At 39.5% G+C, this 72089-nt stretch overlaps 2 protein-coding genes across 10 annotated transcripts; one reads left to right on the forward strand and one right to left on the reverse strand.

The window, feature by feature from the left end:
- Positions 1-210: 210 nt before the first annotated feature.
- LOC113701598 (protein ENDOPLASMIC RETICULUM-ARRESTED PEN3) lies at positions 211-4625 on the forward strand. Of its 9 annotated transcripts, none has more exons than XM_027222333.2 (6): positions 211-1882; positions 2622-2679; positions 2785-2859; positions 2961-3032; positions 3721-4019; positions 4145-4625. In XM_027222333.2, the coding sequence occupies exon 1, from the start codon at positions 305-307 to the stop codon at positions 1751-1753; it is 1449 nt and encodes a 482-aa protein (XP_027078134.1). In that variant the 5' UTR covers positions 211-304; the 3' UTR covers positions 1754-1882; positions 2622-2679; positions 2785-2859; positions 2961-3032; positions 3721-4019; positions 4145-4625. The 9 variants fall into 9 exon arrangements, with proteins under 9 accessions (XP_027078134.1, XP_027078144.1, XP_027078136.1 ...); XM_027222343.2 differs by having other exon boundaries at positions 3721-3847; XM_027222335.2 differs by having other exon boundaries at positions 2622-2675.
- Positions 4626-26466: 21841 nt separating this feature from the next.
- On the reverse strand, positions 26467-27096 carry LOC140011337 (uncharacterized). Its single transcript, XM_072060130.1, has one exon. The coding sequence runs from the start codon at positions 27094-27096 to the stop codon at positions 26467-26469; it is 630 nt and encodes a 209-aa protein (XP_071916231.1).
- Positions 27097-72089: the final 44993 nt, after the last annotated feature.

Below are 72089 nucleotides of genomic sequence, written 5' to 3' on the forward strand. Positions count from 1 at the left end.
AGTAGTTGAGAGGTAATAGTGGAATCATATTTTGTTTCTATTATAATATCACTTTTTTATTGTTGATTGGATCTAAATATTATAAGATAATAAGTCTTAAGGAGGTCACTATAATTTTTAAAATTTTTTAAAAAAAAAGCCAGTGAAATATTCAGAAACCTCAGGGGAGGATTTTGAAATTATCCCTTTTAGTGTACAACAATCCGTCCACATGAAAACCTCCGTATAGCGTTTATTTATTCAATCAAATTATCCCCGAGTATCAGACAGCCTTGACGCCTCTGTGTGACAAAAAGAAGAAATAATGGAGGGCGAGAATCCGCACGATGCCACCGAAACCCAACCCAGCAGCGACCGCATCAAGCTTAATGTCGGAGGCAAGCTATTCGAGACCACCACCTCCACTCTCCGCTCCGGTGGCCCTGACTCTCTTCTATCGCTGTTGTCCAACCGGTCGCTCCACCACCACGACCCGTCTCAACCGGTCTTCATAGATCGCGACCCTGAGATATTCTCTGCCCTCCTTTCTCTCCTGCGCTCCAACCGCCTCCCTTCTACAGCTAAACGCTTCTCCAACCAAGAACTCATCGACGAGGCTTCTTATTACGGGATTGAATCCCAATTAAAATCCGCTCTCGCTCCGTCTCCTCTAACCGGCATCGACGCCTCCCTTTTCACCACTATCCGCCCCTCTTCTGACGCCACGGTTTCTGATTTCAACGCCATCGACTCCGACGGCTCCGTCTGGGTCGCCCACGGTGGTCAGATTTCGGTCTACGATTGGAATTTAACCCACTCCGGGACCGTCAGGACCCATCTTGATTATATAAGTACAATTCGGAGGATCGGACCTGGAGTAGCCGCAGTGGGGTCGGAAACACTGGCGGGGCTTCATGTCTACAACACAGCGAGCGGATACCGGTCCTGCTGTGTCGACTGGGCGGACCCTACAGACCCTAGGATCTATAAGGCCCGAGTCAACGCGATCGCTGACTCGGACAACTCGGTCTTTGCTTCCTTCGATTGTCGGCACAAGGAGAATTGCGTTCTGATGATTGACAAGAACAAGTGGACGACGTTAGAGGTCGCGAGGCAGTCGGGGAGCTCTTCCAAGTCCATGGTTGCCGGAAAGCTGAAGTATGTGCCAAAGGCCGGAGTACTTGTCGGAGTTTCGGTGACGTCCGGAGCGTTTGGTTATTCGGGTTATATACGATTGTGGGACCCGAGGTCCAAGGAGGTGGTTTGGGAGACAAACGAGCCTGGTTCAGGTAGGAGCAGCAGGTTTGGGGACTCGTTTGCTGACGTGGATGTGGATGTGGACGAGTTGACACTGGTCAAACTGGGTTCTAAATCGGGGGATTTGGCCGTGGCAGACCTCCGCAAATTAAGCGAAGATCCATGGATTTATTTGGAAGAGAAGAACCCCAGGATGAGGATGATGACTGGTGGGGCCAGCAACGTGGGCAATTGTGTGATTAACTGTTACAGGAAACAGCTGTTCGTGGGTAGGGAAGGTGAGCTAGAGGTGTGGTCCACGGTGGAGGGAGATGGTGATCAGAATGTGGGTGGAGAGAGGATTCTATGTGAAGGGTCGTATAGGAGGAACTATGTGGATAAAGTGGAGGATTCTGAAAGAGGGGTTATAAAGAAAATTGAGGGTGGTGGGGATAGGCTATTTGTGATTCGAGAAGGCGTGGAGGGAATTGAGGCTTGGCAAAGTTCACGCTTTTCTGGTGTAGTTTCTTCCTCTTGATTAATGTAATGCTTTGGCCTCTTTCACCCTGGCCCTTATCCTTTCTTTGCGTTTTTATTCAACCTGCAAAGGCAAAAAATTATTGGAGGGTTCTTCTCAATCTTCTTCCAAGAAATCCAGGCAATCCAAGTATAGATTCTCTCTTTCAATTTTCGATTCCCTCTTTCTTTGTTTTTAAATTTTCTTTATTCAATTGCTTTACGGAGGAATTTATTCTTCTATTTTCTTTCTTTCAAATTTGTGGATGATTGTGGTTGATTATTTCTTAAAATGCATTTTTTTTTGGAATTTGTGGCCATTTTGATGATAACTGTTCGAGCAATTAGCCTCAGAATAGTAATGGAAACAAGAAATGGTTTTTCAGGAACTATCATGTGCCTGTATGACCATAATAAGAAAAATCTGTTTGTAAAAAGACAAAAAAGACAATAGTGCTTAAGTGCTACTTAGGATTCCCTTTATTGGTTCCTGATCATTACTTCATAAGTTTTGGCAATGCAGGGTGGTTAGTATTGGTAATATGCTTCTGAATTTTGAGATTTTATGAAAGCTCTTTGCGAGATCCCCCTTTCTATTTTTATTTTTATTTTTTTGATTGAGTATTCATATAGTTTAAAGCTGTGATTCATTGAATTGCATTAAAATTTCCATAAGAAATGATGATTTATGGTGAAAATTTGAGGATTTTTCTCTGGTTGCTTCATTGTTGCATCTGATCAATGTGCAATTTTATTTTCTGAATTCTGATTTTTAGCATGTAAAACTGATATCATTTTTTATGAATGATTAATTAATTGAAATAGCTTTTTTTTATATATCATCCCTGTTAATATAAGTATTCAATTGTTCCCACTTTGTTACACTTCAGATTCTAGGTTTACACAACAAGAACTTCCTGCATGCAAAGCAATATTAACTCCCGGTTGGTATGTTTTCTTGATATTCTGCAACTGGAATTTGATCTATGAAACTTGATCTTTTTCCTTTTCTGCTCTTTTCTGATTATCTTTTGCCTTATGTTGTTGTTTCAGGTGGTTACAACTTTTATACTAATAGGGTTTATGTTCATACTAAATGGTCTTGCCTCTTTGTCTGTATCAGAGGGGGTAAAGCTTTAGATGATCCATCTGCTAGTGTCTTTCAGAAAAGTAACCTTCTCAATTGGTCTGATATGCTATTGCTGATATATGGGTGATTGAAATTGTAGACCGCCATGGAGAAAACTGCATTCATTCAGAATGACAAGACCAACAAGGCTGTGTCAGGAGCTTGACAGAAGGTGCAACTTCTTAGTACTGATGTTTGCAGATACAACACAAAAAGAATTTGTTTCATTTATTCGACCCTCTTTCTCCAGCTCGAAAATATTAGTCTGCAAAATGTTTGTTTAGATCCCAAAGAAAATGCAGCAACCAGCTTATATCTATTACCAGATTGATAAATTCTATCAAAACCATTGTCTGTGTGTTTTGAAATGTCTCTTGGGTGTTTTTTCCACTGTTTTTGTGAAAACACTAGCATGCGAGGCTTTCTAAACCGGTCCAAATGAGTAATTTGTCTGAATTATGTGAAACTTTCCTGGAGATCAGAGTGGATTTTTATTTGATTCAGGTGGAGATGACTTGTTCTTCCAATTTTATTGATTCTCCAGATTCTGTAGTTTCATAGGTTTACTTGCAATCATGCTTTGCTTTTACTCCTGATATAGTTTAATTTGTGGGTGTGGAACTGCTTCTTTATTTGTGGCATTTTTAGTAGTTTTCCCGCTCATTGCCGTAACGGGAAACTCTGAATTAATAGAAAGCTAATTGCAAATTTGAGAGTTCTTGTGTGCTATACTGTTACTTGATTAACTGGTATCATCTTCACTTATTCAGAGCTCCCCTGAAATCTCACTCTCCTTTCCATCTTCTGATTGTTTATTACAAGCCAGTGTGATGTAAAGTGTCTGATTGCTTTTAATGCAGATATGTCAAAAGCACAAGTGACAAACAGTTGTGAAGCCCCAAAAAATGAGGATTTAACGTCGCCCTGTGAACCTGAAGCGCTCATTGATAATAAGCGCATTGTGCCTTGGTGCCCTTGTTACTGGGAGTATGTTCAATGATGCTCATGAATTCTCAGTTAAGGGCATGAATCTATCTGTAAACGAGAAAGATGTTGCATAGGACAGTAATAGGAACTATAATTTGGATCAAAAGTTTATCCTATAAGCTTTTAGCAAGGAAGCTTGATTGGAGGTGGAAAACCTGATGAGAAAATACCAGTTAACGCAGTCATCCCTTCCTTTTGTCTTTTTTCTGTCCCTCTTTCAAAATCTCTCCCTTTTACTTTTTCCTGTTTACCAATTCAAGTATTCATTTATTCTACTCTATTATTGGCTTGTAACAGTGAGAAGATCTTCTAGTCTGGTGCGCACTGCAGCATTTCCGAGCTTTTGAAAGTTGTATGGGTGAAATGAACAGTATCTTGAGGCTAATGAGAAGATTACAGTAGTGATACAGTATAACGATAATGATTATGCTTCTGGAGGCAAAGAGAAGCTGGTTCTTTCGACTGTGACTCGGATTGGTGGAAAAAACAGTTTCTTAGGCTTGGCATGCATCACTATTGGTTGGATTTGTGCTTATTCATTGCAACAAATCTCATAGTAATGTACCTTATCAAGTGGAGGTGCTGTCATTAGTAGTTATTTTACGATTACTCATTAGTAGTCATCAATCCTCTTTTTACTGTTTAGGATTAGATGGATATGGTTCTTCTAGTTATGGTAGTGTGAAATTTTTAAATTTACTTTACACCCTCAATGAGTATATAATGCAAACAACCGAGACCAGACTCATTGGATGAATTCTTTTTGGGTCACTGGAAATTGAGCTTTTGTTTTAAGATGAGAAACCAAAATATGAAACTATTTGGCTATAATCTTTTCTCTTATACATGATTTATCGGCATATAGAATTATGAAAATAGCATTATTTATGAAAACATACGACTGTTTGCGAATTTAATTTGTTAGAATTTCTGTTTACAACATTAGTTAAATTGATACCTTTGCCTTTTACCTGGTAATTCCTGAAAACTTCTTTTGTCCATTGTCACTCATGCAGGCCTTTAGGCGATCCATCTTATATGTCTTGGAACAGATGTCCGTCGGGAACTGAGTGTTATGCTATGTTTGTTCCGATCGGCCAATTCTTAATGTATTAATATTCCATTGTCATATTCTGAATCTTAGCATTTATTCATGGTTTTTTGGATTTTCTTTTCTTTTTTCTGTGTATATTGCCAAAGTTAAGTTGCATGCCATTGCTTTTGTAGGAACGCGCTTTTTTCCCTTAATCCTAGGCAGTATATATTGTGGATAGTAAAAGCAACTAATGAGCAATTTGTTAGTATACATTACATCGTGTATGTCATCTTATAATATCATTTACATGAAAGTGTGGCATGACCTATTTTACGGTAGTTGTTAATCTTCAATGCCCTTGATACAAACTTGATAACCTATTATTAATTCTCATATTTACAGTTTTCATTTGCGCTTTGTGAGGTTAATTACCACTTCCAAGAGACAGAACTCTATATTGTCAAGTTACAAATATGATCTAACTTAAGTGTACATGCATGCCATTCATCACATCCACGCGACACATGTAGTCTTATCCATATGAATACCTTTGCAAATGGGAGCCCAGTATTGAAAAACCTCTCTGTGGGCTGATGGACTTCTATTTGAGAAAGGATCTCAAATGAATGGACATTGAACGTTGAGTTTTCAAACTTCCAAACAATAATAAATCAAATTACTGTTTTTGCAATATGAATGAAGTGGAAGAAAGATAATAGATTTGGTGATCTAAAGTTTGTCAATTAATTCGCATGAAAAATTTTGAGAACCATGATCTACTGTTGGTATGGTAGTGTGACTGTGAGGTGTGTGACGAGTAAATTTTTTATAGGCTGTGGAGATAAAAGTAACCAAGTTTTATGATTTTGATGTGTATAATGTTTTACAGTTTGAAAAAATATTAATTGTAATTGCTATAGTAACAAGATACACACAGTTTCATTATTGTAGATATTAGTCGGATGATGTATATATGCATTTTGGAAGGAGAGGAGGCATGAGAAGAAAGGTAAAGCTTCTAATTATGGGGATGGAAAGGATAAAAATGGACAGATATGAGCAAATGTCTTTTATAGCTATAGTTAAAAAAAAAAAGGAAAGAAGTGTCCAGATTTGGATAAGAGTTGCCAAAATGCAACTTTTATCAATAATATATAAAATAGGATAGCGTTAAGTTTTCCAAATCATTTCTTTTATCTCCTAATCTCTACAAGAAGATTTAAAAGCTCTCTAATTTCTTTCTTCTCATGTCCTTTTTTTCGTCATAATTAATTCTTCTTTTCTTCTTAAACTCCAAAACTAGCTTTATTTGTGAACTGGTTCATTTTAAGACGTTATTACCCGAACTGGGAGTCTAGGTTAAGAAAACCAATAAAAAACATGAACTAATCAGGAGTATTGGAGCAGAAATAGTATTGATGAGAAAAACATCTACAATCCCACGGGAAAACAAAGGCCCCACCACATTTTTTGGTTTTAACTACACTATCAATATTTTTTTTTAAATAAGGAACACGCGCACACACAAGAAAGCACAAGTAAATTTTTTGATTAATTGATAACTTCTACATCTATTCTGCTTCTTCTCATACTTTAGCTTATTCTAAAGAGGCCCAACTAGGTCATGGGACTACAACTGTGCCATAGGGAACTGACAGATACTAAACCGCTATCGGACCAGACAAGTGTACTACGCACCCATATAGATTTGAAGAAGCCAAATGTTAGTGGCAAAGTGATGGAAGACTAGTTTTGAATTCTTAACCTTTCACATCCGAAAAATTTAACTCTTTTGTGGTCGCCAATAGCCCAAGAGTGAAAATGTTTCTTTTCACTTTTTCCATGTAAGTATAAATGGATCTAGTAACAAGTCACCAAAAAGGATACTTTCATTTCTTAAATAGGTTATTACACAAATAATGCTTGGGGACATATAACTAAAAGAGTTATATGGTACTATATCCAATAGGAAGAATACAGTTTTAGTCCTCAATGTTTGACCAGCGAGGTATACTAGTCCCTAATGTTTCGTCCAAAACAATTATGATCCCCAAAATTTCTAATTTTATGCAGATTTATGACAATGGAAAACTACAATATCCAACAGTCAAAATAAAATTGGAGTTAGTTGAAAGTATTGACTTTGTATTTTTTGTTCTTAATGTTTGAAATTTTGATTAATATGGTCCCTTGTGTTTTAAATAGTTATATTTCAAATGAATTAAAATATCAATTAGATTAAATGAATAGCAAATGTGTTCTCAAATCACTATAAAAATCTATAAAAGCAGACCACATTGCCAAAACATTGTCCTTTAGCTAGAAAGCATCCTTTTAGTGCATTAATTACAAACAACTAATAATATATGAATAATATATAAAAGAAAAATTACTCGAAAGAAGAGAATCATAATTTCAATATATAGTAACTTTATTCTAAATGCTACAACATAAAATGTTGCATGACTTGTGAATATGAGCTTCAATTGATTATGATTAGGAATTGTGACTACATTAATAAATTGATTACTAATATGAAGTACACGAATGAAATTTTAGAAAAATTGAATGTTGATTTTCTTGTCTTTCCTTAATGTTACATTAAATCAATTATTTCAATAATAAATTTTAATGCATTTATATTTATATTCAATTGAAAATGATAATTTTTTAAAGAATTTAAACAATTATAAAATGTCTATTTTAGTTGAACTTAATTGATAACGAATTGAAATGCCCAAAAAAAAAAGAAAATATTATTCAATCAACATAATGACATATAGTTGTCCACGTTTTAATGAGATATTTAATTGAGTATTTTATTATCAATATAAGTGAAAATAATAAAATTCTTTATCAATTAGTTATTGATATGATTAGTTGTATCATGTCAAATTTGAGACCAATTATGCAAGAGAGAATAAACATATTAGAAATTAGTAGTATGAATAAGTGCAAAAAAGAAATAAAAAAGGAAGAAGAAAAGTTTATTTAGCTTTTCTTCTTTTTTAGTATTACAATGTTTAGTACATATAACACAATTCTTTTGGGGGGAGGGATGGGTTAGGTGGTAAGGAGGGAGGAAGTATAAGTAGGAGGTTTTGAACCAGGACGTAGAGTTGTTAAATGGAATGAGCAGCTCGAAAACTCGATTGAACTCAACTCGATAAGGCTCAAGCTCGACTCGTTAATTGTGATAAACGAGTCGAGCTCGAGCTCGAGATATGCTCGTTTAATTAACAAGTTGAGTAAGCTCGACTCGTTTGTTATCCGAGTAGCTCGATAAGGAAGGGTATATATGTCATTTCACAATTCAAAAGTATAAAAATTGAAAATTATAGACTTTTATTGGGGTCAATTTGCATGAGCTCGAGCTCTCGGCTCGTTTGTGAAAAAAGAGTCAAGCTCGAGCTCGAACTCGAGCCACATGTCCCATTTGGCGAGCCGAATCTGAACACATTTCAAAGCTCGTCCGCCTAGTCGAGCGAGCTCGAGTTAAGCTCGATTCGAGCTCGGTAGCCAAATGCTCGGCTCGATTAACAACACTATTGATGTGTGCACGAATGGAGATGGTGAAATCCAAGTGCGAGTACCATTGGGCCCCGTTACACGTGCACTGGCCAAGCGCTTCAAAGAGTCTCCCAAGCCCTTGTTCGAAATGTTCAAGACCAACAAGGGGTCCATAGGAACATTGAAGGCCTAGAAGTTGATCATCGGGATGTCTACACATTGATCTAAGCCCATGAGGAGCTAAGCGATGGTTGTTAGTTTGGTTTTAGTCCATTAGCTAGTCTTTTCCAATTCTTTAATTGAAGGCTCGGCCCACCTAACCCTAAGGATGGCCGAACCCTCCCTTTTGTCCTGGCCCTAGGTTTTCATTAGTTCTTTTAGCCTATAAAAAGGCACAAGTTGTACGGTTGAAGGGGTACGTACTTTGATAATAAAAATTCCGTTTTGTTTTCTCTTACAATTGGAGAGTACAATTCCATTAACTTGCTTGGCAAGGGTTCTTGAGCAATCTCACGATTGTCCTTGATTGTTTAACCGGCCTATCCACTAGAGTATCCACCTTGATTGGAGTCGTCGTTCTACCGCCTTGATTCAAGTCGTGTCATCCTTCTTGAGTCTAGGAGTCGCAATCCAAACGGTTGGAAATCTCGCTAGATCCTTGGGCAAACATGCTATGTGTCTCGAAACGCGTTGATCGAGGAGCGTATCAACTACCAGGACGTCTATATACAAATATATACATATATATATATATATGTATGTATGTATATATGTATGTATATATGTATGTATGTATGTATGTATATGTGTGTGTGGGTGTATATATGTATGTATGTATATAATTCTAATTTTCTCAAATTTAAAAATTTTGGAGAGCACATTTACTTTGGTCAAAAATATTAGAGACCAATTTAGCACACAGATCAAAAATTGGGGGACTAAAATTGTATTTCTCCTACATATATCTAATATGATAAAATGAAACTACCACCAGAATATTGAGTGCTAGGAAAGTAAGAGCTTATATGTACAACATATTGGACCAAAAATGCATGAAGATGAGATCTAATTGAAAATGCCAAAACATTTTGTCCCAGTCACAAAATTGTATGTCTACTAAAAAATAGATAATAGACATCAACTTCCCTCAGACTAAAATTCTCTCTTCAACATAATAATTACTGCAAAAGCACATATATAAAGCGTCATACTTCAAAATTACAAATGTAGCATGGCAACATCTAGTTCCTGAACCTAATACTACGGCTGATTATTGCATTAATACTTAAGGCTTCCCCATCATAGGTACCAGTTGGATTCCTGATCTCTTGCACTTGTCTCTTCCTACGCACCACTGCTTTTTGGTGCTTCAACTCTGTGTGTGAGATAGGGAGAGAGACAGAGAGAGATCAGCTATGCAATTAGTAGTTTAATATGTTTAAAGAGAAAAAATAGCCAGATACCTTGTGTTTCTTTCTTGGATTTTTGTTTAGCTTCTTCTGAGCATGAGTTAACCCTCTATTCTTCTCCATCTGATAATTGCAAGCACAAATACTACAACTGTTAAACACAATACCGTAACCCACTAAACGCAAGTAACATGAGATGCTCCGACCTAATAAGAAATTTGGCGCTTCTCATCTACAGGAATTTCTGGTAAAGATGTGAGTTTTGTGGATCTAAAGAAAGGAACAAAAATGCAAATAATCATCAATAAAAGTGCCTCCTAATACATGCTCCTAATACACTGACTGCACAATGAAGAATAAGGTAATAAAAATATTCTTTTGTGCGGAGACGCATTTATGGCAGAAATGTAATGGATAGAATCTATTCACCGTCTTGAAAACAACACATCCATGAATTGCTTCAAACTTTAAACATCTTACCAATGCGAAAAAAAAGAAAATGCAAGCATTGGTCCAAAGATATACACATTGAAGGCGTTACTTGCTTTGTTTAATTTTTATTCTTTGGGTAAACAATAAATTCAAAATCCTCCAGCATTAATCATTCACACCTATTTGGTTCTTGTCCTTCTCGTCCTAAACCTTCAGACTAGACTATTGTGAATTCATCGTTATCAATATCGGCCGATTCCGATACGACTCGACTTAGTCATAATTGGAATGGAGGGGACCAGTATGGTATTGATTTTCGAATCATGGATAATTCCATTTCTGCAATGACTCGTTTTGACTCGGCTGATATAGGCCGATTCGACGCCATAATGCATGGTATAAGTAAAATCTCCGAGTTGACTCGGATTCAACTTAGCCAAACAAAAAAAAAACAACAATTTCAATCACTATCGAGGCCAAACAAACAAAACAAAACATTATTTAGGGTTCGGTTACTACCATAGAGGTGAGGAATTTAGATCAAATCCGTCACCTTTGCCACATTTTAATCATGGTTCACTAATGCGTCATCAAATTTAAGAGACGAATAATATGATTCATACATTTCTCCCTATTCACATGAAGGAAATCAAGTGCAAATGTCATATTGTTACTATAATAGGTCGAGAGATGAGCATGATTTTGAACCTCCTTTTCATTCTATATGGTACTAATAGGTATGTAAACAAAGTAAAAATTTGTTTTTACTATATTTGATAGAATTCAAGAGTTGTACATAATTCATTAATTTTAATATTTCAGCCATATTTATTATTATTTTTTATTTTAGAAAATTGAGATCAATCACCTGGGCACTGTAATGTAGAATGAAAATGTTTACTGAGATTATGGTGAAAACGCTTGATTCTTTATGTCTTTGTATTTCATAATATTATTTGATAGGTATTTGTTTCTTTTATTGTATTGAACTAAACACCACTACTTCCTTTGTGTACTAGGATTTGTATTGTACTATGTAATATATGATGATTTTATTCTTATATATAATGTTTGATATCATATAAAATAGGATTAGAAAGCATACCTGATGCTAAAATCATTTATTGTTAATGCAATAGGTTTATGATAATGGCAGCATTATTTTATTTAAATAATTAGTAACTATGCATGATAATGTAGGTATTTAGTAAATTTAATTTGAAAATTGTGCCTTTTATGGTATTCTCTATTTTTAATCATTTTTTCAGATGTTTTGAAAATTTTTATGTGCTATAATGTGCGTATCACCCGATATTTAACTGATATATCATGATAGATGTGGAACAACCATGACCGCGACGCGATTGCAATCCATGATGGCAAACCATGATTGTGATTGAAGTTTTCAAAGCAAGAACACTAGAAATATATACAGGCTTGGATAGTTTGACATAAGCAATAGCTATAAAAAGAAAAACTGGAAGGCTCTAAGGAAGACAAAAATAAATGGCTGTTGGAGACTGTCTTGAGAATATTATGGAAGTGTACACTAATTTGGTCAACACAGAGATAAGAAAGATATCTTAGGTGCTTTGTAGCAGTATGTGATTTCTATTTGAAGAACTGGGTCATTCCAATGTAATGTCAAAATTGAACTAACTGCAATGACTGCAAAACTGATAACAATGCGTATTCAACACATCAGCTATCGAAAGACGAGCAACAACCCAAAGTTTTGGAACAAAGCTCTGGACGATACATGAGGAAATACTTAAAAGCTAATTGCTCAAATTCTCCATAACTGTATTCAAGTATTCCTTATAGGTCAAATGACTAGGTCAAGGAGGATGCTCAGATAAGTCAAACCATCCTATTAAAGACGTTTCCCCAAATTTTGTGACTAGAGCTTAAATAGTGTTTCTTCAATTGATAAATTTATAAGATGTTTCCCTAAATTTTGTAAGTTTAGGTTAGCTATTGTTTTTGTTCAATCATAAACTTAAGATGCTAGATTTTCAATGTAGCTCATTAGGACATAAATAACAGGTGCGGCAAGAATTATGAACAATTTTAATATCTCAACCTTCACTGCAGAAATTTTGGTTTAGGGAATGAAATTAAGCTAGAAACAAACCTAGTATACATCTCTGCCTTTGCTGCAAGCTTTGTGCATGTTCTAGTTCTGCTTGCTTGTAAGATTCCAAATTTGATTCGATCTTACCATCCAAATCAACTTCTGGAACTCTTTTTGGAACTCTGTCATTCACAAGAGTTCCAGATTCATCGTCCACATCATCAACTGTTCATATTCCAACCCCAGCCAAAACTCCAAGCTCATGCTTTCTTCGTTTTTCTCCTATGTCATCTCTGTCATCTCTTTTGGAAAATCATCATCACCAGAAACAACCTATTAAAGGATGACAATATATGAAATATTTAACAACCTAATAAATGCCATACGGTTTATCGGACATCTAAAATGGCTAAATAGTAGATCCATTGGTATAGGCCCCTGAAATCACATAAGAGTTTGAATAGAAAATGGAAAATGAAGAAATCAATTAGAGAGTTGAAGTAAACAAGCAACCCTGGTAATTGATGAATTGAAGGTGAGATTGAGTTTATCCAATGGTCACTCTTCGTAAAATCTGTAAAAATTAGGGGAGGAAGGATTCTGATACAAAGAACGATAACCCCCTTCTACAATTAGTTTCCCCTTCTTATTATTCTTGACTGACAAACTTTTACTCATGAAGGCCAGTGGTCTGCCCTGCTGCATAAGGACAGCTCCTTCGCCCATTCCACTAGCATCTGCTTCAATAGTAAACTCCTTTGCAAAATTCGGCAAAGCTAACATTGGTGCTGAAGTTAAAGCAATTTTCAGTTTTACAAAAGCTTACTCTGCTGAATCGGACCAAGTGAAAGCATCTGTTCTTAACAAATCATGCAAGGGTCTGTAAATGATTCCTTATTGAGCAATGAGGCACTTGTAGTAAACTGTGAGCCCTAACGAGGTTTTTACTTCATTCCAAAATTTAAAAATCTAAATACCCAATTCTACAAGTATACAACTTGTTTATTGAGTATAGGGAATATTAGATATCAATCCCACAGGAAAAATTGTCAATTACTAGTGATATTTGAACTCTTCAATTATTTATATTATCACAAATAAAACAAGTGAATCTACGCTCCTATCATGCAACAAAAGTAACAAAAATGACAATGAAGATATTCATAGGGTCATGAAATTTCTAACTACTCTTACAAGTGAAAATTACCGGTGAATTGATTTTATTACCTTGGCTAGTTATGGGATAATTTCCAAACATACGTGATATATGATTTTATCGATGTACTAACCATATCTATAACTATTCTACACTTACTAACATGATATGAAACTAGCTACAAATTTATTAAATTCTATGAAATTACATGGAACAAGCCACCAAAGACACAAAGATATAAACATACATTTGTGAGTTAACTTCCTAGGTTTAACATTTCCATGAACTAGTGTTAGATTACAACTTTTCATTGATGAAACAATACCTGTAGATAATCACAACTAATTATCAACTAATTATGATTAAAATAGCAAAAGTTCTAAATAACTTGCTCAAGAAATAAGCTCAAATGACCATGAAAAGATCACATAACAATCATAACAAGTTCATCCACACCTCTAGGTATCAAATACTAGTAAGACAAATGAGACACAAACAAGAACCAAACTTGTATATTCATTAACATGAGAATCATTACAAGAAATAAAGTTGTAGAACAGATGTCACCATTTTACTTGAGTTCCAAGGTTTCTATCTTCATTCTTAACTTCATCTTTGCTTAGTTACAATACAAGATGGTAAACTACACTAACCTACACTAAGCTAATGAATAAGGACAACTAGTGAAAACTACAATTTTGTGGTAGTTGCTAGCCCTCCGTGGTTATGAAAATATCTCTTCAATTTCTTTATTTATAGATGAATTCAAGCTCCAAATGAGTTGCTAAATTTGATGTGAAATGCTTCTTGAAATCACCAAAAGTAGATTCCACAAGCCTCAATGATTTCTTGGGTAGTTCCCATTGAAATTTGATCAGAAAAATGGTCCGAAAAAGTGGTGTGAATAACCTACAAGTTGCGCAGCTGAAATGAGGTTATGCAAGTAGTTACGCAGAGTAAGTCACATAACACACCCACGTAACCACTCCCTTGTAGATTTGGCACATTGCTGAAGATTTTGGAAATTACTTTGTCTTTGCAGTAAATTGAGTTGCAAGTTTCTCAATGATGGAAGATAAACTAGCTCTTGAACAAAATATGAAAATTGTAGCTTTTAGAGTTAGCTTTCCAATGCTTCAAGAATCATATCATTTGAAACTTTGTAGACTAAGAAATAAGGAAAATATCCTTGACTAATCAGAACCCTCTTTCAGTCTTTCATAGCATAATTGCATGATGGTTTTTTGACTTTTTGACCATGAAAACTTGTGAACTGGATTTTAGTGTCCCATAAAAAAAGTAAACATATGTCTTATATTTAGAATGGTTCAAGAATTATCTCAATCTAATATTTGTAGCTCAAGGTATAACCAAAATACCAAAAGATGTAAAAACTGTCAAACTTTTCTTCTTTTGCACTTGATTGTATTTCATCTTTTGGACATATTGCACTTTATGTTCACTTTAAATTATTTTAAATAATAAAAAATCATCTAAATATCTTCTCACTTCATTCCAACTGATGTTTGAATCATAAAAATCCTACAAAAACATGAAGTTTTTTTCGTTTAATAAAAATGCAATTTTTCTTACTTAAACCACAAAATGTAAAATTTACTAGAAAACTAGTTATATAGCTATTAAAAATAACTAAAACACATCAAAACTAAGCTATAAAATGAACTAAAAAGATAAAAATTATATATTTATCAAATTCCCATCATTACTTGTCCTCGCAATAAGAAATATAAACAAAAAAAATGATCCAAAAGTTTGAAATAACATATTTGGACAATTCAAATTCATTTTCTCAAAACCAAGTAAATAACCATTATGTAGTTATTCATTTAATATGAAGTACTCATAATATCAAGTAAAGGAGAGCCATATATACTATAATTTGAACATATCATCTTAACTTCTCATTCTTATTCAATTTCACAAGTTAAGAAACTCACAAGGTCAACAAAAATGCTTCCTAAACCTATGATCATTTTTACTCAAATTCAAAGAGGGATTTATTCATATAACATATCTAAATATTTATTCAAGTAGTGAAAGTGCTTTTTAATGCGAGAATTGACATTTTTAAATGAAAAACCCTAGTTACTCAACACTTCACATTCTCAAATTATTTTGCATACTCTTAATTCAAGTATCATTTTATGCAAAATTCGACATTTTTAAATGGAGACACCTGATTACTAAGTACTAGAACCATTGGAATAGAACAATAACTTAATCTTCTCTCTTTTTTTCTCTTCTATTTTTTCTTTATTTCTTCTTTTTTCCTCTTATTTTTTAATCAAAAGTAAAGATAACAAATAAACATTCCCTCAAAAGAATAATCATAGGAAGAGTATTACATTTATTGACCATATTTATTGTGAGGACCCGTACTTTTCTTAATTGCACGTTTTCTGCATTTTCTTTATTAGAAAAATTTTCTAGATCAATTTTATGAGTAAATATAGTTTTTAAATGATTTTTCTAGTATCGGTTAGTTTTTGAGAAATTAAGAGCGTATATCGAACGTGGGACCCGCTAGTGCGAAAAATTCGAAAAATTTCGGCCAGTTAGGTTAAGTTTTGGATACTGGGTTTAATTTACCGGGTGCTATGAGATATTTAGAGGTACCAAGTGGATAGGTGTGAGAAAGACAAAAAAAGTTAGGCATGACATTAATGAGAGGGACAAGTGTCATGAAACCATTGGATGGGAACTTTGACTAACTTTTCTTAACTTTACTAAACATCCATTTTGACCAAATGTTTCTTCATTTTTCCCCTTGTTGGCTGAAATTTTGAGGAGAGAAAAGAGAGGAAATCCTTCATCTTGTACTTCAATCCCTTGCTCCAATCTTGATTTCCAACCATTAAAAGTGAGGATTACTCCATCAAAGTTACTTATTAAGGAGGATTAAAGCTTCTAGTGGAAGGATTTGTGAAAGAAAAACCCTAAGTTATCATCTTTCTTGAGGTGTCAAGGTACCTTGCTTACAAACTTCCTCTTTACTTCAATTAATTGCTTATTAGTGATTTTTAGTTGTTTTAGATGTTGTTTTGTGGAAGATTGGCACATGAATGCATGAATTTCCAGATTAGGGTCCATTTTTTTTTCCTTTCTGCCCGTTTCTGTTCGACCAGGTTAGAGGCCGAATTGGCCTTAGCACAAAACATGAAAGTTGTAGGTAATGATGTTTTCTAGTTTCCTGTACAATTTCAGCTCAATCCGAGCTCGGTATCCTGAGATAGGACGGAAATACCCAGACTGGTCTAGGTAGGAGTTCAGCAAACAGGGTTGTCTTTTCACCCAATCTGACCGTGCCTTTTCACCATGATCCCTACTGAATTAGATTTTGGCCAAAACATGAAAGTTGTAGCCAATAGTATAAACTAGCAGAATGCAAAATTTCAGCTTGATCCGACCACTGTATCATGTGAAATGATCGAAATACCCTTGACTGTCCATGAAACCTGTTTCGCGCCCAGAATTCTATTTTTGTGTAGTTTTCCATTTTTTATCATGAAAATGCATGATTTGGCCATGGAGGTCTTCATAATAAATGTAGGGTTGTGTTTTAGCTTTGAAACACCATAAGATACACTTCAATCGGACTTCGGTAGCCTGAATTATTGTTGTTTAACAATTGTGCGGTTAGCCAACCTGTTTGTGAGTTTCTGGTTTCATATATGTCAATTTTGACCAAGTTGCACTACAAACTGGACTGAGTGGCCTTCTTCAAAATTTTAGCCCTATCTGTTAGCTTCGAAACGGTGTGTCTTGTACCTCCATCCGATAATCGTAGCGCCAATGGTACCAAAACCGCAAAAATGATGTCAAAAAACTGTTTTTATCCGGAAATGTTTCTAGCTTGATTTTTGTATTTATATGACTTTAAGCCTAGTGAACGGCTTTGAAAATGAGATTATTCTATATGAGATGTTGGGACTGTTTTGAGGAAAATAATGAAGCCATTAATGGCTGGAAAATAGGTAAACACAAGGGACATACAGTCCGTTTATCTTCTTGTAATGTGAGCAAGTTAAAGTGATTTTGCGAATGTATTTCGTGACGAATTGGACGTATTTACTGAAAATGTTACCGGATCTTTCAAAAGGTGGCCGAAGGCTAAATTTCTATTTGAACCTGTATATTTCCGCTTGGCAAATAAAATGATCATTTTACCATTCTAAAACCTAATACATCTTTGGGTTGAAATTCCAAACGTTTACTTACTGTTTACCAAAATATAGAGGTTGACCTAGGGTTCTCTCGGCCACAAGTGAATAACTTTTAAGTGAAGTTTTAAGAGTGAAAGTGAGATAGTTTTGCCACCTTTTCATGATTTTCATCAAGGCATATAGTCTATTGATTTTGAGCTACATAAACGATTCTGGAAACAATACTTCTTAGCTTACCTTATTGGATTTCGATTTGTCGTTGGTTAAAGTGTTTTCTGCCAGAAATTTCATAACCTTTTGAGTTTGGCTTCACGGTTGGTTTATGAACCCTAGTAATTTCCGTCCACGGATCCATATGCTCTATTGACACTTTAAAAGTCATTTTAAACGTTTACTCGCGAGTAGTCGGGTAATCCTTGATTTCATCCAAATCATGCTAGATGGATTGTAATGTGTTCTTTGTTTACTTTTAGGTTTCATTGGTGATTGAGAAGTGGACGTTATTTTGCGTGTATAGGTGAGTGTTCCTTGTTTGTTATGTTCCATGATTATATGGCTGGTATGAATGATTGATAACATGTTAAATGCTTTCAATGATTGTTAAAACGAGTTTTCTAGGCAAGTGTGTACTTTATCGCACTCGGCCTAAATGATTGTAAAGTTTTCAATGATTGAATGATTGAAATGTTATTTGTGCATGAATGTAAGCCTTTTGGCTGAACTGGCCACTGCCCCTTGTTACCGGTCGTCTCGAGCCAGAAGCGGACTCGGTCGGGCGATTAGGGACCTGGGTGAACGTTTTGGTATACTCGAGTATTACCTTGTAGGTTGGTGGAGGTTGGTGGAGCCTGGTGAATGAATGAATGAACGAATGAATGAATAAGGGTTTTATTTATATACAAATGCATTTTCAAATGATTGAAGGTATAAGGGAACGAAAGGAGAATGAATGAACGAATGGCTCCTTGTGAGCACGTATCCTTTTAATGAATGTGTTTATCGCTTTCTTTTGTATTTGTATCTTGAATTATTGGTTTCATGTAATGAATGCAATGCACTTCTTGTTTGCCTACGTGTTCGGAACCTCACTGAGCTTATAGCTCATCCCGTTAGTTTTGTTTTCCTTAACAGGGGAAGGCGAGCAAGGACGAGAGCCGGTATAGACTAGCTGGGTCTAGCCCTTGGTTTTCTTTTGTAATGGTTCTCGCCCTAGTGCTTGGCACGGGCTGGTTGTATGGTGATTTGAGAACCTCTGTATATTTGACGGTTGTACTTCTTCTTGAGATATTATTGTATATACGTTTCGTTTTAAGTTGGATCGTGGTTAGATATTCTTATGGTTGCTTGAAGTGATCGACTGAGTCCCGGCGAGAGCTGGGCAGGCAGTCCGCCGAACCCTTTGGTTCGCCTTAGGGGAAAGTGGGGCTGTCACATTTATCACTTAACTATGTAAAATCACGTAAAGAGAGGAAATTTCATCAAACATGCGAAATTTAGACATAATTTCCTCCATTTTAAGAGATATACTTTTCTAAAAAGAAAAAATTATAATCGAAAAATAGCCATTTCCAAGTTAAATGAGAAATGAATTTCTATAGGCACATATATTTATCTCAAAAGTAAAAGATATTTGAATTATTGATGGTATGGAAGATGTTGTCGTTTTGATTAAATTTAAAAATTTTCAAAAATTTTGGGGCAATTTTGCAATTTTGGATAAGTTTTTGAAAAAAATTCCCAAATTTGAATTATTTCAAAACACAGTAATAATTCCAAGCTCAAGTTCATTATTTCCAATCAAATATCAATCACATATAATGCATATAAACACAAAAATTTTTCATACACTTAAAATGCACATTGTTCTCAATGTGTAAGAAAGAAAATCAAGTAGTGCTCCCTTATTATAGTGATTGAAGTGGCACTAGTACGAAGATCACAAACCATTGTCCACAACTCTATAAATCTTCATTAGTTTCATTAGAATCCATTAGTACCTAAAAGGCAAATGAAAAGCAAACTATAAATGTTCAAGTAATGCCAAAGTAATAACAAAGGTATTACAAATCAGCAATTTAGAAGCAAAAGCAAATAAAGAATTATACACTATGAACACGTTTAATTTAAACTCTTAAATTTCTCAAAAATTACAAAATTCTTCAAATAACAAAATTCATCATCAAATCATGTTCTAAGTGAAGAATAAGAAATAATGACTTTATTAAAACACCTAATTATCAACAAACACTTAATATGCATCATTTTTCATAACTAGCATACACTAGCCATTTCTCAAAACCTACAAATTCAAATTTTATAAAATGTCACCGTATAATGAATGTACGCATGTAAGCATAATAAATAAATCACATTTTGACAATTTGAATTATCTAAGTATGCTTAACAACATTCCAAGAACAATCCACATCGATCAAAATATAGGAATATGTAATAAATTTAAAACTTATATAGGCATACTTCATTCTTACGTTGTATCCTCAGCATTAGTGCTAAAAATTTGATGAGGTTTATATTTCATTGCAAATTCTAAAAACCTAAATACTCGATATTCTACAAGTATACAGATTGTTTATTGAGTATAGGAGATATTAAGCATCGATCTCATAGGAAAGATTGCTAATTATTGATGGTATTCGAGTTCCTCTATTATTTAAATAAAGTAAATCGACACTCTATCATGCAACAAAAGTAACAAAACTAACAAGCAAGAGAGGTCATGGAACTCCTAACTACTCTTGCAAGTGAAAATTACCAGTCAATTGAGTTTATACCTTGGTTATGTTGTAATTTCCAAATATACATGATATACGCTTTTACTGATATACCAAACATATATATAACTGCTCCACTCCTGCTAACATGATATGAAACTAGTTATAAATTTATTAAATTCTATGAAGTTACATGAAACAAGCCATGAACTAGTGTTTGATCGCAACTTTTCATTGATAAAACAACCCTTTAGTAATCATGATTGAAATATCAAAAGTGCTAAATAACTTTTTCAAAAAATATAAACTCAAATGACCACAAAAGATCACATAACATTCATAATAAGTTCATCCACACTGTAGGTATCAAATACTAGTAAGACATAAATGAAACACAAACAAGAATCAAATCTGTATATTCACAAAACATGAGAATCATTACAAGAAATAAAGTGATAGAAGAGATGTCACCTATATCACTTGAGTTCCAAGCTCTACATCTTCATCCTTAACTTCATCTTTGTTTAGCTACAACACAAGATGATTAAACTACACTAACCTATATTAAGCTAATGAACTTAGGAGAACTAGTGAAAGTTGCATTTTTGTATCGTTGCTAGCCTTCTAAAATTATGAAAATATGTCTTCAAGCCCTATATTTGTAGATGAATTCAAGCTCCAAATGAGTTGTTAAAGTTGATGTGAAATGCTTTTTAAAATCTTCAAAAGTTGATTGTACAAACCTCCATGATTTCGTGGTCAGTTCCCACCAAAATTTGATAAGAAAATGTCCAAAAAGGTTGTGTGAACAAACTACAAGTTGAACAGCTAAAATGAGATTACATGTGTAGTTATATGGGGTAGGTCGCGTAATACCCCTACGTAACTGCTCCCTTGTAGGTTTGGCACATTTCTAATGATACTGGAAATTGCTCTATTTTGCACTAATTTGAGTTGTAAAATTTTCAATGATGACGGCTGAACTAACTCTTGTACAAAACATAAAAGTTGTAGCCCTTTGAGTTAAATTTCTAATGCATTAAGAATCATGTTATTTGAAGCTCTATATACTGCAAAATGATAAAAATTTCCTCTACTAGTCAGAACCCTCTTTCAGTCATGAAAACTTATGAACTAGATTCTAATGGCTCTTAATAAATGTAGAGCTATTTCTTAGATTCAGAATGGTTCAAGAATCATCTCAATCCAATGCTTGTAACTCAAGTTATAGCTAAAATACAAGCGTCAAACCTGTCAGACTTTTCTTCTTTTGTACTTGATTGCATTTCATTTTTTGGATATATTGTATTTTATGTTCACTTTAAATGACTTCAAATCATGAAGAATCATTCAAAATTTTCTCACTTCATTTCAATTGATGATTGAATCGTTAAATCCTATAAAAATATGAAATTTTCACCATTTAAACACATAAAAATGCAAATTTTCCTAAACCATTTTTTTTTTACTTAAACTACAAACTGTAAAATTCACTTGAAAATAGTTATTTAGCTATTAAATAACTAAAAAACACCAAAATTAAGCTATAAAATGCACTAAAAAGATGCAAAATATACACTTATCAAGCCCCCAAAAAGTTTCAAGTTCCTTCTAGTTCGCTAGTCTAGGCCAATTAACCATAGTCTCAATTTTACTAGGATCCGTTGATACTCCCTTTTCTAAAATGATGTGCCCCAAATAATTGACTTGTTGCTTTCCAAATAAGCATTTGCTTCTTTTTGCAAATAATTGATGAATTGAAGGTGAGATCGAGTTTATTCAATGGTTACTCTTTGTACAATCTGTGAAAATTAGGAGGAGAAGGATTCTGATTAAAAAAAAATGATAACTGCCTCTTAAAATCAGTTTCCCCTTCTTATATAAATTTGCCCCTGAATTAGTAACTACGGAGCAAAGAAGAGTAAGGGGGTTTGTACAAGAATTAAATGTGAAAATCCAGGAAGCTCTTGCGGCGGCTCAAATCACTACATTTATAGAAGTTCTTGAGAAAGTCCAAAGGGTTGAAATTGCAAGGGCGCAAGTAAAAGCATTTCAAGCGCGGAAAAGAAGTGCGCCGAGTAGTGAGCCTGAGGAACTTAAGAACACCGTACCACCTTCCAAAGCTAGAAGAGTAAACCTTCCACCTTACCCACCGTGGATGCAAGGACAATATGAGAGAAGTTCGACAAGAGAAAGTCAGGTAGGAAGAGGACGACAAGAGGAAGTCTCTCTAAAGAATCCAATAGAAGCTCCACGATTAGCTTGTGGTTATTATGGGAAAACAAATCATACTGAGGATGCGTGCTGGGTAAAGGGAAAGAAATGCTTGATATGTGGAAGTGCTGATCATCAACTTCACAATTGTCCGAATAAGCAACAAAGAGGGTTGAATGTGCAGCAAAGGGATCAGATTACTTCTAGGCCAAACCAAGAAAGAGGAAACAGATCCAGGGCATCAACTAGAGTATACTCTTTGGATCAACAACCCGTTCCAAAATCTTATGAAGGTCAGAATTTTGAGGATGAAATTCTTTTAAGGGAGAGAGAGTGTGAGGACTTGGAAAATCCCTCATATTTTATTAAAATTCCCTTTTATTTTGAATAAATTACTTTATAATATCTTTACTACTCATTTACTCCCTCAATAGTTGTAATAAATAATAGAATTAAGAGTTTTACCCTTAGTTTTATAGTTAGGGTAAATTAGAATTTTTGCGTATTTTGATAGTATGATTAATTGGTGAGGTGTGTGTACTAGATTTGGTGGTTAAGAGTGATTTTTAGATAGAAGGAAGTGTGTGATTAGAAGTGCTATTAATAAGTTAGTGAATCATAAGTTAAAACACAAGTATGCGAGAGTTAAGGAAAATCGGCTTGAACCGACGTGCACCGTTTGCTTCCGATTGAGTACCCCATTTGACCAATACTTTCTTACCCTAATCTCCTTATTTTTATTTCACATAATCCTCCCTAAATTAATCCTTAAGTCATCCACCATTATTGACTAAGGAAAAGGAAAAGAAAGACAAATTGGTAGGGTGACAAGTGTTGATGATCTAGCTACCTTTGACCAAGACTAATCGTAGTCTTTATCTTGCAAAATTGAACCAAAAATCCATCATCTTTCTTCCTTCTTCTTGGTGGCCGACTTAAAGAGAGGGAAAGGAGAGAAAAGCCATCAATTCATCATCTTGATTCATACTTGATTTGGAGGGAAATCAACCTAAAACCCTAAATCAATCCGTAGAAAGTTGCATCAAGGGAGCAAGAAGGCTTGCAGTGGATTGAGTTGGGAAGGACAACTCTTGTTTTGTATTTTCCTTGGAGGTTTGAAGGTATGAAGTTGAGGAACTTCCTTCTCTTTCTATTCTTGCAATTTATTGGGAAGATGACTTGAAATTGGAAGTTTTATGGAAGATAACCTAGATTTGTGAAGATTGGTGAAATTTCCAGCTTGGGTGCATAAATTTCAGCTTAGGGTTTCATTTTCTAGCTTGAGTAGGTGATGGTTATATGCTTGATTTAGTGAGTTATTGGCTTGGTATGTACATGATTTAGTTGAGGCTGTTTTGCGGTAAGAATAAAGCCTTGAATTGGCTGGAAAAAGTAGTAAACACAAAGGAGGTGCCGCTGAAAATTTTGTCCGCAGGAAACCTTGGGCAGCCTTAGAAAATCTGCTATATCTTGTTGTAGAAAAATCAGAATTTAGTTCTGTTTATTGCGTTTGAAACTAGAGTTAGAATACTATCAACCGTGAAAATTGCATCCTTTTCTCAATTCCCATGAATATCTGTGATTTTTCAAAATTGACCGAAATTGCATACCTGTTCTGTCTTTTACTAGATGAAGTAGCAACTTGAGGCTCGAATTTGACTGGCTTATGGACTGAATCAGCTTTTAGACAAAACATGAAAGTTATATGGATTTGAGTTACCTTTCTACCTGCAAAATTTCAGACCAATTGGATCATTTTAGCTTATGATTTGGCTAGAGCACTCCTGACAGCACAAAAACTCAAACTTTCCTGACCTGTTTTTCATGTGCTTTTGACCGTCCAATTTTGACCCTAAAAATGTGAGAACTAGGTGTCAATGTCTTCATAGGAAATGTAGGTCTCGGTCTTAGCTTAGAAACACCATAAAATTCACCTCAATCTGATATGTGTAGCTTCAGTGGTGATCAAAACACCAAAGGATGGCAAAGCTGCCATCTTCATTGTTTCTCGTTGTCTTTCTCTTGTTTTCCATTTCCTTGGCCCGACTTAACATGTACTTCTCAAGTGTTCTAAACCTGATTTCTAACATTCTAAACAAGTATTCAAAACATGGTTTTTAGTTGCATATATTGGCTTTGAACTTAACCATTTTTTATTATTTTCTTTTACAAATTATGCGTGCACCTTGCCTATATGACTTACTATACTTTTCATGCCTTTTTCCTTTGATATAGAAGTATAAGTTATGCAACTTGCACTTGTGTATGATTGGCTCTTTGTGGACAATATTTGACTACAGATTTCGAGAGTGGCCAAGGTGCCGACCCTGAACTGCATTTTGATAAAACATGACTTGTTTAGGGTGAGTGTTTCTTGCATGTTTGTGTATTAAATGACTGTGTACTTGTTGTGAATATTCGATTGAATGTTAAATGCTTTCTAATGATTGCTAAATTGATTTTTGATGGGCGAGTGTGTACTTTATTGCACTCGACCCAAACCAAAGTGAATTTTCAATGATTGAATGCTACTTATGCATGAATGTAAGTCTTTTGGCTGAACTGGACCCTTGACCTTCACTGCCAGTTGATTCGAGCCAGAAATGGACTTGGTTGGGCGACTGGTGACCCTGGGATAATGTTTGGTATACTCGAGTATGATCACGAAGGTTGGTGGATAACTGGCCAGTGAATTGGCTAGTGGTGGAAAGTGAAATCAATGAATGAATGTCAAGAACATTGAAGGAGTTTTCACTTGTAAATATTTTCTAATATTGGAGGGATAAGGAAAATGGTTGGCGAATGAATGAACGAATGGCTCCACGTGAGCATGTATCCTTTTAATGAGTGGATTCTCATTGCTTTTATATTGTGAATATTTTCACGATTGATTGTTGTTAAATGACTAATGTCCTTGTTTTAATTGCTTGGTTATGTGTATGGGAAACTCATTGAGCTTTAGCTCATCCCTCTATTTCGTTAAATTTGTTTTCCTTACAGGGTTGAGAGCAAGGACGGGTGATTAGAGGAAGACTAGAACTTTTGTTGTGTAATAGTAATAGTATTAGTAGTTGGTTGGATCCTGAACTTTTGTACTTAACCTTGAGGATTGTGTATCTGTGTTAATGTTTGTATAGATGTTAAGTTTGATTGCCACATCTTTACTTGCTCTGAAGTCATAAGTGAGTGAGCGAGTCCTGGCAAGAGTTGAGCAGGCAGTTCGCTAAACCCTGGGGAACGCCCTAGGGGGAAGTGGGGTTATCACAGGCAGCACAAAAACCAAGGTAATGAATGATACGAACCCAACCATGTTTGGCGAACTTGTAACTCTAACAACAGGATCTAGACAATCAATCTCCAAGGCTTGGATTTGCAGAATCCTAAACCCCCTTAGGATCCCTTAGATGAGAACTAAGACTAATTCTTAACCCTCAAGAAAAGATTAAAGGAACTTATGGTTTGGTAGAATGGCGCCGGTTTGGTAGAATGGCGCCATGAACAAGTGTGATTCTTGTTTGATAAGCCAAGAAGAACACTTAGAACAAATCTAAGATATTCAAAGGTTAACCGAAGCTAAGAGAATTTACTCTTAAAACTGAAACTTGTTTATTGATAATTGATTAAGTAAGTCTCGGCCAAGCCTCTTATTTATAGGCTTCATGAACCGAAATCCTAACTAGTAATGGAAAACGATATTAACTCCAACTACTAAACCTAACTTACTAAGGAAACGATGAATTTGGAAAGTGCTAATTCGCCTTAAATGGATAAGGGCTAGTCGGCCAAGCCCACATGGCTGCCCAACCTTATTTTCAAGCCTACACTAGACACTTAACTCAATAGTGAAGCCCATAATGCAGCCCGTCCTCTCTCTAGTCATCCGCGGCCTTCTCATGGACTTGGAGTAGGCTCACCATCGTGTGATTAGGCTCTTGGATCCTCCCTATGCATGTATGAATGATTTGTAGAAATGTTTGGAGGGTCTCTCGCATCTTCCTTGCCCTTGCTCTAGTCATCGGCCCAAGGTTCATTGATGGTGCACATAGAGCATCCTCACTTGAGCCTTTTGAAGTGACGACTTGAGCCCATGGTAGATCTTCATCAGTCCCCTCCTCTTGAGAAGAATTTATCCTCAAATCGAAGTCGTCATCTACATCAAAAGGAAGTAAGTCAGCGACATTGAAGGTAGAGCTAACACCATACTCACCTGGAAGGTCAAGTTGGTAGGCGTTGTCGTTGACTTTGTCAAGGATTTGAAATGGTCCATCGCCATGAGGCATCAGCTTGCTTCGCCTCTTCTCAGGGAAGCGTTCCTTGCGCATGTGGAGCCAAACCCAGTCTCCAGGTTTGAAGAGTAGTTGCCTACACCCTTTGTTTGCATGTCGGGCAAATTGTTCTGTGAACTTTTCAATGTTTGCCCGCACCTTTTCATGAAGTTGTCTTACTACTTTGGCCTTTTTCTTGCCATCAAGGCTAGTATGTTCACTCAAAGGTAAAGGCATGATATCTAGTGGTATTAACTACCTCGATTTGGCCATCGATTTAAGGGTGGCTAGTAGTTGAAAACAACAACTTAGTGCCTGACTTAGACCAAAGTGATTTCCAAAAGTAGCTTAGAAATTTAACATCACGGTCAGAAACAATAGTGCGTGGAATACCATGCAAGCAGACTACTTCTTTAAAGAATAGGTCAGCAATATATGGTGCATTATCAGTTTTGTGACAAGCAATGAAGTGTACCATTTTTGAGAACCTATCTACCACGACAAAGATAGAATCGTGTCCCCTTCGGGTTCTAGGTAAGCCAAGAATGAAATCCATAGAAATATCAACCCATGGCTCACTAGGTATAGGCAAGGGCATGTAGAGACCATGTGAATTTACCTTGGGTTTGGCGCGAAGGCATTGAATGCACCTAGCCACTTCTCTCTCGACGTCCTTCTTCATGTTTGGCTAGTAGAGGTGTTCCTGCAAGATTGAGAGAGTTTTAGCTACCCCAAAGTAACCCATTAATCCCTCACTATGTGATTCTTTAACTAATAGTTGACGAATTGAGCATTGAGGGATGCATAGTCGGTCCAGGTAGTAAAGGAACCCGTCAGCTATGAAGAACTTTTCTGGGGCCTTTTGCTTGCATGCTTCAAACACTAACTTAAAATCTTCATTAGTTGCATATAAATCTTTGATAAGCTCAAAACCAAGCAGTTTAGCATCCAAAGTAGCAAGAAGAGAGTACCTTCGTGAGAGTGCATCAGCTACTATGTTGGACTTACCAGTTTTGTATTTTATAACATACGAAAAAGTCTCTATGAATGAGATCCATCGCACATGCCTCTTACTCAGCTTGTTTTGAGACGTGAGAAACTTGAGCGACTCGTGGTCAGTGTGGATGACGAACTCTTTAGGTCGGAGGTAGTGCTACCACACTTGGAGTGCTCGAATCAAAGCGTATAGCTCCTTGTCATAGGTGCTATAGTTCAACATTGCTCCATTCAGTTTCTCACTAAAGTAAGCAACCGGTCGTCCTCCTTGAGTCAACACTGCTCCTATGCCAACTCCTGACGCATCGCGCATTCAATCTTAAATGTCTTAGAAAAGTCAGGAAGAGATAATACAGGTGCGTGTGTGAGTGCATGTTTAAGAGAGTCAAAGGATTTTTCCTAATCTTCACCCCAGTGGAATGATACATCCTTTTTAATAATAGATGTCAGAGGTGCGGCTATGGAGCTGAAATCGCGCACAAAGTGTCGATAGAAGCTCGCAAGTCCGTGGAAGCTTCTTACTGCCCTAATGGTGGTCGGCCTTGGCCATTCTTGGATGGCCTTCATTTTACTTTCATCCATCTTGATGCCCTATGAACTTACAACAAAGCCTAGAAATGCTAATTGGTCAGTGCAAAAAGTACATTTCTTTAGATTAGCATATAGGCATTCCTTTCGAAGTACTTGATGCGAATGAGCAAGCTTGCAAGGGCGGATTGGGTTAGATTGATTAGCTCATGTTGAGCCTAGTGTCGGCCATGTGGGCCTTAGGTCCAATAGTACTTTAGTTAGTTAATTAGTTAGTCCTTCTGCTAAGCTGTTCGGGGGTCTTACTGCCCGGTCAGCGAGTCGGGGATCCAGGGGACGACGTGCCCTGGTGGGGTCTCGGGGGTAGTTAGTTGGGATAGTTTCGGCCAAGAGAAGACCCAAGGGCTGGCCGAATTTGCTTTGTTATTTTCCAAGTCTTATTAGGTCTAGACAAGGCTATAAATAGCCCCAAGTCATTGTTTACATTCAGTTTTGCTATATTATTAATAAAATTCCAGAATTTCGTCTTCCATTAAGGCAAATTCCTTTAGCTTGTGAAAGCTAAGTTGAACATCCTAGCGTGGTTCCTAGGTTGTTTATCGACTTATCAATCAAGCACACACACTTGATTGTGGCGTCCTCTACCGTTGAATCCGTTCTTGAATGGTCCAAGTTTGGGTTCAATTCCATCCATTATTCAACGTGTCCTCTACGGTCTAATCTTTGCTTCCGCGCACATATCACCCCCGAATAGCTCAGCAGAGGGACTAACTAATTAACTAACTAAAGTACTATTGGACCTAAGGCCCACATGGCTAACACTAGGCTCAACATGAGCTAATCAATCTAACCCAACCCGCCCTTGGAAGCTTGCTCATTCGCATCAGTACTTCTAACACAAGTTTAACATGCTGCAAATGTTTCTCTAGACTTGTGCTATAAATGAGAATATCATCAAAATATACTATTACAAATTTGCCTAAGTACTCAGGCAAGACATGGTTCATTAATTGCATAAAGGCACTTGGTCCATTAGTAAGGCCAAAAGGCATGACTAACCACTCATATAACTCGTACTTAGTCTTAAATGCAGTTTTCCATTCGTCCCCCTCTTTAATTCTAATTTGATGATATCCATATTTCAGATCAATTTTTATAAATATAACTGTCCTATGTAATTCATCCAACATGTCATCTAGACGAGGAATGTGATAGCGATACTTTACCGTTATGGTATTAATAGCTCGGCAGTCCATGCACATCCTCCAAGACCCATCCTTCTTTGGCACAAGGATGACTGGAACGGCACAGGGACTTAAGCTCTCTCTTGCCCATCCTTTGCCTAGAAGCTCCTCCACTTGCCTTTGAATTTCCTTGGTCTCATTGGGGTTGCTCCTATAGGCAGGTCGATTAGGCAGGGGTGCTCCAGGTATGAGGTCTATTTGATGTTTAATACCTCATACGAGTGGCAATCCACTTGGCACATCATCTGGAAAAAATCCTCATACTCCTACAAAAGCTTAGTAAAAGAACTAGGCAATAAAGGATCAAATGTGTTAGTGCAATTTGAAACTTCCTTGGTGTAGAATAAGAGCATGGTTCGACCTTCAAGTAACCCTCTCCGCACATCTTTGGCTTTTGCACTTAACAATATTTTTCCCTCTTGTTTTGCCTCATGATCCGTCCCACTTATTGCTTTTTCCCTCTCATTTTGCAGGGATCTTTTCCTTTCTTTTCTTTCATATTTTTCAATTTTTTTCTGCTCATCAACTTTCTCACATTCATGCTGAATTTTCATTTGGTCCTCATATACTTGCTTAGGTGTGAGTGGTGCAAGTGTAATCTTCTTTCCTTTATGTAGGAAAGTGTACATATTGGTACGACCATCATGGCTAGTACTTCTATCAAATTGCCATGGTCTACCAAGCAATATATGGCTAGCCTGCATAGGTACTACATCACAAAGTACTTGATCCTCATAAGCGCCAATTTTAAAAGAGATGAGTACCTGTTGAGACACTCTGATGTCCCCACAATTGTTTAGCCATTGCAGGCGATATGGTCGGAGGTGCTCGCGAGTTGGAAGTCCCAATGCCTCGACCGTCACCGAACTTGTCCCAAGGGTCAAGGGGGCACACCTAGGGGTATGCATGACAAATCACCTACCACACCTACCACTAGGAAGCACAACATGATTATTAAGGCTAAGGATGTTAGAAAAGTGGTGAACTCTAATCAGCCTATACTTCTCATGATTTGCAAGCATGTGCTCTTGGATGTTGCTGAGCTCGACAAGGCGTTGCCTGCGAGCATAGTTGCTCTTTTGCAGGAATTTGAGGATGTTTTCCCTGACGAGGTCCCTGATGGCTTACCATCCATTCGGGGAATTGAACACCAGATCGACCTCATTCCTGGAGCACCATTGCCCAACAAACCTGCTTACCGCATGGGCCCTGAGGAGACCAAGGAGCTTCAAAGGCAAGTTGATGGCCTCTTAGGTAAGGGTTGGGTAAAGGAAAGTCTAAGTCCTTGCGCTGTGCCTGTGATACTTGTTCCCAAAAAGGACGGTACTTGGCGTATGTGCACTGACTGTCGGGCTGTGAACGCTATCACTGTCAAATATCGTCATCCCATTCCTAGACTTGATGATATGCTTGATGAACTCGATGGTGCCATAATTTTCACCAAAATTGACTTGAGGAGTGGCTATCATCAAATTCGGATGAAGGAGGGCGACGAGTGGAAAACAGCCTTCAAAACCAAACATGGTCTCTATGAGTGGCTAGTAATGCCTTTTGGCTTAACTAATGCCCCTAGCACCTTCATGCGACTAATGAACCATGTGCTGAGACATTTTATTGGCAAGTTTGTCATTGTTTACTTTGATGACATCTTGATATATAGCCGTAGTGAGCATGAGCACTTAGAGCATGTGAGATTAGTTCTTGAGACACTTCGACAGGCGCGTCTGTACGCCAACCTCAAGAAGTGCACCTTTTGTACTAACGAGCTTGTGTTTTTAGGCTATGTGGTAAGTTCGCAGGGCATCAAGGTGGACAAATCCAAGATTGAGGCCATCGAGCAATGGCCAACTCCCACATCCATCTTTGACATGCGCAGCTTTCTTGGATTGGCGGGCTTTTACCGGCGCTTTGTCAAAGATTTTAGCACCATTGCCGCCCCATTGACCGCCGTTACAAAGAAGGATGACAAGTTCCACTGGGGCGAATCACAAGAACGAGCATTTCACGCCCTCAAGGACACACTCACACATGCACCTGTGTTAGCATTACCAAATTTTCACACGATTTTTGAAATTGAATGTGATGCTTCTGGTGTAGGTATTGGAGCAGTCCTCATGCAAGACAAGAGACCTTGTGCCTTCTTTAGTGAGAAACTGGGAGGAGCTGCATTAAACTACCCCACATACGACAAGGAGTTGTACGCTTTAGTGAGAGCCTTGGAGACTTAGCAACACTATCTTCGCCCTAGAGAGTTCGTGATCCATACTGATCACGAGTCATTGAAGTATCTCAAGGGACAACCCAAGTTAAGCAAGCGACATGCCAAATGGGTAAGCTTCATTGACACCTTTTCATATGTCATTAAGTATAAGACTGGCAAAACGAATGTAGTGGCTGATGCATTATCACGTAGACATTCGTTGCTTGCTCTTCTGGATGCCAAGTTACTAGGGTTCGAAATGGTTAAGGAACTCTACACAAATGATCATGACTTTGGTGATACCTATGTTGCTTGTGTTAAGGCCCCTCATGGAAAATACTTCTTGCATGATGGATTTCTATTCCATATAGATAAACTATGTGTACCTAACTCTTCCATTCGTGATCTTTTGATTCGAGACGCACATAGTGGTGGTCTCATGGGCCACTTTGGCATCACCAAGACTCTGGCCATGTTGCAAGAGCACTTTTACTGGCCTCATATGCGTAGAGATGTTGAACGCATGGTTGGTAGATGCGCTACTTGTCACAAGGCAAAGTCTAAGACACATCCATATGGCTTGTATACCCCATTACCTATCCCGCACCATCCTTGGGTTGACTTGTCTATGGACTTTGTGCTAGGTTTGCCTAGATCACCAAGGGGTAATGACTCCATATTTGTGGTAGTTGATAGATTTTCTAAAATGGCATATTTTATTCCTTGTCACAAAACTGACGATGCATCTCCTATTGCTACTTTATTCTTCAAAGAGATTGTCCGTCTGCATGGTATGCCTCGGACTATTGTTAGTGACAGAGATGTGAAGTTCCTGAGTTACTTTTGGAAGACTTTGTGGTCCAAACTTGGCACTAGGTTATTATTCTCCACCACTAGTCATCCTCAAAGCGATGGACAAACTGAAGTTGTCAATCGCACACTTGGCACTTTACTTCGGGCTTTGATTAAAAAGAACCTTAAGTCTTGGGAGGAGTGCTTACCTCATGTTGAATTTGCCTACAATCGAACCGTGCATAGTGCAACACAATATTCTCCCTTTGAGATTGTTTATGGCTTCAACCCCCTTACCCCCCTTGATCTGGTGCCTTTACCTTCCTCTGAGCACATAAGCTTAGATGGGAACAAGAAAGCTGATTTTGTGCGCAGGTTACATGAAGCTGTGCGAGCAAACATCGAGAAGCGCACGCAGCAATACATCCAGCAAGCCAACAAGCACCGCCGCCAGATGATTTTTGAGCCTGGAGATTGGGTGTGGCTACACTTGAGGAAAGAGCGATTCCCCAAGCAACGTCAAAGCAAATTATCCCCCAGAGGTGATGGACCATTCCGGGTACTCCAAAAAGTCAATGACAACGCATACAAGTTGGAGCTACCTGGGGAATACAATGTTAGTGCGACCTTTAACGTCGCGGACCTAAGTCCATTTCTTGACGAGGAGGATCCAGATTTGAGGGCAAATCCTTCTCAAGAGGAGGGGACTGATGTGTGCACGGGTTTCGGCCCACGTAACGACCCAGTTCGAGTTCCATTGGGCCCAGTCACACGTGCACGGGCCAAGCTCTTCAAAGAATCACTCCAAGCCCTGGTTCGAGTAGTCCAAGACCAACATGGAGTGCACAAAGATATTGAGGGCTTAGAGAGAGACAATCAAGCCATTTACACCATGATCCAAGCCCACGGAGACCCAAGTGAGCCTGCAAGAGGATCGGCCCTATAGGGCCTTAACCTTAGTACTTGTTAGATTGGATTAATGTGTCTTCATAGCTCATTGGGCCAGCCCATCTTGGACACCAAGATGGCCGAACTATTTGTCATTATTTCCTTAGGGTTTTTAGTCACTTTAGCCTATAAATAGGCTTGCTTTGTAAGGTTTTAAGGTAGTCGTTTTATCATAAAAATTCAGCATTGTTTTCTCTTACATTCGAGAGTTACAATTCCTTTACTTGCTTTGGCAAGGGTTTTGAGCAGTCTTGCGTTCTGTCCTAGATTGTTCTACCGACCTATTCCCCTGGAGTATTCACCTTCATCGGAGTGTCGTCTACCGTCTTGAATCATATCGTGTCGTCCGTTTGGTTCTAGACCCCGCAATTCCAAGCGTTGGACATCCTCGCTAGATCCTTGGGCAAACGTGCTACGTGTCTCGAAACGTGTTGATCGAGGAACGTATCAGGTTAATGAGACATATGAGCATAGGCATATAAACATGAACAAATGACCAAAAGTAACACCACACAAGACATGTATACCCCTAGAGCATATATATATATATATAGAACACATAATGGTTCAAACAGTCTTGCAAGAGTAGTCAGTCAAGTACATACAAAAGGAATTCCATGAAGCTAAAGGGGTCTTCCAAAAATTACAACGTACAACCTAGGCCAAAAGTACAAAACAGCTAACCAAGAGCTTTCCCTAGGTGCCCCTCACACAGGGTCAAAACATGGCCCAAGGAACTCTAACCTAGTTCCCTATTGAGCCCACGGATTCACCCCCGTGGCTAGAACTAGGTGCGGTCCTCTCTCCAGGCGCCCCAACACCCGGAGCCTCCACTTGTACACTTGCCTCAAACACCCCCTGGACTAGCGTCTCACACTCGGTAATGATGCCACGAGACCGATCCCTAACTTCCCTAACCACATTCGTAAGACGATTCTTGGCTACTTGGAGCTGCTCCCTAAGAGCATTCGTCCGCTCTTGCTCCATGGCTATGTCCCCCTGGAGCTCCTCAATCCGATCGGCTTGCATCCTCATGATGCCCTTCAGTCTAAGCATCTCAGTGTGATCCCTAGCCGCGGCATGTCTAAGCCTCTTTCTTTCGTCTAGCACCGCTACGACCACATGATCGGCATAGGAATAGTTCTGGCAACGGCTACAGCGTTGAGTCCTACTAGTGGTATACCAAAGCCAGATCAAACCTCCAGCCCTCTCATGGTAATCGATGACGCAGAACCGCCTCCGTGACGGCTCACCTCCACTCCCACTAGATCCGTCCATGACCTAGAAAGATACACATAGTTCACAACTTAGACAAAATAACAACACCTAAGCACACCCTAACACAACTCCCAAGATTCTAAGGATCAAAGATATGGTTCGCCCAGGTTATTTCTAAACCTAGGCTCTGATACCAACTATGGCAGCCCAACCTTCCCCTAAGGCGTACCAAAGGGGTTAGCGAACTGCCTGCCCAACTCTCGCCAGGACTACTAAGCCGAACACGCACAAGTTAAATTATTCCAAAAGATTTTACAGTGCTCAAGCATCTCGAAAATCGCAAAAACAAAAAAAATGAAAATGAAACGGAACGTGAACAGTAACTGCCACGTCACAATTCGGCCGGATTGGAGGCAGTAGCCAACTGAAAAATTCAAAATTTTCCCCTGCATATCAGGCCAGATATCCGGCCAAAAACTGGCCGGATTTGGTGAACAGTGCCCGCCAAAATTTTTTTTCTTTCTTTGTTTAAAATCCGAGCACGTCCGAAACCCTACCAAAACATATAACTTTCTCTAGTGCCACTAGAGATCATACATTCACAAGTATATATGCCATACTGTGACGCCCCGAAAAGTATGAGTGTGAGAACCCGGAAATTTTCTAATTTTCTAGGGTTTATTTTATTTAATCGCTCGCCTTTTCTACATTTTCTTTATTAGAAAAATTCCCCAGATAAAGTTTATGAGCAAAGATAGTTTTAAAATGATTTTTCTAGTATCGGTTAGTTTTTGAGAAATTAAGAGCGTATTTTGGACGTGGGACCCGCTAGTGCGGTAAATGCATTATATTTTTGACAACTTGTTGGAATTTTGTATTAAGTGATATTATTTTACAAGGTGTTAAGATATTTGTATTGGAGAGACAAAAAGATAAGTTTTAAAACCAAAAGGTGACATATGTCACCTTCTTATTCAAAGTTGGACTTTGACTAATTTGCATCACCTTTACTAAACCTAAAAAATTGACCAATTTCTCTCCATTTTAAACTTGTCTTGGCCGAACCTCTTGGAGCAAAAATACAAGAGAAGCCTTTCTTGTCTACTTCAATTTCTTGCTCAATCTTGTGATTCAACCGATTAAATTCCAAATTTCTCCACAAAAGTGAGTTGCTAAGTTAGTTTAAGGTGTTGAGCGGAGCCATTTGTGAAGAACAAGCTCTAGTTGTCTTGTTTCTTGGAGTTGCAAAGGTGAGGTGTTAAATCTCTTCCCTCTCATGCTAATAATGATCAATTAGGATTTCTAATGGTAGAGCATGTCATTTTATGGATGATTTCATGACCTATGGGTGAGATTGATGGATTTTTCTTTTGTTCATGAATTTTTCTGATTTCATATGATTGTGATGGTGTGGCTACGTATGATGATTGGAAATGATATATAATGAAGCTAGAAGGTGTATTTGGTGGTTAATTGCAACCAATTTCTGTTTTGGAAGAAATTTTGGAAAGTTAGGGTTTATATTTGTGCATTCTGCCCGAATTTATAGCTCATAGATAGAGGCCGAATTGGCCTTGGATTAAAACATAAAAGTTGTAGGGAATGATATTTTAGAGGTGCCTCCAAAATTTCAGGTCAATCGGAGTAGCGTAGAATGAGAAAAATCCAAATTACTATTGCTGTCCTGGTTTTACCCGAATGTAAGAATTGCGCCTGTAATTGGTTGTTTTGGTTGGAATTGCTTCCGAATTGGTTGTTGAGGTCTTCTGATGAAATGTATCCCTGTTTCTTATCTTTCAGATGGTTTTGGAATTTCTGGATTTGGACTTGGATAGCCTGATTTATGATGTTTCCGATAGAATGCATTTGTGAATCTATTTTTGTGATTCTGGTGTAGTATCTTGCATTTTTGACCTGGTTACACTCGAAACTGGGTTGAGTGACCTTCTGTAATATTGTAGCCCTATCGCTTAGCTTCGAAACAGTGGGTCTTGCACCTTCATCCGACAATCGTAGCGCCTTTGGTACCATTACCGCAAAATGACGTCAAAACTGTTTTTCTGGTTTTGAGCTTAACTTTCATTTCCGGACTTTTCCCTAGCTTGACTTGTACTAGTACTACTTGGAGCTTGCTGAATGGCTATTGGATGAACTTGTTGTTGTGTGTGTACCTTTGGGTTGGAATGAGGAAATAATGAAGCCATGATGGCTGGAAAAGTTAGCAAATTCAGGGGAAGTTCTGTCCAAACTTTGAAGGGATTTGTTTGCATTGAGTTTGTGATCTAAGACTTGGATTTGAGCAAGGCAATGTTATATGCTGGATGATTTCTGAGCCGTGGAGGTGAGTGACCTCAAACTATTTCTAAATTTATTTATGAACCGTTTCCTGCATTATTTACTTTTGAACTGTTTCCAAAGTTACTTTTGAACTGTTTCCAAAGTTACTTTTGAACTGTTTTCTTGCATATCATGCGTGCTTATATGAGAGTGCTCCTTGTTTGATATATTTCCTTGACTTATTGGCCTGTTATTATGGATTGATAATGTGTTAAGTGCTTTCAATGATTGTTAAAACGAGTTTTCTGGGCGAGTGTGTACTTTATCGTACTCGACCTAAATAAATGTGAAATTTTCGTGATTAATGATTAAATGCTACTTGCGCATGAATGTAAGCCTTTTGGGCTGAACTGGCCATTGCCCCTTGTTACCGGTCGTCTCGAGCCAGAAGCGGACTCGGTCGGGCGATTAGGGACCTGGGTGAACATTTGGTATACTCGAGTATTACCTTTGTAGGTTGGTGGAGGTTGGTGGAGCCTGGACGATGTCCGGGAAAGGTTGAAAGAAAAAATGCAATTTCAAATGAAACAAAAAAAAAAAGAAAATGGCAGGAGAACGAACGTATCCTTTTCATTAATGTTACTATCGCTTTCCATTGTACATGTTTCTTGAATTATTGATACTCCATATTTAATGTTTTGTAAATGTTGTAATTGTTTCTGACATCATTGAAATGAACTATTGTTAAACCGATTTGATTACTGATTTTTCTGGTTACTCGCTGAGCTTTTAGCTCACCCCAAAAACTATTTTATTCCCCTCCACAGGGCTCGTGGTGAAGGAGGGCTTGTTGTGATTTTATTGTTGTGGAATTCCTTTGGTATAATAATTGGGATCATGGATCAGAGTGGCGCAGTGGAAGCATGGACGTTTCGCTTTTGATATGTAATTTTTGGAGAATTTGATGTATATTGGAGATTTATATTGTAATATTTGAGGTTTATTCTTGTAATTCATTTGAGAATTGTAGTGAACGACTGAGTCCCGGCGAGAGCCGGGCAGGCGGCCCGCCGAATCCTCTGGTTCGTCTTAGGGGGAGGTGGGGCTGTCACACATACCACATGAAGAAACGCTTTAATATATACACACGTGGGTACGTTTACAAATCAAAAGTGTCATTGAAATGAGATACATTTAGTGTTCCAACTTTCGAGGAGCTATACAAAAGAACAAAAGAGTATCAACTAGCTCAACTCGCTTCCAAAATCATGGTTTCCAAAAGTTGATCCTATAAGGAAAACAAAATTAACGAGGGTGAGCTTACGCTCGTGAGGTACTGAGAAGACACACAAGTATAAACATACTTCACTATAGTTAACCAAGGCACATAAAGAAATAAACCAATATGAAAGGATACAATTGGCTCTCAAGAGCCACTTTCCATTTGCCGTACTTGATCTCATATTCGTTGACACTCAGTCAACCTTTGAAGAAAGGAACAATACCGTAGATCCCACTTTACACCACATTCTTTCCACCGAACATTCCCCTTGCCGGGCCAGAACACCTCACAGTAACAGAGAGGCGATACTCGAGTATACCACAGGGTCGAGGAAATAATATTCCACTCGGCTAACAGTAAACCCATAGTTGGTTATCGAATCACCCAGACCCTTGCCGGCTCGACTCGAATAACAACCAATAGAATATGAGCTCAGATATCACAATTAAGTTGTTGGTCATAGTCCCAAACGACGTTAAACCATGCACAAATATAGTTTCACAATTAAACAGTAACAGTCATACAGATAAGAGAACGAGAGTGATGAAGTACACTCTCATCCCAGTCAAGCCAACCAAGTTCACATAAACAAGTACAAATAGTCATTTAAGCAATAAACCATATAATGGTACACTCACCGAATCAAATAAGCAACTTCACAAGTTTCCTTCAGATGTAGGCCCCAGATCACCGACACGACCTATAATAAGCAAGAAACCACCATTGAGACTCGAGCACAAGTCAAACTACTATAATGAACTACTAGTATAATATAACTAAGAAGTAAAATGGAGTGACAATGGGTGTTAGGTATGAACAACCTCAAAACCTCTTCAATTCTATCCAAAATCACTCCCAACTCAAGATTACCAAATCTCCTTAACATTGGGTGAGGATGGAAATAATGCTCAAAAGAAGGTAAAGATGATGAATGAACCATGGGTAACAAACAAGAATAGAAATACGGAGTTCGAATTAATTCTCCATTGGTGCGGACAGATTCGGGTTGTTCCATGAAGTGATACCAAATAGATCTATCTCCTAGAAGACAAACTCCATGGAAGCTAGTGAATTGTACAAGCAACTTTGGAATGGAACATTGCATGACTAACTTCACTCGACTTCGCTCAATCTGTACAAAAGCAGAAACACTAAACAAGGCAAAGTTAAGTCCGTTAGGAAAACTATAAACACTCGCCTTCCCATGCACAATCAGCTCACTTGATGCTTCACTCATCTCCTCAGATTTTTTTACCTCTTTTTCAATCTCACATTCCTCAACTTTTACCTCAAGTGCACTCTCACCACCATACTCAACTCGCTCTTTTTCAAGTTTTTGTTGGAGGAGAGTTGTTGACATGTCTCCTGCACTCAACTAACTCCTTCATCTATGGATAAAGTATTTGCATGCTTTGTTGTCGAATGAACCTCCTCCCTTCTCCTTGAATATAATGACTTTGAAGAGGTAGGTTGGACGTCAGGATGAAATTGTGGGGAACCCCTCCTCTTGACATCCTTATTCACCATTCGGTCAAGGCGTCTATGAAGAGGCTCGAAAGCTTCATCCAAACTCTGCTTGAATTCTTCCATCATGGCCACCATGTGTAGTTTAAAGTCCATTGTTTGGTCACCAACTCCACTAGACATGCTTAGGTAAACCTGCAAAAGAAAATAAGCAAACGACCTCTTCTCTCCTTCTTTTTTTTTTGGTACAATGTATAGGTCACTCAAGCTTGTGTTTCAGTCAAGTGCATCACTCTCTAATAGTCTCACCAAGCAATTCCTTGGCTTGCTAGTTGCTCGGGTTGAACAAATTAGGCGTCACCGCAAGGTACGTTCTTGACTAGTCAACAAGTGACACAAGACAGCAGCGAGGAATGGAGGTGAATGAAGGCCTAGACGCGATCTAAAACTCAGATTAGGACTAATGACTGAAAAAGAAGGCAAGACAAAATGCCTTCAAGGCTGAATTTTTGAAAATCCTAGAAGTACTCTACCCGACAACCCAAAATTCTGGAATTTGCGGAGCGTGATGGTCCTCGGCCTTTTGGTCGGGGGTTTGGTGGTATTTTGGTGTTGCTTTGGTGTTAGTCAATCAGGTCTTCGACCTCCGCTGAGCTGTCGAGGGGTCTCGCTGCCCGGTCGCGGAAGCAACTTAGGATCTTAGAGGACACGTTACGGAATCGACGGAGTTGAACCCAAACTCGTACCACTCAAGAACGAATTCAACGGCAGAGGATGCCACAATCAAGTGTGTTTGCTTGATTGATAAGTCAATAAACAACCTAGGAATCACACTAGGATGTTCAACTTAGCTTTCACAAGCTAGAGGAATTTGGCTTAATGGAAGACGAAATTCTGGAATTTTGTTAATAACATCGCAAAAACTAAATGTACCATCAGTTTTGGGGCTATTTATAGCCTTGACTAAACCTAATAAAGCTTGGAAAGCATGAAGGGAAAATCGGCCAGCCCATTGGGTCTCTCTTGGCCGAAAGCTAACCTACTAATTAACTAGCTTAATGACTAGCTAAAGTACTATTGGACCTAAGGCCCACATGGCCGAAGCTAAGCTCAACAAGAGCTACTTAATCGAGGCCCGATCCTCCCTTTGAGGCTTGCTCATTCGTATCATTCCCCTCCTCTTGAAAAGGATTTGTCCTTAAATCTTGGGAAAAAGTGGTACTCCATGCAATGTGGGAGCGAGATGAATGAGCACCAGCCACGTCACATGTCGCTTGGACAACCTCATGATGCTCTTGAACAAGGACATTCGCCAAGACAAGAAACACCTTGTATAAAGCTTGTGAAAATTCCATGTAGCACTCCAAAACTCTCTCATCAATCCTTGGTCGTTTGCATGTCAAATTTAAACCCAAAAAACAAATCACACAATTAGTATATGTAGGGTTAATACTACTTGACAACTTACGTTTCACATGCACTAGATAGGGATCTTCATGATGACTCTCATTCAGCTTAGAAAAATCTTGAATCTGATTGTGCAAGGTAGTATAATTCGACCCTAGTTGTTGCTGATTTGGCACTACTTGCCCATCTGGAGATAGAACAATGAGCCATTCATGTTGCACTTCCGTGGAAGAATGAACCAGTGAGGTAAAAACAACATTCGGGTCTTCATTGACACACTTGTCTGCATCACCCAACATAAGTGGCAGCAATGAAGTGAAGGTCACACTCCAGACGAGTCACTTGAATTTGCGCCAGTTTGAGTTGATAAAATGATCTCATGGTGACCAGCTTTTGGATGTATGAATATGCATGGAAGATTACAAGCAGCTGGCACAAGCATGAAACCAGGTTGCAACTCTTTAATCAAAGCTGGAAAATTTCGAGCAGCCTTACAACCTACAAAAACAAAATGAGTCTCAGCTTGTTTTGAACCAGAAATTGGATACATAAGCAATGGAACGTCATTAATTAAGTGGTAAGAAGGTGTAGAATAAGAGTTAAATGCAAAAACTCCCTGTGACACGTGATTCCTTCCATCAATCGATTGATGGCTCTGTACATTTTCCTTCAAAATCTGCATAGGAAATACATGTGTGAGGATGGAAATAATGCTCAAAAGAAGGTAAAGATGATGAATGAACCATGGGTAACAAACAAGAATAGAAATATGGAGTTCGAATTAATTCTCCATTGGTGCGGACAGATTCGGGTTGTTCCATGAAGTGATACCAAATAGATCTATCTCCTAGAAGACAAACTCCATGGAAGCTAGTGAATTGTACAAGCAACTTTGGAATGGAACATTGCATGACTAACTTCACTCGACTTCGCTCAATCTGTACAAAAGCAGAAACACTAAACAAGGCAAAGTTAAGTTCGTTAGGAAAACTATAAACACTCGCCTTCCCATGCACAATCAGCTCACTTGATGCTTCACTCATCTCCTCAGATTTTTTTACCTCTTTTTCAATCTCACATTCCTCAACTTTTACCTCAAGTGCACTCTCACCACCATACTCAACTCGCTCTTTTTCAAGTTTTTGTTGGAGGAGAGTTGTTGACATGTCTCCTGCACTCAACTAACTCCTTCATCTATGGATAAAGTATTTGCATGCTTTGTTGTCGAATGAACCTCCTCCCTTCTCCTTGAATATAATGACTTTGAAGAAGTAGGTTGGACGTCAGGATGAAATTGTGGGGAACCCCTCCTCTTGACATCCTTATTCACCATTCGGTCAAGGCGTCTATGAAGAGGCTCGAAAGCTTCATCCAAACTCTGCTTGAATTCTTCCATCGTGGCCACCATGTGTAGTTTAAAGTCCATTGTTTGGTCACCAACTCCACTAGACATGCTTAGGTAAACCTGCAAAAGAAAATAAGCAAACGACCTCTTCTCTCCTTCTTTTTTTTTTGGTACAATGTATAGGTCACTCACGCTTGTGTTTCAGTCAAGTGCATCACTCTCTAATAGTCTCACCAAGCAATTCCTTGGCTTGCTAGTTGCTCGGGTTGAACAAATTAGGCGTCACCGCAAGGTACGTTCTTGACTAGTCAACAAGTGACACAAGACAGCAGCGAGGAATGGAGGTGAATGAAGGCCTAGACGCGATCTAAAACTCAGATTAGGACTAATGACTGAAAAAGAAGGCAAGACAAAATGCCTTCAAGGCTGAATTTTTGAAAATCCTAGAAGTACTCTACCCGACAACCCAAAATTCTGGAATTTGCGGAGCGTGATGGTCCTCGGCCTTTTGGTCGGGGGTTTGGTGGTATTTTGGTGTTGCTTTGGTGTTAGTCAATCAGGTCTTCGACCTCCGCTGAGCTGTCGAGGGGTCTCGCTGCCCGGTCGCGGAAGCAACTTAGGATCTTAGAGGACACGTTACGGAATCGACGGAGTTGAACCCAAACTCGTACCACTCAAGAACGAATTCAACGGCAGAGGATGCCACAATCAAGTGTGTTTGCTTGATTGATAAGTCAATAAACAACCTAGGAATCACACTAGGATGTTCAACTTAGCTTTCACAAGCTAGAGGAATTTGGCTTAATGGAAGACGAAATTCTGGAATTTTGTTAATAACATCGCAAAAACTAAATGTACCATCAGTTTTGGGGCTATTTATAGCCTTGACTAAACCTAATAAAGCTTGGAAAGCATGAAGGGAAAATCGGCCAGCCCATTGGGTCTCTCTTGGCCGAAAGCTAACCTACTAATTAACTAGCTTAATGACTAGCTAAAGTACTATTGGACCTAAGGCCCACATGGCCGAAGCTAAGCTCAACAAGAGCTACTTAATCGAGGCCCGATCCTCCCTTTGAGGCTTGCTCATTCGTATCATTCCCCTCCTCTTGAAAAGGATTTGTCCTTAAATCTTGGGAAAAAGTGGTACTCCATGCAATGTGGGAGCGAGATGAATGAGCACCAGCCACGTCACATGTCGCTTGGACAACCTCATGATGCTCTTGAACAAGGACATTCGCCAAGACAAGAAACACCTTGTATAAAGCTTGTGAAAATTCCATGTAGCACTCCAAAACTCTCTCATCAACCCTTGGTCGTTTGCATGTCAAATTTAAACCCATAAAACAAATCACACAATTAGTATATGTAGGGTTAATACTACTTGACAACTTACGTTTCACATGCACTAGATAGGGATCTTCATGATGACTCTCATTCAGCTTAGAAAAATCTTGAATCTGATTGTGCAAGGTAGTATAATTCGACCCTAGTTGTTGCTGATTTGGCACTACTTGCCCATCTGGAGATAGAACAATGAGCCATTCATGTTGCACTTCCGTGGAAGAATGAACCAGTGAGGTAAAAACAACATTCGGGTCTTCATTGACACACTTGTCTGCATCACCCAACATAAGTGGCAGCAATGAAGTGAAGGTCACACTCCAGACGAGTCACTTGAATTTGCGCCAGTTTGAGTTGATAAAATGATCTCATGGTGACCAGCTTTTGGATGTATGAATATGCATGGAAGATTACAAGCAGCTGGCACAAGCATGAAACCAGGTTGCAACTCTTTAATCAAAGCTGGAAAATTTCGAGCAGCCTTACAACCTACAAAAACAAAATGAGTCTCAGCTTGTTTTGAACCAGAAATTGGATACATAAGCAATGGAACGTCATTAATTAAGTGGTAAGAAGGTGTAGAACAAGAGTTAAATGCAAAAACTCCCTGTGACACGTGATTCCTTCCATCAATCGATTCAACTTGAGACCGCATTGATGGCTCTTTACATTTTCCTTCAAAATCTGCATAGGAAATACATGTGTGAGGATGGAAATAACGCTCAAAAGAAGGTAAAGATGATGAATGAACCATGGGTAACAAACAAGAATAGAAATATGGAGTTCGAATTAATTCTCCATTGGTGCGGACAGATTCGGGTTGTTCCATGAAGTGATACCAAATAGATCTATCTCCTAGAAGACAAACTCCATGGAAGCTAGTGAATTGTACAAGCAACTTTGGAATGGAACATTGCATGACTAACTTCACTCGACTTCGCTCAATCTGTACAAAAGCAGAAACACTAAACAAGGCAAAGTTAAGTTCGTTAGGAAAACTATAAACACTCGCCTTCCCATGCACAATCAGCTCACTTGATGCTTCACTCATCTCCTCAGATTTTTTTACCTCTTTTTCAATCTCACATTCCTCAACTTTTACCTCAAGTGCACTCTCACCACCTTACTCAACTCGCTCTTTTTCAAGTTTTTGTTGGAGGAGAGTTGTTGACATGTCTCCTGCACTCAACTAACTCCTTCATCTATGGATAAAGTATTTGCATGCTTTGTTGTCGAATGAACCTCCTCCCTTCTCCTTGAATATAATGACTTTGAAGAGGTAGCTTGGACGTCAGGATGAAATTGTGGGGAACCCCTCCTCTTGACATCCTTATTCACCATTCGGTCAAGGCGTCTATGAAGAGGCTCGAAAGCTTCATCCAAACTCTGCTTGAATTCTTTCATCATGGCCACCATGTGTAGTTTAAAGTCCATTGTTTGGTCACCAACTCCACTAGACATGCTTAGGTAAACCTGCAAAAGAAAATAAGCAAACGACCTCTTCTCTCCTTCTTTTTTTTTTGGTACAATGTATAGGTCACTCACGCTTGTGTTTCAGTCAAGTGTATCACTCTCTAATAGTCTCACCAAGCAATTCCTTGGCTTGCTAGTTGCTCGGGTTGAACAAATTAGGCGTCACCGCAAGGTACGTTCTTGACTAGTCAACAAGTGACACAAGACAGCAGCGAGGAATGGAGGTGAATGAAGGCCTAGACGCGATCTAAAACTCAGATTAGGACTAATGACTGAAAAAGAAGGCAAGACAAAATGCCTTCAAGGCTGAATTTTTGAAAATCCTAGAAGTACTCTACCCGACAACCCAAAATTCTGGAATTTGCGGAGCGTGCTGGTCCTCGGCCTTTTGGTCGGGGGTTTGGTGGTATTTTGGTGTTGCTTTGGTGTTAGTCAATCAGGTCTTCGACCTCCGCTGAGCTGTCGAGGGGTCTCGCTGCCCGGTCGCGGAAGCAACTTAGGATCTTAGAGGACACGTTACGGAATCGACGGAGTTGAACCCAAACTCGTACCACTCAAGAACGAATTCAACGGCAGAGGATGCCACAATCAAGTGTGTTTGCTTGATTGATAAGTCAATAAACAACCTAGGAATCACACTAGGATGTTCAACTTAGCTTTCACAAGCTAGAGGAATTTGGCTTAATGGAAGACGAAATTCTGGAATTTTGTTAATAACATCGCAAAAACTAAATGTACCATCAGTTTTGGGGCTATTTATAGCCTTGACTAAACCTAATAAAGCTTGGAAAGCATGAAGGGAAAATCGGCCAGCCCATTGGGTCTCTCTTGGCCGAAAGCTAACCTACTAATTAACTAGCTTAATGACTAGCTAAAGTACTATTGGACCTAAGGCCCACATGGCCGAAGCTAAGCTCAACAAGAGCTACTTAATCGAGGCCCGATCCTCCCTTTGAGGCTTGCTCATTCGTATCATTCCCCTCCTCTTGAAAAGGATTTGTCCTTAAATCTTGGGAAAAAGTGGTACTCCATGCAATGTGGGAGCGAGATGAATGAGCACCAGCCACGTCACATGTCGCTTGGACAACCTCATGATGCTCTTGAACAAGGACATTCGCCAAGACAAGAAACACCTTGTATAAAGCTTGTGAAAATTCCATGTAGCACTCCAAAACTCTCTCATCAATCCTTGGTCGTTTGCATGTCAAATTTAAACCCATAAAACAAATCACACAATTAGTATATGTAGGGTTAATACTACTTGACAACTTACGTTTCACATGCACTAGATAGGGATCTTCATGATGACTCTCATTCAGCTTAGAAAAATCTTGAATCTGATTGTGCAAGGTAGTATAATTCGACCCTAGTTGTTGCTGATTTGGCACTACTTGCCCATCTGGAGATAGAACAATGAGCCATTCATGTTGCACTTCCGTGGAAGAATGAACCAGTGAGGTAAAAACAACATTCGGGTCTTCATTGACACACTTGTCTGCATCACCCAACATAAGTGGCAGCAATGAAGTGAAGGTCACACTCCAGACGAGTCACTTGAATTTGCGCCAGTTTGAGTTGATAAAATGATCTCATGGTGACCAGCTTTTGGATGTATGAATATGCATGGAAGATTACAAGCAGCTGGCACAAGCATGAAACCAGGTTGCAACTCTTTAATCAAAGCTGGAAAATTTCGAGCAGCCTTACAACCTATAAAAACAAAATGAGTCTCAGCTTGTTTTGAACCAGAAATTGGATACATAAGCAATGGAACGTCATTAATTAAGTGGTAAGAAGGTGTAGAATAAGAGTTAAATGCAAAAACTCCCTGTGACACGTGATTCCTTCCATCAATCGATTGATGGCTCTGTACATTTTCCTTCAAAATCTGCATAGGAAATACATGTGTGAGGATGGAAATAATGCTCAAAAGAAGGTAAAGATGATGAATGAACCATGGGTAACAAACAAGAATAGAAATATGGAGTTCGAATTAATTCTCCATTGGTGCGGACAGATTCGGGTTGTTCCATGAAGTGATACCAAATAGATCTATCTCCTAGAAGACAAACTCCATGGAAGCTAGTGAATTGTACAAGCAACTTTGGAATGGAACATTGCATGACTAACTTCACTCGACTTCGCTCAATCTGTACAAAAGCAGAAACACTAAACAAGGCAAAGTTAAGTTCGTTAGGAAAACTATAAACACTCGCCTTCCCATGCACAATCAGCTCACTTGATGCTTCACTCATCTCCTCAGATTTTTTTACCTCTTTTTCAATCTCACATTCCTCAACTTTTACCTCAAGTGCACTCTCACCACCATACTCAACTCGCTCTTTTTCAAGTTTTTGTTGGAGGAGAGTTGTTGACATGTCTCCTGCACTCAACTAACTCCTTCATCTATGGATAAAGTATTTGCATGCTTTGTTGTCGAATGAACCTCCTCCCTTCTCCTTGAATATAATGACTTTGAAGAAGTAGGTTGGACGTCAGGATGAAATTGTGGGGAACCCCTCCTCTTGACATCCTTATTCACCATTCGGTCAAGGCGTCTATGAAGAGGCTCGAAAGCTTCATCCAAACTCTGCTTGAATTCTTCCATCGTGGCCACCATGTGTAGTTTAAAGTCCATTGTTTGGTCACCAACTCCACTAGACATGCTTAGGTAAACCTGCAAAAGAAAATAAGCAAACGACCTCTTCTCTCCTTCTTTTTTTTTTGGTACAATGTATAGGTCACTCACGCTTGTGTTTCAGTCAAGTGCATCACTCTCTAATAGTCTCACCAAGCAATTCCTTGGCTTGCTAGTTGCTCGGGTTGAACAAATTAGGCGTCACCGCAAGGTACGTTCTTGACTAGTCAACAAGTGACACAAGACAGCAGCGAGGAATGGAGGTGAATGAAGGCCTAGACGCGATCTAAAACTCAGATTAGGACTAATGACTGAAAAAGAAGGCAAGACAAAATGCCTTCAAGGCTGAATTTTTGAAAATCCTAGAAGTACTCTACCCGACAACCCAAAATTCTGGAATTTGCGGAGCGTGCTGGTCCTCGGCCTTTTGGTCGGGGGTTTGGTGGTATTTTGGTGTTGCTTTGGTGTTAGTCAATCAGGTCTTCGACCTCCGCTGAGCTGTCGAGGGTCTCGCTGCCCGGTCGCGGAAGCAACTTAGGATCTTAGAGGACACGTTACGGAATCGACGGAGTTGAACCCAAACTCGTACCACTCAAGAACGAATTCAACGGCAGAGGATGCCACAATCAAGTGTGTTTGCTTGATTGATAAGTCAATAAACAACCTAGGAATCACACTAGGATGTTCAACTTAGCTTTCACAAGCTAGAGGAATTTGGCTTAATGGAAGACGAAATTCTGGAATTTTGTTAATAACATCGCAAAAACTAAATGTACCATCAGTTTTGGGGCTATTTATAGCCTTGACTAAACCTAATAAAGCTTGGAAAGCATGAAGGGAAAATCGGCCAGCCCATTGGGTCTCTCTTGGCCGAAAGCTAACCTACTAATTAACTAGCTTAATGACTAGCTAAAGTACTATTGGACCTAAGGCCCACATGGCCGAAGCTAAGCTCAACAAGAGCTACTTAATCGAGGCCCGATCCTCCCTTTGAGGCTTGCTCATTCGTATCATTCCCCTCCTCTTGAAAAGGATTTGTCCTTAAATCTTGGGAAAAAGTGGTACTCCATGCAATGTGGGAGCGAGATGAATGAGCACCAGCCACGTCACATGTCGCTTGGACAACCTCATGATGCTCTTGAACAAGGACATTCGCCAAGACAAGAAACACCTTGTATAAAGCTTGTGAAAATTCCATGTAGCACTCCAAAACTCTCTCATCAACCCTTGGTCGTTTGCATGTCAAATTTAAACCCATAAAACAAATCACACAATTAGTATATGTAGGGTTAATACTACTTGACAACTTACGTTTCACATGCACTAGATAGGGATCTTCATGATGACTCTCATTCAGCTTAGAAAAATCTTGAATCTGATTGTGCAAGGTAGTATAATTCGACCCTAGTTGTTGCTGATTTGGCACTACTTGCCCATCTGGAGATAGAACAATGAGCCATTCATGTTGCACTTCCGTGGAAGAATGAACCAGTGAGGTAAAAACAACATTCGGGTCTTCATTGACACACTTGTCTGCATCACCCAACATAAGTGGCAGCAATGAAGTGAAGGTCACACTCCAGACGAGTCACTTGAATTTGCGCCAGTTTGAGTTGATAAAATGATCTCATGGTGACCAGCTTTTGGATGTATGAATATGCATGGAAGATTACAAGCAGCTGGCACAAGCATGAAACCAGGTTGCAACTCTTTAATCAAAGCTGGAAAATTTCGAGCAGCCTTACAACCTACAAAAACAAAATGAGTCTCAGCTTGTTTTGAACCAGAAATTGGATACATAAGCAATGGAACGTCATTAATTAAGTGGTAAGAAGGTGTAGAACAAGAGTTAAATGCAAAAACTCCCTGTGACACGTGATTCCTTCCATCAATCGATTCAACTTGAGACCGCATTGATGGCTCTTTACATTTTCCTTCAAAATCTGCATAGGAAATACATGTGTGAGGATGGAAATAACGCTCAAAAGAAGGTAAAGATGATGAATGAACCATGGGTAACAAACAAGAATAGAAATATGGAGTTCGAATTAATTCTCCATTGGTGCGGACAGATTCGGGTTGTTCCATGAAGTGATACCAAATAGATCTATCTCCTAGAAGACAAACTCCATGGAAGCTAGTGAATTGTACAAGCAACTTTGGAATGGAACATTGCATGACTAACTTCACTCGACTTCGCTCAATCTGTACAAAAGCAGAAACACTAAACAAGGCAAAGTTAAGTTCGTTAGGAAAACTATAAACACTCGCCTTCCCATGCACAATCAGCTCACTTGATGCTTCACTCATCTCCTCAGATTTTTTTACCTCTTTTTCAATCTCACATTCCTCAACTTTTACCTCAAGTGCACTCTCACCACCTTACTCAACTCGCTCTTTTTCAAGTTTTTGTTGGAGGAGAGTTGTTGACATGTCTCCTGCACTCAACTAACTCCTTCATCTATGGATAAAGTATTTGCATGCTTTGTTGTCGAATGAACCTCCTCCCTTCTCCTTGAATATAATGACTTTGAAGAGGTAGCTTGGACGTCAGGATGAAATTGTGGGGAACCCCTCCTCTTGACATCCTTATTCACCATTCGGTCAAGGCGTCTATGAAGAGGCTCGAAAGCTTCATCCAAACTCTGCTTGAATTCTTTCATCATGGCCACCATGTGTAGTTTAAAGTCCATTGTTTGGTCACCAACTCCACTAGACATGCTTAGGTAAACCTGCAAAAGAAAATAAGCAAACGACCTCTTCTCTCCTTCTTTTTTTTTTGGTACAATGTATAGGTCACTCACGCTTGTGTTTCAGTCAAGTGTATCACTCTCTAATAGTCTCACCAAGCAATTCCTTGGCTTGCTAGTTGCTCGGGTTGAACAAATTAGGCGTCACCGCAAGGTACGTTCTTGACTAGTCAACAAGTGACACAAGACAGCAGCGAGGAATGGAGGTGAATGAAGGCCTAGACGCGATCTAAAACTCAGATTAGGACTAATGACTGAAAAAGAAGGCAAGACAAAATGCCTTCAAGGCTGAATTTTTGAAAATCCTAGAAGTACTCTACCCGACAACCCAAAATTCTGGAATTTGCGGAGCGTGCTGGTCCTCGGCCTTTTGGTCGGGGGTTTGGTGGTATTTTGGTGTTGCTTTGGTGTTAGTCAATCAGGTCTTCGACCTCCGCTGAGCTGTCGAGGGGTCTCGCTGCCCGGTCGCGGAAGCAACTTAGGATCTTAGAGGACACGTTACGGAATCGACGGAGTTGAACCCAAACTCGTACCACTCAAGAACGAATTCAACGGCAGAGGATGCCACAATCAAGTGTGTTTGCTTGATTGATAAGTCAATAAACAACCTAGGAATCACACTAGGATGTTCAACTTAGCTTTCACAAGCTAGAGGAATTTGGCTTAATGGAAGACGAAATTCTGGAATTTTGTTAATAACATCGCAAAAACTAAATGTACCATCAGTTTTGGGGCTATTTATAGCCTTGACTAAACCTAATAAAGCTTGGAAAGCATGAAGGGAAAATCGGCCAGCCCATTGGGTCTCTCTTGGCCGAAAGCTAACCTACTAATTAACTAGCTTAATGACTAGCTAAAGTACTATTGGACCTAAGGCCCACATGGCCGAAGCTAAGCTCAACAAGAGCTACTTAATCGAGGCCCGATCCTCCCTTTGAGGCTTGCTCATTCGTATCATTCCCCTCCTCTTGAAAAGGATTTGTCCTTAAATCTTGGGAAAAAGTGGTACTCCATGCAATGTGGGAGCGAGATGAATGAGCACCAGCCACGTCACATGTCGCTTGGACAACCTCATGATGCTCTTGAACAAGGACATTCGCCAAGACAAGAAACACCTTGTATAAAGCTTGTGAAAATTCCATGTAGCACTCCAAAACTCTCTCATCAACCCTTGGTCGTTTGCATGTCAAATTTAAACCCATAAAACAAATCACACAATTAGTATATGTAGGGTTAATACTACTTGACAACTTACGTTTCACATGCACTAGATAGGGATCTTCATGATGACTCTCATTCAGCTTAGAAAAATCTTGAATCTGATTGTGCAAGGTAGTATAATTCGACCCTAGTTGTTGCTGATTTGGCACTACTTGCCCATCTGGAGATAGAACAATGAGCCATTCATGTTGCACTTCCGTGGAAGAATGAACCAGTGAGGTAAAAACAACATTCGGGTCTTCATTGACACACTTGTCTGCATCACCCAACATAAGTGGCAGCAATGAAGTGAAGGTCACACTCCAGACGAGTCACTTGAATTTGCGCCAGTTTGAGTTGATAAAATGATCTCATGGTGACCAGCTTTTGGATGTATGAATATGCATGGAAGATTACAAGCAGCTGGCACAAGCATGAAACCAGGTTGCAACTCTTTAATCAAAGCTGGAAAATTTCGAGCAGCCTTACAACCTATAAAAACAAAATGAGTCTCAGCTTGTTTTGAACCAGAAATTGGATACATAAGCAATGGAACGTCATTAATTAAGTGGTAAGAAGGTGTAGAATAAGAGTTAAATGCAAAAACTCCCTGTGACACGTGATTCCTTCCATCAATCGATTGATGGCTCTGTACATTTTCCTTCAAAATCTGCATAGGAAATACATGTGTGAGGATGGAAATAATGCTCAAAAGAAGGTAAAGATGATGAATGAACCATGGGTAACAAACAAGAATAGAAATATGGAGTTCGAATTAATTCTCCATTGGTGCGGACAGATTCGGGTTGTTCCATGAAGTGATACCAAATAGATCTATCTCCTAGAAGACAAACTCCATGGAAGCTAGTGAATTGTACAAGCAACTTTGGAATGGAACATTGCATGACTAACTTCACTCGACTTCGCTCAATCTGTACAAAAGCAGAAACACTAAACAAGGCAAAGTTAAGTTCGTTAGGAAAACTATAAACACTCGCCTTCCCATGCACAATCAGCTCACTTGATGCTTCACTCATCTCCTCAGATTTTTTTACCTCTTTTTCAATCTCACATTCCTCAACTTTTACCTCAAGTGCACTCTCACCACCATACTCAACTCGCTCTTTTTCAAGTTTTTGTTGGAGGAGAGTTGTTGACATGTCTCCTGCACTCAACTAACTCCTTCATCTATGGATAAAGTATTTGCATGCTTTGTTGTCGAATGAACCTCCTCCCTTCTCCTTGAATATAATGACTTTGAAGAAGTAGGTTGGACGTCAGGATGAAATTGTGGGGAACCCCTCCTCTTGACATCCTTATTCACCATTCGGTCAAGGCGTCTATGAAGAGGCTCGAAAGCTTCATCCAAACTCTGCTTGAATTCTTCAATCGTGGCCACCATGTGTAGTTTAAAGTCCATTGTTTGGTCACCAACTCCACTAGACAAGCTTAGGTAAACCTGCAAAAGAAAATAAGCAAACGACCTCTTCTCTCCTTCTTTTTTTTTTGGTACAATGTATAGGTCACTCACGCTTGTGTTTCAGTCAAGTGCATCACTCTCTAATAGTCTCACCAAGCAATTCCTTGGCTTGCTAGTTGCTCGGGTTGAACAAATTAGGCGTCACCGCAAGGTACGTTCTTGACTAGTCAACAAGTGACACAAGACAGCAGCGAGGAATGGAGGTGAATGAAGGCCTAGACGCGATCTAAAACTCAGATTAGGACTAATGACTGAAAAAGAAGGCAAGACAAAATGCCTTCAAGGCTGAATTTTTGAAAATCCTAGAAGTACTCTACCCGACAACCCAAAATTCTGGAATTTGCGGAGCGTGCTGGTCCTCGGCCTTTTGGTCGGGGGTTTGGTGGTATTTTGGTGTTGCTTTGGTGTTAGTCAATCAGGTCTTCGACCTCCGCTGAGCTGTCGAGGGTCTCGCTGCCCGGTCGCGGAAGCAACTTAGGATCTTAGAGGACACGTTACGGAATCGACGGAGTTGAACCCAAACTCGTACCACTCAAGAACGAATTCAACGGCAGAGGATGCCACAATCAAGTGTGTTTGCTTGATTGATAAGTCAATAAACAACCTAGGAATCACACTAGGATGTTCAACTTAGCTTTCACAAGCTAGAGGAATTTGGCTTAATGGAAGACGAAATTCTGGAATTTTGTTAATAACATCGCAAAAACTAAATGTACCATCAGTTTTGGGGCTATTTATAGCCTTGACTAAACCTAATAAAGCTTGGAAAGCATGAAGGGAAAATCGGCCAGCCCATTGGGTCTCTCTTGGCCGAAAGCTAACCTACTAATTAACTAGCTTAATGACTAGCTAAAGTACTATTGGACCTAAGGCCCACATGGCCGAAGCTAAGCTCAACAAGAGCTACTTAATCGAGGCCCGATCCTCCCTTTGAGGCTTGCTCATTCGTATCATTCCCCTCCTCTTGAAAAGGATTTGTCCTTAAATCTTGGGAAAAAGTGGTACTCCATGCAATGTGGGAGCGAGATGAATGAGCACCAGCCACGTCACATGTCGCTTGGACAACCTCATGATGCTCTTGAACAAGGACATTCGCCAAGACAAGAAACACCTTGTATAAAGCTTGTGAAAATTCCATGTAGCACTCCAAAACTCTCTCATCAACCCTTGGTCGTTTGCATGTCAAATTTAAACCCATAAAACAAATCACACAATTAGTATATGTAGGGTTAATACTACTTGACAACTTACGTTTCACATGCACTAGATAGGGATCTTCATGATGACTCTCATTCAGCTTAGAAAAATCTTGAATCTGATTGTGCAAGGTAGTATAATTCGACCCTAGTTGTTGCTGATTTGGCACTACTTGCCCATCTGGAGATAGAACAATGAGCCATTCATGTTGCACTTCCGTGGAAGAATGAACCAGTGAGGTAAAAACAACATTCGGGTCTTCATTGACACACTTGTCTGCATCACCCAACATAAGTGGCAGCAATGAAGTGAAGGTCACACTCCAGACGAGTCACTTGAATTTGCGCCAGTTTGAGTTGATAAAATGATCTCATGGTGACCAGCTTTTGGATGTATGAATATGCATGGAAGATTACAAGCAGCTGGCACAAGCATGAAACCAGGTTGCAACTCTTTAATCAAAGCTGGAAAATTTCGAGCAGCCTTACAACCTACAAAAACAAAATGAGTCTCAGCTTGTTTTGAACCAGAAATTGGATACATAAGCAATGGAACGTCATTAATTAAGTGGTAAGAAGGTGTAGAACAAGAGTTAAATGCAAAAACTCCCTGTGACACGTGATTCCTTCCATCAATCGATTCAACTTGAGACCGCATTGATGGCTCTTTACATTTTCCTTCAAAATCTGCATAGGAAATACATGTGTGAGGATGGAAATAACGCTCAAAAGAAGGTAAAGATGATGAATGAACCATGGGTAACAAACAAGAATAGAAATATGGAGTTCGAATTAATTCTCCATTGGTGCGGACAGATTCGGGTTGTTCCATGAAGTGATACCAAATAGATCTATCTCCTAGAAGACAAACTCCATGGAAGCTAGTGAATTGTACAAGCAACTTTGGAATGGAACATTGCATGACTAACTTCACTCGACTTCGCTCAATCTGTACAAAAGCAGAAACACTAAACAAGGCAAAGTTAAGTTCGTTAGGAAAACTATAAACACTCGCCTTCCCATGCACAATCAGCTCACTTGATGCTTCACTCATCTCTTCAGATTTTTTTACCTCTTTTTCAATCTCACATTCCTCAACTTTTACCTCAAGTGCACTCTCACCACCTTACTCAACTCGCTCTTTTTCAAGTTTTTGTTGGAGGAGAGTTGTTGACATGTCTCCTGCACTCAACTAACTCCTTCATCTATGGATAAAGTATTTGCATGCTTTGTTGTCGAATGAACCTCCTCCCTTCTCCTTGAATATAATGACTTTGAAGAGGTAGGTTGGACGTCAGGATGAAATTGTGGGGAACCCCTCCTCTTGACATCCTTATTCACCATTCGGTCAAGGCGTCTATGAAGAGGCTCGAAAGCTTCATCCAAACTCTGCTTGAATTCTTTCATCATGGCCACCATGTGTAGTTTAATGTCCATTGTTTGGTCACCAACTCCACTAGACATGCTTAGGTAAACCTGCAAAAGAAAATAAGCAAACGACCTCTTCTCTCCTTCTTTTTTTTTTGGTACAATGTATAGGTCACTCACGCTTGTGTTTCAGTCAAGTGTATCACTCTCTAATAGTCTCACCAAGCAATTCCTTGGCTTGCTAGTTGCTCGGGTTGAACAAATTAGGCGTCACCGCAAGGTACGTTCTTGACTAGTCAACAAGTGACACAAGACAGCAGCGAGGAATGGAGGTGAATGAAGGCCTAGACGCGATCTAAAACTCAGATTAGGACTAATGACTGAAAAAGAAGGCAAGACAAAATGCCTTCAAGGCTGAATTTTTGAAAATCCTAGAAGTACTCTACCCGACAACCCAAAATTCTGGAATTTGCGGAGCGTGCTGGTCCTCGGCCTTTTGGTCGGGGGTTTGGTGGTATTTTGGTGTTGCTTTGGTGTTAGTCAATCAGGTCTTCGACCTCCGCTGAGCTGTCGAGGGGTCTCGCTGCCCGGTCGCGGAAGCAACTTAGGATCTTAGAGGACACGTTACGGAATCGACGGAGTTGAACCCAAACTCGTACCACTCAAGAACGAATTCAACGGCAGAGGATGCCACAATCAAGTGTGTTTGCTTGATTGATAAGTCAATAAACAACCTAGGAATCACACTAGGATGTTCAACTTAGCTTTCACAAGCTAGAGGAATTTGGCTTAATGGAAGACGAAATTCTGGAATTTTGTTAATAACATCGCAAAAACTAAATGTACCATCAGTTTTGGGGCTATTTATAGCCTTGACTAAACCTAATAAAGCTTGGAAAGCATGAAGGGAAAATCGGCCAGCCCATTGGGTCTCTCTTGGCCGAAAGCTAACCTACTAATTAACTAGCTTAATGACTAGCTAAAGTACTATTGGACCTAAGGCCCACATGGCCGAAGCTAAGCTCAACAAGAGCTACTTAATCGAGGCCCGATCCTCCCTTTGAGGCTTGCTCATTCGTATCATTCCCCTCCTCTTGAAAAGGATTTGTCCTTAAATCTTGGGAAAAAGTGGTACTCCATGCAATGTGGGAGCGAGATGAATGAGCACCAGCCACGTCACATGTCGCTTGGACAACCTCATGATGCTCTTGAACAAGGACATTCGCCAAGACAAGAAACACCTTGTATAAAGCTTGTGAAAATTCCATGTAGCACTCCAAAACTCTCTCATCAACCCTTGGTCGTTTGCATGTCAAATTTAAACCCATAAAACAAATCACACAATTAGTATATGTAGGGTTAATACTACTTGACAACTTACGTTTCACATGCACTAGATAGGGATCTTCATGATGACTCTCATTCAGCTTAGAAAAATCTTGAATCTGATTGTGCAAGGTAGTATAATTCGACCCTAGTTGTTGCTGATTTGGCACTACTTGCCCATCTGGAGATAGAACAATGAGCCATTCATGTTGCACTTCCGTGGAAGAATGAACCAGTGAGGTAAAAACAACATTCGGGTCTTCATTGACACACTTGTCTGCATCACCCAACATAAGTGGCAGCAATGAAGTGAAGGTCACACTCCAGACGAGTCACTTGAATTTGCGCCAGTTTGAGTTGATAAAATGATCTCATGGTGACCAGCTTTTGGATGTATGAATATGCATGGAAGATTACAAGCAGCTGGCACAAGCATGAAACCAGGTTGCAACTCTTTAATCAAAGCTGGAAAATTTCGAGCAGCCTTACAACCTATAAAAACAAAATGAGTCTCAGCTTGTTTTGAACCAGAAATTGGATACATAAGCAATGGAACGTCATTAATTAAGTGGTAAGAAGGTGTAGAATAAGAGTTAAATGCAAAAACTCCCTGTGACACGTGATTCCTTCCATCAATCGATTGATGGCTCTGTACATTTTCCTTCAAAATCTGCATAGGAAATACATGTGTGAGGATGGAAATAATGCTCAAAAGAAGGTAAAGATGATGAATGAACCATGGGTAACAAACAAGAATAGAAATATGGAGTTCGAATTAATTCTCCATTGGTGCGGACAGATTCGGGTTGTTCCATGAAGTGATACCAAATAGATCTATCTCCTAGAAGACAAACTCCATGGAAGCTAGTGAATTGTACAAGCAACTTTGGAATGGAACATTGCATGACTAACTTCACTCGACTTCGCTCAATCTGTACAAAAGCAGAAACACTAAACAAGGCAAAGTTAAGTTCGTTAGGAAAACTATAAACACTCGCCTTCCCATGCACAATCAGCTCACTTGATGCTTCACTCATCTCCTCAGATTTTTTTACCTCTTTTTCAATCTCACATTCCTCAACTTTTACCTCAAGTGCACTCTCACCACCATACTCAACTCGCTCTTTTTCAAGTTTTTGTTGGAGGAGAGTTGTTGACATGTCTCCTGCACTCAACTAACTCCTTCATCTATGGATAAAGTATTTGCATGCTTTGTTGTCGAATGAACCTCCTCCCTTCTCCTTGAATATAATGACTTTGAAGAAGTAGGTTGGACGTCAGGATGAAATTGTGGGGAACCCCTCCTCTTGACATCCTTATTCACCATTCGGTCAAGGCGTCTATGAAGAGGCTCGAAAGCTTCATCCAAACTCTGCTTGAATTCTTCAATCGTGGCCACCATGTGTAGTTTAAAGTCCATTGTTTGGTCACCAACTCCACTAGACAAGCTTAGGTAAACCTGCAAAAGAAAATAAGCAAACGACCTCTTCTCTCCTTCTTTTTTTTTTGGTACAATGTATAGGTCACTCACGCTTGTGTTTCAGTCAAGTGCATCACTCTCTAATAGTCTCACCAAGCAATTCCTTGGCTTGCTAGTTGCTCGGGTTGAACAAATTAGGCGTCACCGCAAGGTACGTTCTTGACTAGTCAACAAGTGACACAAGACAGCAGCGAGGAATGGAGGTGAATGAAGGCCTAGACGCGATCTAAAACTCAGATTAGGACTAATGACTGAAAAAGAAGGCAAGACAAAATGCCTTCAAGGCTGAATTTTTGAAAATCCTAGAAGTACTCTACCCGACAACCCAAAATTCTGGAATTTGCGGAGCGTGCTGGTCCTCGGCCTTTTGGTCGGGGGTTTGGTGGTATTTTGGTGTTGCTTTGGTGTTAGTCAATCAGGTCTTCGACCTCCGCTGAGCTGTCGAGGGTCTCGCTGCCCGGTCGCGGAAGCAACTTAGGATCTTAGAGGACACGTTACGGAATCGACGGAGTTGAACCCAAACTCGTACCACTCAAGAACGAATTCAACGGCAGAGGATGCCACAATCAAGTGTGTTTGCTTGATTGATAAGTCAATAAACAACCTAGGAATCACACTAGGATGTTCAACTTAGCTTTCACAAGCTAGAGGAATTTGGCTTAATGGAAGACGAAATTCTGGAATTTTGTTAATAACATCGCAAAAACTAAATGTACCATCAGTTTTGGGGCTATTTATAGCCTTGACTAAACCTAATAAAGCTTGGAAAGCATGAAGGGAAAATCGGCCAGCCCATTGGGTCTCTCTTGGCCGAAAGCTAACCTACTAATTAACTAGCTTAATGACTAGCTAAAGTACTATTGGACCTAAGGCCCACATGGCCGAAGCTAAGCTCAACAAGAGCTACTTAATCGAGGCCCGATCCTCCCTTTGAGGCTTGCTCATTCGTATCATTCCCCTCCTCTTGAAAAGGATTTGTCCTTAAATCTTGGGAAAAAGTGGTACTCCATGCAATGTGGGAGCGAGATGAATGAGCACCAGCCACGTCACATGTCGCTTGGACAACCTCATGATGCTCTTGAACAAGGACATTCGCCAAGACAAGAAACACCTTGTATAAAGCTTGTGAAAATTCCATGTAGCACTCCAAAACTCTCTCATCAACCCTTGGTCGTTTGCATGTCAAATTTAAACCCATAAAACAAATCACACAATTAGTATATGTAGGGTTAATACTACTTGACAACTTACGTTTCACATGCACTAGATAGGGATCTTCATGATGACTCTCATTCAGCTTAGAAAAATCTTGAATCTGATTGTGCAAGGTAGTATAATTCGACCCTAGTTGTTGCTGATTTGGCACTACTTGCCCATCTGGAGATAGAACAATGAGCCATTCATGTTGCACTTCCGTGGAAGAATGAACCAGTGAGGTAAAAACAACATTCGGGTCTTCATTGACACACTTGTCTGCATCACCCAACATAAGTGGCAGCAATGAAGTGAAGGTCACACTCCAGACGAGTCACTTGAATTTGCGCCAGTTTGAGTTGATAAAATGATCTCATGGTGACCAGCTTTTGGATGTATGAATATGCATGGAAGATTACAAGCAGCTGGCACAAGCATGAAACCAGGTTGCAACTCTTTAATCAAAGCTGGAAAATTTCGAGCAGCCTTACAACCTACAAAAACAAAATGAGTCTCAGCTTGTTTTGAACCAGAAATTGGATACATAAGCAATGGAACGTCATTAATTAAGTGGTAAGAAGGTGTAGAACAAGAGTTAAATGCAAAAACTCCCTGTGACACGTGATTCCTTCCATCAATCGATTCAACTTGAGACCGCATTGATGGCTCTTTACATTTTCCTTCAAAATCTGCATAGGAAATACATGTGTGAGGATGGAAATAACGCTCAAAAGAAGGTAAAGATGATGAATGAACCATGGGTAACAAACAAGAATAGAAATATGGAGTTCGAATTAATTCTCCATTGGTGCGGACAGATTCGGGTTGTTCCATGAAGTGATACCAAATAGATCTATCTCCTAGAAGACAAACTCCATGGAAGCTAGTGAATTGTACAAGCAACTTTGGAATGGAACATTGCATGACTAACTTCACTCGACTTCGCTCAATCTGTACAAAAGCAGAAACACTAAACAAGGCAAAGTTAAGTTCGTTAGGAAAACTATAAACACTCGCCTTCCCATGCACAATCAGCTCACTTGATGCTTCACTCATCTCTTCAGATTTTTTTACCTCTTTTTCAATCTCACATTCCTCAACTTTTACCTCAAGTGCACTCTCACCACCTTACTCAACTCGCTCTTTTTCAAGTTTTTGTTGGAGGAGAGTTGTTGACATGTCTCCTGCACTCAACTAACTCCTTCATCTATGGATAAAGTATTTGCATGCTTTGTTGTCGAATGAACCTCCTCCCTTCTCCTTGAATATAATGACTTTGAAGAGGTAGGTTGGACGTCAGGATGAAATTGTGGGGAACCCCTCCTCTTGACATCCTTATTCACCATTCGGTCAAGGCGTCTATGAAGAGGCTCGAAAGCTTCATCCAAACTCTGCTTGAATTCTTTCATCATGGCCACCATGTGTAGTTTAATGTCCATTGTTTGGTCACCAACTCCACTAGACATGCTTAGGTAAACCTGCAAAAGAAAATAAGCAAACGACCTCTTCTCTCCTTCTTTTTTTTTTGGTACAATGTATAGGTCACTCACGCTTGTGTTTCAGTCAAGTGTATCACTCTCTAATAGTCTCACCAAGCAATTCCTTGGCTTGCTAGTTGCTCGGGTTGAACAAATTAGGCGTCACCGCAAGGTACGTTCTTGACTAGTCAACAAGTGACACAAGACAGCAGCGAGGAATGGAGGTGAATGAAGGCCTAGACGCGATCTAAAACTCAGATTAGGACTAATGACTGAAAAAGAAGGCAAGACAAAATGCCTTCAAGGCTGAATTTTTGAAAATCCTAGAAGTACTCTACCCGACAACCCAAAATTCTGGAATTTGCGGAGCGTGCTGGTCCTCGGCCTTTTGGTCGGGGGTTTGGTGGTATTTTGGTGTTGCTTTGGTGTTAGTCAATCAGGTCTTCGACCTCCGCTGAGCTGTCGAGGGTCTCGCTGCCCGGTCGCGGAAGCAACTTAGGATCTTAGAGGACACGTTACGGAATCGACGGAGTTGAACCCAAACTCGGACCACTCAAGAACGAATTCAACGGCAGAGGATGCCACAATCAAGTGTGTTTGCTTGATTGATAAGTCAATAAACAACCTAGGAACCACACTAGGATGTTCAACTTAGCTTTCACAAGCTAGAGGAATTTTGCTTAATGGAAGACGAAATTCTGGAATTTTATTAATAACATCGCAAAAACTAAATGTACCATCAGCTTTACGGCTATTTCTAGCCTTGACTAAACCTAATAAAGCTTGGAAAGCATGAAGGGAAAATCGGCCAGCCCATTGGGTCTCTCTTGGCCGAAAGCTAACCTACTAATTAACTAGCTTAATGACTAGCTAAAGTACTATTGGACCTAAGGCCCACATGGCCGAAGCTAAGCTCAACAAGAGCTACTTAATCGAGGCCCAATCCTACCTTTGAGGCTTGCTCATTCGTATCATTCCCCTCCTCTTGAAAAGGATTTGTCCTTAAATCTTGGGAAAAAGTGGTACTCCATGCAATGTGGGAGCGAGATGAATGAGCACCAGCCACGTCACATGTCGCTTGGACAACCTCATGATGCTCTTGAACAAGGACATTCGCCAAGACAAGAAACACCTTGTATAAAGCTTGTGAAAATTCCATGTAGCACTCCAAAACTCTCTCATCAACCCTTGGTCGTTTGCATGTCAAATTCAAACCCATAAAACAAATCACACAATTAGTATATGTAGGGTTAATACTACTCGACAACTTACGTTTCACATGCACTAGATAGGGATCTTCATGATGACTCTCATTCAGCTTAGAAAAATCTTGAATCTGATTGTGCAAGGTAGTATAATTCGACCCTAGTTGTTGCTGATTTGGCACTACTTGCCCATCTGGAGATAGAACAATGAGCCATTCATGTTGCACTTCCGTGGAAGAATGAACCAGTGAGGTAAAAACAACATTCGGGTCAGCGAGACCCTCGACAGCTCAGCGGAGGTCGAAGACCTGATTGACTAACACCAAAGCAACACCAAAATACCACCAAAGCCCCGACCAAAAGGCCGAGGACCAGCACGCTCCGCAAATTCCAGAATTTTGGGTTGTCGGGTAGAGTACTTCTAGGATTTTCAAAAATTCAGCCTTGAAGGCATTTTGTCTTGCCTTCTCTTTCAGTCATTAGTCCTAATCTGAGTTTTAGATCGCGTCTAGGCCTTCATTCACCTCCATTCCTTGCTGCTATCTTGTGTCACTTGTTGACTAGTCAAGAACGTACCTTGCGGTGACGCCTAATTTGTCCAACCCGAGCAACTAGCAAGCCAAGGAATTGCTTGGTGAGACTATTAGAGAGTGATACACTTGAGTGAAACACAAGCGTGAGTGACCTATACATTGTACCAAAAAAAAAAGAAGGAGAGAAGAAGTCGTTTGCTTATTTTCTTTTGCAGGTTTACCTAAGCATGTCTAGTGGAGTTGGTGACCAAACAATGGACTTTAAACTACACATGGTGGCCATGATGGAAGAATTCAAGCAGAGTTTGGATGAAGCTTTCGAGCCTCTTCATAGACGCCTTGACCGAATGGTGAATAAGGATGTCAAGAGGAGGGGTTCCCCACAATTTCATCCTGACGTCCAACCTACCTCTTCAAAGTCATTATATTCAAGGAGAAGGGAGGAGGTTCATTCGACAACAAAGCATGCAAATACTTTATCCATAGATGAAGGAGTTAGTTGAGTGCAGGAGACATGTCAACAACTCTCCTCCAACAAAAACTTGAAAAAGAGCGAGTTGAGTATGGTGGTGAGAGTGCACTTGAGGTAAAAGTTGAGGAATGTGAGATTGAAAAAGAGGTAAAAAAATCTGAGGAGATGAGTGAAGCATCAAGTGAGCTGATTGTGCATGGGAAGGCAAGTGTTTATAGTTTTCCTAACGAACTTAACTTTGCCTTGTTTAGTGTTTCTGCTTTTGTACGGATTGAGCGAAGTCGAGTGAAGTTAGTCATGCAATGTTCCATTCCAAAGTTGCTTGTACAATTCACTAGCTTCCATGGAGTTTGTCTTCTAGGAGATAGATCTATTTGGTATCACTTCATGGAACAACCCGAATCTGTCCGCACCAATGGAGAATTAATTCGAACTCCATATTTCTATTCTTGTTTGTTACCCATGGTTCATTCATCATCTTTACCTTCTTTTGAGCATTATTTCCATCCTCACACATGTATTTCCTATGCAGATTTTGAAGGAAAATGTAAAGAGCCATCAATGCAGTCTCAAGTTGAATCGATTGGTGGAAGGAATCACGTGTCACAGGGAGTTTTTGCATTTAACTCTTATTCTACACCTTCTTACCACTTAATTAATGACGTTCCATTGCTTATGTATCCAATTTCTGGTTCAAAACAAGCTGAGACTCATTTTGTTTTTGTAGGTTGTAAGGCTGCTCGAAATTTTCCAGCTTTGATTAAAGAGTTGCAACCTGATTTCATGCTTGTGCCAGCTGCTTGTAATCTTCCATGCATATTCATACATCCAAAAGCTGGTCACCATGAGATCATCTTATCAACTCAAACTGGCGCAAATTCAAGTGACTCGTCTGGAGTGTGACCTTCACTTCATTGCTGCCACTTATGTTGGGTGATGCAGACAAGTGTGTCAATCAAGACCCGAATGTTATTTTTACCTCACTGGTTCATTCTTCCACGGAAGTGCAACATGAATGGCTCATTGCTCTATCTCCAGATGGGCAAGTAGTGCCAAATCAGCAACAACTAGGGTCGAATTATACTACCTTGCACAGAGTTGGTGACCAAACAATGGACTTTAAACTACACATGGTGGCCATGATGGAAGAATTCAAGCAGAGTTTGGATGAAGCTTTCGAGCCTCTTCATAGACGCCTTGTCCGAATGGTGAATAAGGATGTCAAGAGGAGGGGTTCCCCACAATTTCATCCTGACGTCCAACCTACCTCTTCAAAGTCATTATATTCAAGGAGAAGGGAGGAGGTTCATTCGACAACAAAGCATGCAAATACTTTATCCATAGATGAAGGAGTTAGTTGAGTGCAGGAGACATGTCAACAACTCTCCTCCAACAAAAACTTGAAAAAGAGCGAGTTGAGTATGGTGGTGAGAGTGCACTTGAGGTAAAAGTTGAGGAATGTGAGATTGAAAAAGAGGTAAAAAAAATCTGAGGAGATGAGTGAAGCATCAAGTGAGCTGATTGTGCATGGGAAGGCGAGTGTTTATAGTTTTCCTAACGAACTTAACTTTTGCCTTGTTTAGTGTTTCTGCTTTTGTACAGATTGAGCGAAGTCGAGTGAAGTTAGTCATGCAATGTTCCATTCCAAAGTTGCTTGTACAATTCACTAGCTTCCATGGAGTTTGTCTTCTAGGAGATAGATCTATTTGGTATCACTTCATGGAACAACCCGAATCTGTCCGCACCAATGGAGAATTAATTCGAACTCCATATTTCTATTCTTGTTTGTTACCCATGGTTCATTCATCATCTTTACCTTCTTTTGAGCATTATTTCCATCCTCACACATGTATTTCCTATGCAGATTTTGAAGGAAAATGTAAAGAGCCATCAATGCAGTCTCAAGTTGAATCGATTGATGGAAGGAATCACGTGTCACGGGGAGTTTTTGCATTTAACTCTTATTCTACACCTTCTTACCACTTAATTAATGACGTTCCATTGCTTATGTATCCAATTTCTGGTTCAAAACAAGCTGAGACTCATTTTGTTTTTGTAGGTTGTAAGGCTGCTCGAAATTTTCCAGCTTTGATTAAAGAGTTGCAACCTGATTTCATGCTTGTGCCAGCTGCTTGTAATCTTCCATGCATATTCATACATCCAAAAGCTGGTCACCATGAGATCATCTTATCAACTCAAACTGGCGCAAATTCAAGTGACTCGTCTGGAGTGTGACCTTCACTTCATTGCTGCCACTTATGTTGGGTGATGCAGACAAGTGTGTCAATCAAGACCCGAATGTTGTTTTTACCTCACTGGTTCATTCTTCCACGGAAGTGCAACATGAATGGCTCATTGCTCTATCTCCAGATGGGCAAGTAGTGCCAAATCAGCAACAACTAGGGTCGAATTATACTACCTTGCACAATCAGATTCAAGATTTTTCTAAGCTGAATGAGAGTCATCATGAAGATCCCTATCTAGTGCATGTGAAACGTAAGTTGTCAAGTAGTATTAACCCTACATATACTAATTGTGTGATTTGTTTTATGGGTTTGAATTTGACATGCAAACGACCAAGGGTTGATGAGAGAGTTTTGGAGTGCTACATGGAATTTTCACAAGCTTTATACAAAGGTGTTTCTTGTCTTGGCGAATGTCCTTGTTCAAGAGCATCACGAGGTTGTCCAAGCGACATGTGACGTGGCTGGTGCTCATTCATCTCGCTCCCACATTGCATGGAGTACCACTTTTTCCCAAGATTTAAGGACAAATCCTTTTCAAGAGGAGGGGAATGATACGAATGAGCAAGCCTCAAAGGGAGGATTGGGCCTCGATTAAGTAGCTCTTGTTGAGCTTAGCTTCGGCCATGTGGGCCTTAGGTCCAATAGTGCTTTAGCTAGTCATTAAGCTAGTTAATTAGTAGGTTAGCTTTCGGCCAAGAGAGACCCAATGGGCTGGCCGATTTTCCCTTCATGCTTTCCAAGCTTTATTAGGTTTAGTCAAGGCTATAAATAGCCCTAAAGCTGATGGTACATTTAGTTTTTGCGATGTTATTAATAAAATTCCAGAATTTCGTCTTCCATTAAGCCAAATTCCTCTAGCTTGTGAAAGCTAAGTTGAACATCCTAGTGTGGTTCCTAGGTTGTTTATTGACTTATCAATCAAGCAAACACACTTGATTGTGGCATCCTCTGCCGTTGAATTCGTTCTTGAGTGGTCCGAGTTTGGGTTCAACTCCGTCGATTCCGTAACGTGTCCTCTAAGATCCTAAGTTGCTTCCGCGACCGGGCAGCGAGACCCTCGACAGCTCAGCGGAGGTCGAAGACCTGATTGACTAACAGCAAAGCAACACCAAAATACCACCAAACCCCCGACCAAAAGGGCGAGGACCAGCACGCTCCGCAAATTCCAGAATTTTGGGTTGTCGGGTAGAGTACTTCTAGGATTTTCAAAAATTCAGCCTGGAAGGCATTTTGTCTTGCCTTCTTTTTCAGTCATTAGTCCTAATCTAAGTTTTAGATCGCGTCTAGGCCTTCATTCACCTCCATTCCTTGCTGCTATCTTGTGTCACTTGTTGACTAGTCAAGAACGTACCTTGCGGTGACGCCTAATTTGTCCAACCCGAGCAACTAGCAAGCCAAGGAATTGCTTGGTGAGACTATTAGAGAGTGATACACTTGAGTGAAACACAAGCGTGAGTGACCTATACATTGTACCAAAAAAAAAAAGAAGGAGAGAAGAAGTCGTTTGCTTATTTTCTTTTGCAGGTTTACCTAAGCATGTCTAGTGGAGTTGGTGACCAAACAATGGACTTTAAACTACACATGGTGGCCATGATGGAAGAATTCAAGCAGAGTTTGGATGAAGCTTTCGAGCTTCTTCATAGACGCCTTGACCGAATGGTGAATAAGGATGTCAAGAGGAGGGGTTCCCCACAATTTCATCCTGACGTCCAACCTAGCTCTTCAAAGTCATTATATTCAAGGAGAAGGGAGGAGGTTCATTCGACAACAAAGCATGCAAATACTTTATCCATAGATGAAGGAGTTAGTTGAGTGCAGGAGACATGTCAACAACTCTCCTCCAACAAAAACTTGAAAAAGAGCGAGTTGAGTATGGTGGTGAGAGTGCACTTGAGGTAAAAGTTGAGGAATGTGAGATTGAAAAAGAGGTAAAAAAATCTGAGGAGATGAGTGAAGCATCAAGTGAGCTGATTGTGCATGGGAAGGCGAGTGTTTATAGTTTTCCTAACGAACTTAACTTTGCCTTGTTTAGTGTTTCTGCTTTTGTACGGATTGAGCGAAGTCGAGTGAAGTTAGTCATGCAATGTTCCATTCCAAAGTTGCTTGTACAATTCACTAGCTTCCATGGAGTTTGTCTTCTAGGAGATAGATCTATTTGGTATCACTTCATGGAACAACCCGAATCTGTCCGCACCAATGGAGAATTAATTCGAACTCCATATTTCTATTCTTGTTTGTTACCCATGGTTCATTCATCATCTTTACCTTCTTTTGAGCATTATTTCCATCCTCACACATGTATTTCCTATGCAGATTTTGAAGGAAAATGTAAAGAGCCATCAATGCAGTCTCAAGTTGAATCGATTGATGGAAGGAATCGCGTGTCACAGGGAGTTTTTGCATTTAACTCTTATTCTACACCTTCTTACCACTTAATTAATGACGTTCCATTGCTTATGTATCCAATTTCTGGTTCAAAACAAGCTGAGACTCATTTTGTTTTTGTAGGTTGTAAGGCTGCTCGAAATTTTCCAGCTTTGATTAAAGAGTTGCAACCTGATTTCATGCTTGTGCCAGCTGCTTGTAATCTTCCATGCATATTCATACATCCAAAAGCTGGTCACCATGAGATCATCTTATCAACTCAAACTGGCGCAAATTCAAGTGACTCGTCTGGAGTGTGACCTTCACTTCATTGCTGCCACTTATGTTGGGTGATGCAGACAAGTGTGTCAATCAAGACCCGAATGTTGTTTTTACCTCACTGGTTCATTCTTCCACGGAAGTGCAACATGAATGGCTCATTGCTCTATCTCCAGATGGGCAAGTAGTGCCAAATCAGCAACAACTAGGGTCGAATTATACTACCTTGCACAATCAGATTCAAGATTTTTCTAAGCTGAATGAGAGTCATCATGAAGATCCCTATCTAGTGCATGTGAAACGTAAGTTGTCAAGTAGTATTAACCCTACATATACTAATTGTGTGATTTGTTTTATGGGTTTGAATTTGACATGCAAACGACCAAGGGTTGATGAGAGAGTTTTGGAGTGCTACATGGAATTTTCACAAGCTTTATACAAAGGTGTTTCTTGTCTTGGCGAATGTCCTTGTTCAAGAGCATCACGAGGTTGTCCAAGCGACATGTGACGTGGCTGGTGCTCATTCATCTCGCTCCCACATTGCATGGAGTACCACTTTTTCCCAAGATTTAAGGACAAATCCTTTTCAAGAGGAGGGGAATGATACGAATGAGCAAGCCTCAAAGGGAGGATTGGGCCTCGATTAAGTAGCTCTTGTTGAGCTTAGCTTCGGCCATGTGGGCCTTAGGTCCAATAGTGCTTTAGCTAGTCATTAAGCTAGTTAATTAGTAGGTTAGCTTTCGGCCAAGAGAGACCCAATGGGCTGGCCGATTTTCCCTTCATGCTTTCCAAGCTTTATTAGGTTTAGTCAAGGCTATAAATAGCCCTAAAGCTGATGGTACATTTAGTTTTTGCGATGTTATTAATAAAATTCCAGAATTTCGTCTTCCATTAAGCCAAATTCCTCTAGCTTGTGAAAGCTAAGTTGAACATCCTAGTGTGGTTCCTAGGTTGTTTATTGACTTATCAATCAAGCAAACACACTTGATTGTGGCATCCTCTGCCGTTGAATTCGTTCTTGAGTGGTCCGAGTTTGGGTTCAACTCCGTCGATTCCGTAACGTGTCCTCTAAGATCCTAAGTTGCTTCCGCGACCGGGCAGCGAGACCCTCGACAGCTCAGCGGAGGTCGAAGACCTGATTGACTAACACCAAAGCAACACCAAAATACCACCAAACCCCCGACCAAAAGGCCGAGGACCAGCACGCTCCGCAAATTCCAGAATTTTGGGTTGTCGGGTAGAGTACTTCTAGGATTTTCAAAAATTCAGCCTTGAAGGCATTTTGTCTTGCCTTCTTTTTCAGTCATTAGTCCTAATCTGAGTTTTAGATCGCGTCTAGGCCTTCATTCACCTCCATTCCTTGCTGCTATCTTGTGTCACTTGTTGACTAGTCAAGAACGTACCTTGCGGTGACGCCTAATTTGTCCAACCCGAGCAACTAGCAAGCCAAGGAATTGCTTGGTGAGACTATTAGAGAGTGATACACTTGAGTGAAACACAAGCGTGAGTGACCTATACATTGTACCAAAAAAAAAAAGAAGGAGAGAAGAAGTCGTTTGCTTATTTTCTTTTGCAGGTTTACCTAAGCATGTCTAGTGGAGTTGGTGACCAAACAATGGACTTTAAACTACACATGGTGGCCATGATGGAAGAATTCAAGCAGAGTTTGGATGAAGCTTTCGAGCCTCTTCATAGACGCCTTGACCGAATGGTGAATAAGGATGTCAAGAGGAGGGGTTCCCCACAATTTCATCCTGACGTCCAACCTACCTCTTCAAAGTCATTATATTCAAGGAGAAGGGAGGAGGTTCATTCGACAACAAAGCATGCAAATACTTTATCCATAGATGAAGGAGTTAGTTGAGTGCAGGAGACATGTCAACAACTCTCCTCCAACAAAAACTTGAAAAAGAGCGAGTTGAGTATGGTGGTGAGAGTGCACTTGAGGTAAAAGTTGAGGAATGTGAGATTGAAAAAGAGGTAAAAAAATCTGAGGAGATGAGTGAAGCATCAAGTGAGCTGATTGTGCATGGGAAGGCGAGTGTTTATAGTTTTCCTAACGAACTTAACTTTGCCTTGTTTAGTGTTTCTGCTTTTGTACGGATTGAGCGAAGTCGAGTGAAGTTAGTCATGCAATGTTCCATTCCAAAGTTGCTTGTACAATTCACTAGCTTCCATGGAGTTTGTCTTCTAGGAGATAGATCTATTTGGTATCACTTCATGGAACAACCCGAATCTGTCCGCACCAATGGAGAATTAATTCGAACTCCATATTTCTATTCTTGTTTGTTACCCATGGTTCATTCATCATCTTTACCTTCTTTTGAGCATTATTTCCATCCTCACACATGTATTTCCTATGCAGATTTTGAAGGAAAATGTAAAGAGCCATCAATGCAGTCTCAAGTTGAATCGATTGATGGAAGGAATCGCGTGTCACAGGGAGTTTTTGCATTTAACTCTTATTCTACACCTTCTTACCACTTAATTAATGACGTTCCATTGCTTATGTATCCAATTTCTGGTTCAAAACAAGCTGAGACTCATTTTGTTTTTGTAGGTTGTAAGGCTGCTCGAAATTTTCCAGCTTTGATTAAAGAGTTGCAACCTGATTTCATGCTTGTGCCAGCTGCTTGTAATCTTCCATGCATATTCATACATCCAAAAGCTGGTCACCATGAGATCATCTTATCAACTCAAACTGGCGCAAATTCAAGTGACTCGTCTGGAGTGTGACCTTCACTTCATTGCTGCCACTTATGTTGGGTGATGCAGACAAGTGTGTCAATCAAGACCCGAATGTTGTTTTTACCTCACTGGTTCATTCTTCCACGGAAGTGCAACATGAATGGCTCATTGCTCTATCTCCAGATGGGCAAGTAGTGCCAAATCAGCAACAACTAGGGTCGAATTATACTACCTTGCACAATCAGATTCAAGATTTTTCTAAGCTGAATGAGAGTCATCATGAAGATCCCTATCTAGTGCATGTGAAACGTAAGTTGTCAAGTAGTATTAACCCTACATATACTAATTGTGTGATTTGTTTTATGGGTTTGAATTTGACATGCAAACGACCAAGGGTTGATGAGAGAGTTTTGGAGTGCTACATGGAATTTTCACAAGCTTTATACAAAGGTGTTTCTTGTCTTGGCGAATGTCCTTGTTCAAGAGCATCACGAGGTTGTCCAAGCGACATGTGACGTGGCTGGTGCTCATTCATCTCGCTCCCACATTGCATGGAGTACCACTTTTTCCCAAGATTTAAGGACAAATCCTTTTCAAGAGGAGGGGAATGATACGAATGAGCAAGCCTCAAAGGGAGGATTGGGCCTCGATTAAGTAGCTCTTGTTGAGCTTAGCTTCGGCCATGTGGGCCTTAGGTCCAATAGTGCTTTAGCTAGTCATTAAGCTAGTTAATTAGTAGGTTAGCTTTCGGCCAAGAGAGACCCAATGGGCTGGCCGATTTTCCCTTCATGCTTTCCAAGCTTTATTAGGTTTAGTCA

The sequence above is a fragment of the Coffea arabica genome, chromosome 7e (genome assembly GCF_036785885.1).
Source record: "Coffea arabica cultivar ET-39 chromosome 7e, Coffea Arabica ET-39 HiFi, whole genome shotgun sequence".
NCBI classification, from domain to species: Eukaryota; Viridiplantae; Streptophyta; class Magnoliopsida; order Gentianales; family Rubiaceae; genus Coffea; species Coffea arabica.

What these genes read in the sequence shown, in the direction of transcription:
- LOC113701598 (XM_027222333.2), top strand. Translation starts at nt 305, where the DNA reads ATGGAGGGCGAGAATCCGCACGATGCCACCGAAACCCAACCCAGCAGC.
- LOC140011337 (XM_072060130.1), bottom strand. Translation starts at nt 27,096, where the DNA reads ATGCCTTTACCTTTGAGTGAACATACTAGCCTTGATGGCAAGAAAAAG.